Source organism: Corapipo altera, unplaced genomic scaffold (assembly GCF_003945725.1).
Source record: "Corapipo altera isolate COAL_440 unplaced genomic scaffold, ASM394572v1 61281, whole genome shotgun sequence".
Lineage (NCBI taxonomy): Eukaryota > Metazoa > Chordata > Aves > Passeriformes > Pipridae > Corapipo > Corapipo altera.
In genome coordinates, this window is record NW_020884921.1 from 159,954 (window position 1) to 232,042 (window position 72,089).

Here is a 72,089-nt window from a genome sequence, read left to right on the forward strand (position 1 = left end):
ATGCTGGAGAGCAGCCCCGTGGAAAGGGAGCTGGGGGGCCTGGTCAATGGCAAGTTGAATATGAGTCAGCAGTGCCCTGGCAGCCAGGAGAGCCAACTGTGTCCTAGGGGGCACCAGGCAAAGCATCACCAGCTGGTCGAGGGAGGGGATTGTCCCACTACCCTGTGTGCAGTTTGGGCTGCACAATATAAAAAGACATTAAGCTACTGGACAGTGTCCAAAGGAGGATAACAGAAACAGTGAAGGGCCTCGAGGGTAAGCCGTATGAGGAGCGGCTGAAGGCAATTGGCCAGTTCAGCCTGGAGGAGACTGAGGGGAGACCTCAATGTGGTCTACAACTTCCTCATGAGGGGCAGCAGAAGGGCAGACACTGATCTCTCTTCTCTTGTGACCAGTGACAGGATGTGAGGGAATGGCATGGAGCTATGTCAGGGGAGGTTTACGCTGGGCACTGGAACAGGCTGCCCAGGGAAGGGGTCACAGCATCAAGCCTGACAGATGCTGTGAAGCAGCTTCAAGAAGTGTTTGGACAATACTCTCAGGTACATGGTGTGATTTTTGGGGCTGTCCTGTGCATTGTTAGGAGTTGGACTTTGATGACTCTTGGGCTGGGTACCTTCCAACTCAGGATATTCTATGATTCTGCAGGCGTATATCCACTGAATGACCATATCAGAGGAATATCTCACATATACTTGCTTTGAACATGCAGTTAAATTCAGAGGAGCTAATAGAAGCACATAATTTTGAGTCTTACAAATTCTGCAAAAATCTGTAAAACCCACTGCACATGTCTGTCACGTCATGACAGACAGAACCCAGACCTAGATCCACTCACGTGTGCCCCAAACTGTATCTGCTAAAAAGAATGAACATAGCTGGAACGTTGCAGAAGGAAAAGAGCTCTGGCACCAACACTAGATCTAAAAGCACTGTTGTAACACAACTAAAAGCCAAGCATGATCTCTAATGCAGTGCATGAAATAACACAGGCAGATAATCGCCTGTTTCCAGCAGGCCTTGTAGCTCAGTTTCCTGCCTGGTCTGTTGTCAGTTATGGACATGAACAAAAAAAAGTAGCAAGAAAAACAAGGTACAAAAAAGTAGTTTTTTGTATCTGGAAGAAGAAAGTACATAAGAATTTTTCATACTCCAGAGCAACGTACTTTCTACAGCAATTCTGTATTTTGTAATTTTCAGTGGTAAATCTTGCTAAAGCCACCTATTGATCACTTGGGAGCTAAAACTGGAGTACTTAGACTTATGATCCACATGAAAAACATATTAACAGTACTCTTATGATTTAAAAGGTTAAAAATATTTTTTCAGCCCACGTTGACTGACATTTTTGCATGGGCAAAAAACCAGCAACTCTGGACAAAGAGTATTACTTCTTATGGAAGTATATATGAAGTAAAAGTATATATAAAGAATCGAAACATGTTCATTCTAACTGATGGGAAGAAGACCAAAAAAGAATAGCCCAAAGCAAATGTTTTTTCCAACATGGAACAGCTACTCTACATGGACAGCATTCTTTCTCACCCTGCTTAAAGTTACAGATCTGATTCTATAGAGTAGAACTGTAAAACTCCCAGCAATGAAAACGAGCGTTTGACACAGTATAACAGCACAGTATCCAGTGCTATTCTGAGAACTCATCTTCCCTCTTGCAGAATATACAAAGGCATCTCCTCCATTTCATACGGCAAAATGCCCTAAAATTTTATTCCTATAAAAGCATTATTGCTCAATTTCACAGATACATCTGCCAAGTGCTGGTCTCCAACATGCACTCAGTTATTTCCTCAAGGCATCTGTGATGGAATAGTTAGCTTCAGTTGAACTGAACACCTTGGAAAAAGGCAGTTTTATATATTAAAAGTTGAATTTTAAAACTTGACTGGACAAGGGCCTGCACAATCTGGGCTGAAGTCAATGTTGTCCCTGCTCAGAGCAGGAATTTGGACTAGATGACTCATTGAGGTCCCCTCCAGTCAGGATGATTCTCTGACATGGCTTTCTTGATATTCACAAAAATTTTAAAAGAAACCAACCCAGGAATTGAATATTTTACCCAAGCTCTTGCATGTAGTTTAATTCAACACATTCTTGCACTTAGGAAAGTTAAGGAACCTGAAAAAGCCACTTTGAAGTCTATACAGTAAAACATAACACACAAATCAGGAATCCTTTACATGCCTCTTTGGTGAATTACTTTATAATACAGTGAATTCTCATTTTATTTCATACGCTATACACTAAATTTGCAATTAACAATATTTCAAAACAAACCAGTTTCCGAGTTCACTACACTTTCCATTTCAACACTTACGCATTTAAAATACATGAAAGTTAGATTAATAATAAAGTAGACCTGATTTAAAGTCAGAACTTATGAACAGCAATATCTTTGCATTATTTTGCCATGACTACTTTCCATAAGTGATAACTACACAATGATTTATGATTAAAATGCAGATCAATTTACAGCATTCACAAAAACAGACTTGCCACATGAATGTGAAAAAAGCAACAGCCTCTCATATAATTTAAAAGTGACTTTCCACATGCTTGTTTCATTTGCTGAAAACCATCTCTCTCCCTCCTCCCCCCGATATTTAGTGATGAAACCAAGGACTGAGTTATTTAGAATGATCAGAAATCTTCAGGCTGAGTCTGAAGGGGAAGAAGGCAAAAATTATACATTTCAGTGGTTCGCTTGCACATAAACAGACTTAACTTTGCTCTGCAAAATATTTAATCTAGCAGAGACTTTAAATGAAGGACATCAGTGCTAAATAGTAAACAGATGATTTTACACAGAACTCTGATCTAACAAAAGAGAAACTCTAGGAAAAGCCAATTGTTTTTTTAAGCTTTCTGTACACTTTGAACACCACTACTACTATACACATTTATAAGATTATTTTACTTTCATATGAAGTAGCAGTGAAACTAAACCCTGAAGTTATCAGTGGAAAGTCAACTACAAATGGCACTTACACATGCACACATCAGTTTCCAATTTGCTTTATTCACGCACCTTAGTTATTGTAAGCCTTGCAAACAAACTGCAAGACAGTCAAATTTGCATTCGGTGCAACTTTGCCCAAAATCCATTTTTCATTCTTTTCATAAAAAGCAAAAGATTCCCTAAGTCATCTTCTGCCATGCTGCAGCAAAATAAGTAGTCTATGTACCTGTAAATTATGACATTTAAGTCTACTTAAGTTACTTTTACAGTTTCTATTTAACTCGCAGTTCCATTAACAATGACATTGGAAACATTTTTAAAAGATAAGTAAAGCCATCAGTCCCCCACTTGGAAGTTCTTACAACTTAAGAAAATAAATTCCTTTGAACTGGCTAACAGTCCATATTAAATATCAGATGTGATGCTTATAAAGCAGATATTAACAACTCATATCCGTATCAGTCAGTGAACTGGTGAAAGACAAATTTTCACTGCAATCACATTTGAAATCTGATCCCCTTTTATGACTGCATATGATGTAATCAATTTGTGTCTATCACTTTTAAACAGTACTTTTTTAATTACACTTCGGAAACTATATCCCCATTTTTAAAACAAGTTGTTTTACAGTGTAAGGAGAATCCATTGAGTGGATTCTTCAAAGTTCATTTTCTAAGCCATTTTAAACAACTAGGCTAGCAAGTCAATCATGACCACTTTGCTAGATCCAGACCTGGGCAGATTAAGAAACATTTTGAAGCACTGTTGAGTAAATAATTTTGGTAAGCTGTAAAACAGCCACATGCAAGGTATACTGTACTATAACTGCTCCAAATCCTTTATAAAAACCTTGCATTCCTTCTTCCCGTTTTATAGTATTTATGCAGTCTTTCATTCCCTCATACTGAGTATTGATTGGAAGCACTTCATAGCCAAGGTCTGTATTGTCAATTATTGTGCGTGTCCCTTGAATATGAAGGCGGTGTAAAACTGTTTCCAGTGGGTAAAGCATGACATCAGCACAAAGGCTGGCAGCAAAGCTAGCAATCAGTTCTGGGAAATACGCATCCAGCATGCTTTGCACAGAAGTGGAGCTCTCAGTTGGAAGGTTGTGGGAATTACCCCTTTTCAGAACAAACAAAACAAGCTTCTGGACGATGGAACTGATGACGTAGTGAAGAACTCCATGTACAGCAGTTGGGAAAGTCAGGACCATCAGAGGGAGGAGGCGCTTGCTATGGGGCACTCCCAGGCCTACAACTCTGCCAATTCCTTCTTTCACGCAGTCCAGGATACCAGGATTATCTCGAATTATTTCACTCTACAAGCATAAATAAATAGTTACAACTTGTGCTGACCACTTTAGAACCATCCTGACATCCACTCTGATACTTCATCACTGATGAACTTTTTTAAAAAAACAGTTAAGTATTTGCATGCCACATGTCCACACAGCTGTATAAATAAAAATCCTTTGCTATAACACTCTTGAGAGCATTCAGTTAATTCATTCTTTTAAAAAATGAACCCATCTTGAAGAGGTTTTTTTTTTAATGTATACTGCAGTTGTGTTTCTATCAAAGAAACTCAACCTTCAGCTGACTGTTGAAAGCATCAGTCTACAAAAGGTCATAAACTTGGGATGACTACTTCTGGAGCAAAATGCAAGAAAGTATTTATCTAATTCAAAATTCCTTTACTTTAAGAACTATGACTATAATCTCTGAACTTGACTGTACATAGTAAAGACTTCTATAAAGAAGTTGAAAGGTCATTTTTAATATGAATTTAATAGGCTCAGCTTTCCATGTTTCCATTGCATTATATGCATTGAAAACAGTATTCTTTACCCATGCTGTCTGTTAGTAAAGAGATAATTATCTTGTTCATGTAGCTGAACTAAAAATCCATAGTTAGTTACTCTGTTACATTCCATCTATGAGCGCAGGATTAAGCTATAAACATTGTTTCCCCTTCTAATGCTTATACAAAACTCCAGTATTTTATCATGTGGTTTACATCTGAAATTCAAGATTTGGGTGCTCTCCTGAGTGTCCAAGTCTCTGAGTCCATGTGGGCTGTGTCCTGACCTCATGCTGGGACAGACCACCAGAATATTCCTCAGCATTCTGAGGAAGGACTAAACAGCCTGCAAAGCCTTCATGGTCACTAATGCACAAGAGGGAAACCAATTAAAAAACCTGAGAACGTACCGTTGTTTCAGACTCTAAATGCAAATTAAGCATCACAACCTCTTCTGACTTTTTTTCTTCCCGACATTGCTGGTCATTGTACTTCAAAACTGTTCTTGCTTTAGTCAAATAACGCCACCGTGAGGTTTGAGGTGTTAATGACAAAAGCAGTAATGTAGCAGCCCCGAATGTCTACCATTTACAGCTATTTTGATAAAATGTATTTACCTGGAGAATTGTCAAATACTGTTGAACAGTATGGCTTATCAGAATTAAGACAATCAAAGTCAATATAAATGTAGCAAATCCCACTATCTTTACAACTTTTCTGGTTTGTTACTGATCATTGTCCTCATGCAGTACAGGGATATAATGTAAAACTGGCCAGCTAAGTTCCTCCCCTCCACTAATTAATACAGCTTAAATAAAATCTCCACAAATGCTCTCTTTACACAGATGATCGCCAATCTAAAAGGCTGGAAGAGATGCTGGTTTGCCTTTTGATTGTTTTTCTACTAAGCTGCTTTCTAGCAAAGAAACTTTACACTCACTTTGCAAACAGAAGACAGGCTCTAAATCACATTCTCTTTTATCATTTATTGGTAAATAATTATCCATGTCCAACAACACAGATAAAATAACATCCTTTCTCCAACAACACAGATAAAATAACATCCTTTCCAACAAAAATAAAAGCAGTAAGATACACAAATGTAACATTCCATTCTGTGGCCTGCTATGAACTCAAGGGACATTGACAGTGTTCTGCCACTGTTTCTAGTTCCAGAATTATGGCATGTTCAGGGTAGAGCCATTCCTCAGTAATTAAGGGAGTCTGAGTTCCAAAAGCTTTCCATTATGAGACCAGCTAAGTATCACAAGTCTTCCACAAATGCAGAGATACCCTCAGGCTGTATTTTCAAAATAATTCAAGAGGAGACAGGGTTTCCTAAATACAGAGTAACTTTAGAGAAAGAAAGTTTGTTGCTGGGAGTCTCTCTATGTCTCTCTCTGCATATACATTTAATCTCACCTGTCCTGTTAATCCATAATGTAGCCAGTTCAGACAGAAAAGCTCTCCTAGTACCTTCTGGCTCATTCAAGTTTGGATCTTCTGCACAGAGCAGAATCCTGCCCTTTAAGAGTCCAGGCCTGTAAAGTACATGCTGAAACTAAGAAACTGTAGAAGTCAGCCTTCTCCACAGAAAAATCACCATTTTGGAGACATACCCCAGCAAACAGTCTTGACAGTACTTACAACTTGTTCATGTCATGAATGAAAATTATTTTGACGACTGAATGACACAACAGTGACTGCCCTGCATCGTCTGCACGAGAGCTCACTTTACAGAGTTCCACTGGCTGCACAAAGATACTAGCATGTTAGTTAAGTGCAACTCATTATATAGAGATCTGTGGCAGAATTACCCTGGACCATTTGTGCACAGCTAAGCCCCGCCTCTTCTCCAGAAAGAGTTCCAACACTTCCGGGAAAGGCAGGCTGCAATACACTGCTATAGGTTACTCTGTATACAGCTACAGAACAAGATAAGCTGACAGATCCAGATACTAATTTTCATGGCTAAGGAAGAACTAGATGAAAACTTAGAAGTGGATTAAATAAAAGCAGTCCTGAAAGAGTAGTGGTCAGTATTTCATCAAAAAATCCAACTGAATTACTAGAAAAACTTCATAGTTGTTATAGAGTGGTGGAGGGGGGTAGAAGATCACTGCAACAACTTGCTTATGAAGTCTTTTCAAAACTTCATGAGAAAACTCCTAGAACATATAGATGTAACATGTCCTTATTTCATACATAATATATTCCAACTATATTAAATGTCGTTTCTAATTCTAGATTAAGAGTTAAGATAGTACCCTAATATACCCTTCACAGTAAACATTTTTTATCTCAGATAATAAGTAAGTCATAACAGCCTCAAGCAAAACAAATGCAATTACTGCAACAAACTTGAATTCAAAGCCAAAGATTTACTTCTCTGCATAATCTAATCTATAAACAGAATAACAGGATCTTGTTAATTGTTGTAAATATATGTAAATTACCTGTACAGTTTCAATCAGGCTCGCAGAATAAAAAGGCATTGCTATCACATGCGTTAAACTGTAAGAATCAACAAGATAACAATTAAGGTCATGATAATTACTCTAATTTCAGCCAAACAGGCACATGAAAGTTGATAAAATTAGCAACCAAATTATTCCTAAGAGAAAGTTAACAAAGCATGACTCAATTACTCAATTACTAAAACACACATCAATAAGTTGATATAAACTTCAGTCAGAAGTTCTGCTAAATTCTATTTCCATGTGATCAGCCTGATTCAGTTCTAATTAGAAAGATTAGAAGAATCTAATCTTTTAAATCGGTCTAGTTCTAGACAGACACGGGGATCTGTGAAAGTGGTGTATGCAATCTAGACTGTTCAAAAAATCAATTTGAAAATTACATAAGCGCCCTGTCAAGTAACCATAGCTGCAGACTAAACTAATACACGTTTAGTAGTTTTTTAATGTTTAGATAATTAGACATAAGGTAGTAACACCTTCTATACTTACCCTTTGAGTAAAAGATGTCCACCTATCTGCTTGAAGTTCCATTTATGTGAAAGCTCCCTAAAAAGAAAAGTATTTACCACAATATGAATAAGAACATATAATTCTCAAGCATTTCTCCCATGGGTGTCAATATCCAGTTTTCATACTGGCGTTCTACTGTTGGTTTATGTTGCAGGATTTCTCATATTGGAAAGACAGAGTAAAACATTTAATAAATCATGCTTAACTTCTAGAAGTTATTCAGGCCTGTCAGACATTTGAGCAAAAAAGGTTTCAGCTATTAATTAATAAGGTGTATGTAGCTCTCACAGCAACTGGTTTTAGTCTTTTGCATTTATTTTGCATTCTTATACACTAACTCTTAAAGCAATTTCAGGGAATACTGGATTTTAAAATCTCAATACTTTTCCTTTATCAACATAGAATTTTTATTATGTTTTGGTTCGGCTATGCCTTTCTGTTCTTTGAGGTTATGTTTACTCTGTTGTTTCTTTCCTGAAAACTTAAATCTCATTCTGGTGCAGTTAGACAGGAACAAGAGATCAAGCTAGAAGCTGAATAGTAATTCTGTACAGATGTAACTCAAGCTTTTTGACTTATGACCAGTCCATAGCATATCTTGATAAAATAAAACCTGTCTAACACAAAGGTGACATGAAAACCATTCTCTTAAAGTAGTATCTTACATACTTTGAAATAGGAACAGCAAATGTTTCTATTCCACTTGACAGAAAATGTAAACCCACCTAGCTCAAGAAAACTTAAATACCACATGTACTTACCGTGCATATGGTAAATAGTCCAGCTATGAGGTAAAGATACTTCTGTCTCAAGTGTTGGGCACACTAGACTTAGCATTTTTAATAACAAGGTATAAAGTGTTCATCTTCCATTCTTGTCCAGGAATTGCACTTAGCCACTGCCTGCAGTCACAACAACTCCAATCCAGGAAAGGCAACTCTTTACTCTTTCTCAAGAATTTTGTGCTACAGTACCTATCACTTTCCTAAACATAGTAACAGAAGATTATCTTTGCCATTATATATTTCAGACACTTGGATCATATTCACTGACCCATAATACTTAAATGACGTGGAAAATTAAACCACCCAAACTAAGCTTAACCTGTTAATCCACTCAGTACAACTGTCCCTGCAGTGGAAGAACAATTACAGAATGAGTTTGTCTAGTACAGAACCGCATTCACATCCATTCTGGACCCCTCTCCTAAAACAGGGGTATTCTTTTATGATACCATGATATAGAATTGGAATTGACATTTCACTTCCCTGTGTCCTTTGGATCCTGATAATGTGGTTAAATAACCTTTTAAATCAGACTGCTGTAAGCAATAAACCTTTACCTCCATGTGACAGCCCAAATATACGAACAAGACAACCATTTTAGTCAGATCACTTCCCTAGTGCAGTTCGTTTCCTGACTGTTCACATACTGTGTTGGCACAAAGATGGGAGTAGCACTGAGGAAGGAATCAGCTGGTTCCAGAAGAAAGATGTGCTTCTTTTGGCAGCACCACCAACTGCTGAATAACTGGCCCACAAGAAGAAAATTGCTACTCTCATTTAGCAGAAATCAGAACTATGAAAATATAAACAATCTATTGCATCTCGTGAACTTAAGCATACCCTACAGCTGTATTTAAAAACTAGAACAAGCCACATTCGGAGGAAAGTGTATGCCTGGGAATTTCAGTTACATATGAGACAGAGCTGACCAAAAACCTTAAATACACACACCACCCAATTTAAGTAGGAAATGCTTTTATTAATGCTTTTGAGCCTGCAAAGACTTACTTTTATTAGTATGGATGTATTCATCATAAGAGTAGTTCGATTCAGCCTACCTACAGTTCTTGTCTTTAAAACCAGGTTAGTTTCCATGTCCCTTAAATGCTTAGTCTCTGTCCACATATTCAAAACAGGTACTTGTCTCTTCTGAAACCTAACATGATTCTCAAGTTCACTGCTCCATTCAAAATTAAACCATAAACCCCACTACTTGCCTGTCTCCCAATATATTTTCCAAGACAGGTCTTCATCATTCTATTGGCTTCCACTTGTTCCCTGCAACTTATGTAAAGCATCTTTTTCTAACTTTTGATGAACTCAGTCTTGCATTACCCTACTTTACTTTACTTATATTACTTTATAAAATAAACACACAACCTGCTTACTCTTAATGTATCTGCAACAAAACTGATAGTAGATATTATTACAGTTGTCAGCCCTTACTGTTAGCTCTGAATCATTAGAAGACAAAATAAAAAGTCTTCAAAATAAAATTCTGTATCTGTTTTGTATCTCAAAGCAGAAAGACATCACGATATTTCACCATAATTCTGGAGTTATAGTAAAGCATAAATTAGAGTCACAAATCGAACTAAAAGATTTTACTAAACTTTTAGAGCAGCAGATGGACTCAGTGATGTAGAATGGTGAACACTTCTTTAAATTAAGTCAGCCATTTTTAGTTGTAGCCCCTTCATTATGAGAACACTGAACAAAGTACATGTATTTGTTGGTAAAGGAGGACAGAAGACAAAGCTGCCAGTCACATGGGCTCTTATTTACCATGTCTTCTCATTCACTAATACAGGCCATTCTGTTCTCTCACCTAACAAAAACAGTGCAAATGTCCAGCAAAATGCCAGAGCTGGCTTTTTAGCTGTGCAAGTTGTCTGTATTTAGATTAATGAGACCCAGAATTTTTACCTTAGGTATGGTACTTGTTAGTACCACACAATACCAACCAAAATATAACAAGAAATTTATTCTTTTATTACAGTAAAATAACACCAAAGACTTATTTGCTACAGTATTTCTATACTCAGACCAGCAAGCAGACATGCCAAACATACAAAGCTCCCAGAAAGAGTCTCCCAGTATTTATGGATTACAAAGTTGCCTTTGCCAAGACAACCGCACTGTGCTTGGAAACGCCTAATCAATGTCTGACTGTTCTCATGAAGTAACATATTTCAGACATGCTTACACTTCTAAAACTTTAAATACAGGTCAACAATTGATAATAAATTTGTGAAGCAATAAAAATCCCATGCAATACCTCGGCAAAGGTGTAAATTCACTGATGATGCCTTCTGTTCCCAAGGTTATGCCCTGAACAATGAAAGTGCTGCCCATTCCTTTCCAGAGAGCTCTTGGACCCTGCATTTTGAAATACACAATATAAAACTCAAAAAACTTACTAATTATTTTAAAATTTCAGCAAATTCATACCATGCAAGGCTACAATTGTACCGCTCAACTTTATCACCAAATTCAGGTGATAAAATACTTTTCAACTCTAAAGAAACGTTTGCTTTTCAGTAATTTCAAAGAGTTGTTAACACTTTTGGAGGTGTCTCTCTCCCTGTTAATACTCGGTACTATAAACTTAACACCATTTACTATGGACAACAATGACCTTGAGATATTAAAAATCCATATGAAATTCAGAAAGTCTTTTCTTACTGCCTTCTCATCTGAGTTTCAGGATTGTCATTCCCATGCAGAACTGTAAACTAATTCCATATTATCACTGAAAGTAGTTGCTTAGATATTATTATTATCCACATAAAGATTAATCATCTTTTAGAATACTAATGAAAAAAATTGAGTTTCAGGGACCTTGTGTTTTCTGCAACATCTACAAATTGTCCCCACTAAGTACTATACTTCTTAAAAAAATGACTTACAATGATCTTCTTGAAACATTTCTCCAAATAATAAACCCTTATAATGGCCATGTTTTTAAACAACAAATACATAAAGACTTACAGATTTCAACGTACACTGCTCAGATACAGCCTGTCACCAAATACTGACCTGTGTCTTATTGATGCAGTACATAATATTGACAATACTAAATGGAGTGAGATGGTAATTCCGAGCATGATAATTAACCTGTTAAAAATACAAGTAGTAGCAGTTTTAGTAACATACTTGTAGATGGTACAATTCTGAAGAATAAAAGCTTTTCCAGTGTAAGAACTTTATCTCTGTAAAGGTCAGCTAAAAATATGAATAAATTCTCACTGAAATTCAGGGAAACAGGCAGAACTTTTAAGTATTTGTACGGTGAAAATGTAAACAATAAAGGAAGCATAAATAAGAAACTATTAAAGAAAGTATTCTGCTTGTAATTGGGAGATCTGGAAGTTGCTCTGCAGACTGCAAAACGCTTGGTGTAATTCACTTTCACTGCCCAAAAAACGATTAAGGATTTTCAAGATGAGCTAAATCTCAGAATGGAAAACATGTATTCCCCAAATAAAAAAAAGTTAATGTGGCAGTGTCGCCCTAAAAACTGTGACGCTTATTTCTCTATTTTCATAACGGTATGGAAGTATGCAGTATAAGGAGTATACCACAGTACACAGGAGCTCTGACTGAAAGAGGTAACATAAAAGACATACCTGACACTGACGACGTAGAACAATGCAGGGATGTGCCAACACATTTTCTGTAAATAGGCTTTCAGAGAAAATTGTATTTAATGCATGAGAAGCCACTATAAATTTCTTAGAAAGATAAGGCTTGTTATTTTTCTCTAACAACATTAGATCAATACTTGGAAAAACCGTATAATATCTAGTGAACTAATGGGGTATTTTTGATGGCTGCCTGATATCCTGCCAATACTACAAAAGGAACCAGTTACAAAAAAATCTGACACTCGCGTTCACTATGAAAAAGCCACATATATATGTAGTATGAATGTATACCAAACCAAATTTCTTAAGCTCTCCCTCCTCAAAGCATCAGAGAACAAAATAGGCCAGAGGCACAATTATAAAAGGATTAGTTTTTAGTTTTATGTTCATTCTGCTTACCACATTATTAATCAAGACTCTCCTTAGGAGGGCTAGAGGACCGGTAATAACAGCTGACTGTTTTTTCATCGAAAACACTACTGCCCAAAACTAACTCTTCCACTGCTCCCAGAAGCTGTACTTCAATTACAATAGAAAAGTTCTCTCACTTTCAAAGTAGGATTCCTGGTTGCAGCCATGCAGAGAAACTATTCATTCCATCTCAGGTTGCCTGAGTGATCAGAGTACTTACCTGTACATCGTTCAAACCTAGGATATGGATTAGAAAAGCAAAACATCCAGGATTTTTCTAAATATCCCAAGTAACAGCTACAAGATCATCTGGGGTAAGTTTCTTAACTCCAGATAAACAAGTACTAACTGGCACAGAAAAGCACTGACCCTGCAGTTTCGTAACTATTAAGCTACTTAGTAGTTTGCTTACACCAAAAGACGTGAAACCTTCCCTGTACTTCAGCTGGTATCTACTCAGCCTTCCCTGCAGCCAACTCAACTAACCTCACAAAAACTGCATGTTCATTTTAGTGGAATGTGGAAAACTGTCATGCTTAATTAAATCAAAACCTACAGTTCACAACTTATCTCTGCTCCTGAATGAGATCGTGTTCCTGCCCTATGGCTCCATTCCTGTGCTGGTAGCATTCTGAGATCTCCTGCTAGATAAGGTTGGAAAGAAATCAAACTCCTCTTTACATGTTTTGAGGGATTAGTTCTTCCTCTTCCACTTCATTTAACAAATGAAAAGCTTATCAAGGGGCAAGCTTGAATGTGCAAGCTGAGCCACTGCAAGGAAAGTAGTGGGAGAAGAGGGATAAGCAGTTCCATAGAAGGGGATGATCCAATTTCAGCAACTCATTACTCGCCAAAAATGGTCATTCCTAGTCCTCCCTCTTTATCCCTTCCCCCTCTGGTCCCATCAACTGGTGTCTGCTGGTTTACAGAGCTAGTCAACTCCCAGGTATATCGACCTAACTGAAATAGCAAAAAATAATCCTGCTCTTTCACTGACTCTGTTTCAGTGAGTCAAACAGGTTAAAGAGGTTCTGATCGGCATCAAGGGTCATAACTACGGGACAGGAGAAGGACAGGCTGGTGGTCAAGAGAAAAAAAAAAGGTTCTCCTCTTCAAGTAAAAGTATACTGTATGAACCTGAACTGACATAGCTTCCCATGTTGGCCCAGAACTGAGTAACTGGCAGAAGTATTCTCATACTCTGAAGAGAGAAGCGCTTTTCTCTGAGAAGTATCACATTCAGGTCAACAAGGAGTTAAACCTTTTTTTAATTCTAACTTTTCCAAGACAAAAAAACCCACAACTCCCACCCTTTCACAAACTGCATTAGTACTTTGACCAAGGAAAACCTAATCAGGTGAGTATGACTCAGAAGGCATCCTACAAAAAACCCTCAGCTTATCATCATACTTACACCTGACAATTAAACCTCTGAAAATGTTAAATATTTTAAAGTCCACCATTTTCTCAAAAACATTATCAATGATCAGTGTCACCACAATAAGGAATAAAATGGTTATCAGACCACTTGGCTAGATGAACATGATGATCACATGATATTTTGATAATACACCTGAAGACATTTTCACCTTGTTAGAAAATATTTGCATTACCTAAAAGTAGTAAAAGTTTTCTGATGCTACTTTCAGATTGCTCAGACAGGGTACTCATGTCCTTGGCACAGCTTATGAAAAACTGTTTCTTGCATTCATTGATGATTTAGTATTTTTAAGCAACAGTTAAAGAGAACAGAAAACTAAATGGATTCTGGGTAGTAGGTTTCTACAGGTACTTCAACTGCTGAAGTCTATTGGCATAAAAACACAATACAAAAGTATATGTAGGGTTTGTAAGACAAATAAGAGTTTTACTACTTCACTGTCAGTGTCTTACCTTGCAAGGCCAATTCCAAAGCCTGCAAATCTGTTCAACTGTTCTGGAAAAAAAAAAATTAAAAAAACCAGCTGTGCTAATCATATAACAGAAGAAAATGCCCTGCACAGGATCTGAAAAACTAATTTCATTCTGTACTTGCTTCAGAAAATTACAAGCACTAAACTACAACATTTACAGCAGCTCAGCAACACAGAATATAAAAAAATTATTTCCCCAGGGATATTTGCACTTTGGACTGCATTTGAGTTTGTACATGCTTTTATACATAAAATTATGCTTGTCTCACAGGAAAGAAAAGAGAAAGTGAGCACTAAAACAGAGAATATTTAAAAAAAATTCTAACTCAAACCAGCTACTGAAAAAGTTAACATACATGGCAGTTTACAGTAACTCTGAATTTAGATATCTGAGGTGAAAATAATGCTAAAAACAAAAGAGTAAAAAGGAACCAATTTGCAAAAAATAACACAAAAAAGCCATGGATGAAGTAACAAACATCAACACAAAGGAAATTTTCAAGCCAGTTGTTTATCTCCACAAATAATTTTGTCCTTTGCAAAAGTAACTGGAGAACTGTCAAAATTGCAACAAGAGCTCATTGAACTCATTAGTTCAACTCTGTTGTCTGCTACCAGGCAGACATTTGCATATTGGGAATTACCACAAGAGATTTTAAAAAGAGCATAAGAACTGTAAAGGCAACTGAAAATTGATGTTCAGCCCTACAATCTTCAGGGTGCAAGCAGTCTTAAGGCACGGATAAAGCCAGTAACTGTGTGGAACTCCACACAGATGTGGCAGCCCTCCCAAGAGCAATGGTAAGAGTATCCATCTGCAGCAGCTGCATTCAGTGATTACAGCCACTCCTCATCAGTCCCCCAAAAGGCAGAATGAACATACTCTTCATAAGGAGAAAGGAGGAAAAAAAAGGCAGCGTCCAAGTACATCAGAATACTTAGACAGTGCTTTAACCAGTGATTGCATGGATGAAAAGCCCAGCTAAGGGTTGTACTCATTGTAAGACCTGAATAAAATGCACCACAGGTTAAAAAAACCCACTTGTCTACTAATGTAACTCAATTTCAGATAAATTAATATTTCATGAAACTTAGATACTCGAGTATCCTTTTAATTAAAGGGGACAACGTCCAGTAGCATTAATACAGTTTTTCTTAATTCATCTCCATTCAATTAAGACTTAAAACGATACTTCAGTTCTGAGGGTTTCTGCTGGAAAAGACTTGAACGCAGTTGCTTCCTTAAATCCTGCCAGTCCCACAGTTCCTTCGCTATCAAGGGTGGAGGGTGGTTTATGTCATCAGCTCGTTCTCAGCCAAACAAGCTGCACGAACACAGACTGAAATACCAACACTGCCTAGAAGAAACACCCGAGGCCAGGAGGCACTTCCTGCCTTCACAAAAGGCGGAGTATTCCTGCAGGATGTTGTTTACATGGGCTCAACCGGGAGCTGCGGGGGTGGCGCGTCCTGCCACTCCCAAGACCCACGGGAACTACGTGGTGCTGGGGCGCAACAACCGACGGTGGAGCAGTTCTTCTTCTAAAGGACTTTTTGTTCCCTTGTGCACCGCCAGCACATAGGAGCGCACAGCCTGGGGCCGCCGCCCGCCCGCCCTCACCCGGCTCACGGGGGGCCGGAGCTCAGTCCGGCCGGGCCCCCCCCTTACCGGCGCCCGGGCCGCCCGCCCCGAGATTGGGCTCCTCGTTGGGGCCGGCGCCGCCCAGGGGGGTCCCGGCCCCGTACGGCGGCGTCTTCTCGCCCCAGTGCAGGTTGCGGCTGCCGGGGATGTCGGGCGGGGTGGTCACCCAGTGGCCCAGCTCCGACCCGCCGAAGGGCCTGGCGCCCGGGCCCAGCTCCTCGCGGCCGCCCCCGCGGTAGCCCAGGCCGTCGAAGCCGTCGGGGCGCCGCGGGTGCATGGCTGGGGGGTGGCTGAAGGGGCGGGGAGGGACCAGGAGGGAAGTGGGAAGGGACCGGGCGGGGGCCGTGCTCGGGGCCGGCACCGGACCCGGACCCGCCGCCCAGACTGGCACTTCCGGCCGCGCTGAGGCCGGGCGCATGACCCCCAGGGGGCGGGGCCGGCGGCACTGGGCCAGTAGCGACGCTCCGCTTGCCCGTCTCTGGGCGGGGCGTCCGGTCCGGAGTGAGGGCGGGCGAGGGCGCCCTCTGGTGGTTTGGAGGACCCTCCGACAACGTGGGGAATTCTGCGCCAGCACTGGAGAATCCTGTGCCAGCACCGTTCCCGGCCTTCCCCCTGCCGAGCGCTCTCCGTGTAGAACCCGTGCGAAAGAACAGGATGTGGCTGCAGAAGGGGGTCCGTGCCACAAGATAGGGCAGCTCTTTCTCGGGGACAAACATCCTCGTTGCCATCCGCGGGATGCACACAAGGTAGTAAGGTGGAAGCACAGGAATGAGGTGGAGAAGTGGGCATGGACTGGAGAAGGGGATAAAGACCATCATGAAGCCCTGTGACCCATTTTCAGAAAGGTCTGAAAGAGCAGTCTGCACATGATAAGTGGTTTGCATGAAAAGCAAAAAACCCATCTTCGGGGTGGGAAAACATCTATGAGAAGGTATCCACCAAGCAGGACCTTGGGTATCCCATCATTCAGACCAAAACAGCTGGATTTTATCAGATACATAAGTAAACCCTTTGGCAGAAGTAAAAAAAAGACAGCCTGGGGTTTCCAGTGTCTGCTGGCAGTCTGGACTTGGATCTGTGACATTCTCCTGCTATCCATCTCCACAGCTCCCTGAATCACCCAAAGGAAGCTGGAAGGTGCCCCAGACTCCTGGATTTCTCCCTCACACTAGGAGCTGACATCCAGCATGTCTGTGCTGTCACTGGCTGGTGCTTGCTCACCAATACCCATCAAGGGTGATCTGGGCAAAAGAGACAAGTTTGGAAGTTAAGTGGGTCTTTCAGGGTTTGTTTTTCCACACAGCTGACTCGAAGGTGGGGTGGCTGGATAATCCTTTGCTGCCCATGCAGTAACAGCTCCACTTCAGCCTTCTGTTGTCCATGATGTGTCCCTCAATCAATCACCAAAACTCATCTATTCGTTTCATTCCTCCTGGGTAGCTGAGTGTTTATGAACACATAGAGCTGTTTTTCCTGTGAACTGGCATGAGAAGGCAAAATACTCATCAACACTACTCCCAAGCCCAGCAGGTAGCCTTGCAGGCTGGTCCTGTGGATTCAGGAGAGCAGCAACTGGGAGTATTTCCCTCCTCCCTGGGATCAGCTGCTCTTCAGCAGTTCAGGGTTGTCCTTGGAACAGCCTTTGGAGACTAAGAGATGCTCATTGTCTCTGGTGTCTGAAAATCCAAGGCAGAACACCTGGAGAATTAGATATACCTCCAAATCGTGAGAATGACACCAAATTGTATCAAAATCAGGAAAAAGGGCAAAGCCAATATGTGATACTGTGTACACTGCATTAATGCAGTTTTAATGGTTTTGACAACAGAGTACCAAATTCTGTAATTGCTTGTTACAGCATTAATAAATGCAAAGCCATGGATAAACAAAGTTCAGAATTGGTTCTTCAGCTGAGTTGAAGAAATATGTGTGGGAAATGGGAATCAGACCTAAATCAATGAAAAGATTCTCATTGGTTTAAGTGGTTACTGGAATAAGGCTACCTACTACTAAGTGGTATTATCCTGGGGGCTTGTGATTGTATCAATTTGGCCTGGATTTCTTGTCAAGTCCCAGCTGTCCCCTCCCCCCTCCCGCTCTTTCAAGTGAGGAAAAAAAAAAGAACTACAGAAAAACCAAAAGAAGCCCAAATGAAATGGGATTTATCAAAAATATGTATTTACAATTATTTATAAAATTTGAATATATTGTACATACAACAGGGAGTTCCCGAGGGGAAAAAAGGGAAAAGGAGAGGGGGGGGAAACAGGGATTAAAAAACCCTAAAACAAATATCCTACAAATATACACTGTTAATAGAGAGCTAGTGAATAAATAAAAAAAAGTTAATTAAATACTTCCCTGAACGAGACAGCAGAACCGTGCAAAGCACCAACCAACTCCCCACACCTCCTGGAGGGACCGGAGATAACAGCAGGTCTAAACAGACAGGCCTTGGCCCATACAAGCAAAGACCATCTGCAGAGAGACCTGTCGCCTGCAGCCACCAGAAGAGAGAAGAGAGCGGGCTCTCTTGTCTGCACCTTATTTATATGTTGTGTGATGCTAAAGGATGATATGGAATACTTCCTTAGATATCTGACCCCCGTTGCTAAGGGAAGCCTAAAAAATCCAAAAGCCAATCCACTACAGTGATGAGAAAAGTGCATTAAAGGACTCAAATAACATCTCTGATGAAGATTTGAATTTAGATTCATTTTAATTCACCAACACAACAACAGAGATGTGCATATGTGTACATGGGGTGTACATCCTCCCTGCTCCTCCTTGGGCATCCGTGTGATCTGAGAAATGCTCATTAGGCCTGTCTGTGATGAACAGCACCTGGGCTAAGCTCCTCTTGGGATTATCAGAAACACCGCCTGCTCCCAGGGACTAGTGCTGTCTAACAAGCTCCTACTTTTTAAGGAACAGCCTTGGAAACTTATTTTTCCTGCCTGAATAACAAACCAAGCAGACTAGAATTTTTTCAAAGAAAGTTACTAACCCAAATTGCAGGCAGGATGGAAAATTATTATGGTTAAAGCCCACTCTCTTCCTAGGACTTTAGATTCATAAGCTAGGCCTGCAAGTAAATTACTGTTGTGCTACAGTAAATTCTATATGAATCTTTAGTTAAATTGTTTAACTTAAGTTATCACTTAAGTGCTGTTAAGTGACCTTTAGGCCTAAATTGCTGGTCAAGTCTGGGGCACAGTTTAGCAAAGAGTTGTGACTCAACAGGAGGGTCTTCCTTATTCCTTTCTGTCCTTACCTTTCCTATCCTTCCCCCCCACCCCCTCAGCCCCCACATAGATGATTTTTTGATTGATTTTTGGTTTAGATTGATTGATTTTGGGTTTTAGTTTGCCCTTTCTCTTTGTGCTTTAACCATGTAATAAGTAGTAGAGGGAACCTTGCCGACCTTTGTCTTGCTCTCACTTTTATATTAAACCTGCTTTTGCTGATACCTTTGCTGTAATTTTTAAAGCAACCTTAAAACAAACACTGATTCACCATAGTACAGTAAGAAAAATGAAATTAGGGGAAAAAATGAAGTTTTTTGGGGTAACATAGCTGCATTTTGTCATCAACATATCAGAATTCTCCTCGTGTTTGAAGACATGCCTACACACACACGCACATGAATCAGTACATGGGCACAGCAATAGGTATCTGTTATTGCCAAAAAGGGCTCAGGTTCCACGTGATCTGAGCAGCACCACCGTGTGACACACTTATGAAACACTCTGTGGTGTCACACACCTGTGTATTAACACTGTGCTTGCCTAGAGGGGACACAGCTTCTGGGATTTGCACTGGCCACAAGAGCCACTGACACTGACCCAAATCATTCTGTTTGCAGTTACTTCAGCATCACCCTGTTTCATTTCCACTTAATTGAAACACAAATCCAGCTGTCAATCGACCCCCAGAGCACCAGTCCAGGAAGTTGCTGGGAACTGGGCTGAAGATCTGGTCATTTTAGTTGGTTTTGGAAGAACTGCTTCTGTCATTATGGGTACCCTGCTGGTGTACGAACTCTTGTTATCATTAAAATCTCACAAGGGGTGAGACTAATCTGTCTTCCTTGCTGAGGCTGAGGAGAAATACAGAAGGAAAGCAAGCTGTCTGTGTCATCAATGAGGTAATGACACAGAGTTTTTGAAGTTTAAGGGCTGATGTCAGTTGAGACTCTGAGAAATAGATAGGAAAACTCTACACGGAAATACTGTTAGGCAGGCTTCTTACCAGACTCTCCATCTATTAAAAAAGGGGGTGCATACACTCTCCTGCACTCTCCTGTCCTTTTGGAATATGCCATCAACTCTCCATGAATAGTAAATAATAGTGGTAACAGCAAGTAATGTAATGCGTGACAGAAAGGAGGCTGTGGTTGATGACAGAGCAAAGGGCAGAGATCTGTGGGTTAAACTTACCTGTGACAAGGTAATGAATCTGTTTAGTTTCAATTTGAAATGCCTGATGTAATTTTCAGTTTCTTGGGATTTCTACTCCTTTCAAAACAAAGCCAGCCCTCCTGTTTTATACGCTTTTTGGCCTGATACCAGCAGCTAAGCGGGTGAAAATAAAGATGACTACTGCCATATTCCCTGGTACCATTAACACCCCAAAAGGTCATGTTTTCTGTCACCACTTCCAGGGGGCACTGTGAGACAGTGTAAATGCTCAAACATGGACATAAAGTGCTAAACATAGGCATGTAGTGTTAAATCCTGACAATTTGGGTGCTTTGGTTGCCACAGAGCATCCTGCTGGTCCCATCAGTTCAGAATGACACAGGTACTGCTGTAGGCCTATTGTCACATCTGCTCCTGTGCAAAGGTGTCTGAAGTGCCACCTTGGCATTGCTGTGATTTCCTTACTCTGACACAGTTCTTGGTTTTTCATCATCATATATCCTTGTGTGGGATGAACAGAAGAGATCCTGGGGCAAGGAGAACACTTAGAACCTCAGAAAGATACTTGGGTGTGGAAGTTGGTACACTTTCAGTAACACTGGCAGGGATATTTCACAACATTATTTCCACTTGTTAGCATGTTCTTGTGGCAGTGCTGAGGACAGACACAGGTTCTCTTCCAAGGAGCTCACAATCTGTGAAAACAAGTGACAGATGGACAAAAATCATGCCAATAGAGTTGCCAAGATGAATGAAGTGCCTTAGGAAATCCTCTGTTCCATGTTATTTATTCAAGTAATTTATTCATTTCTTTTATATTAATGTTTTACTTTTCATACTTAGTGTTTTATAGCTGTTAACTAGCTATCCTTGCAGGCTGTCAAATGTGATCACCTCCCTGTTAGGAACTTGAAAGCTGTCAGAAAGGTTAAGCCTTCTCCAAGTCTCACAAGGAGACAATAAAAGATTTCCAGTAAGGTTAAAAGAAAAAAACTTCATTCCTCTCTGGCCTGCTTTCAGGGTTCAAATGTGCATAGGTTTTTGCAGTAGCCATCTCTATCTATCTTGTGCTTTCACTTTCTTAAGTATAGAATTGAATCAGCTACTCAAACTACATATGAGTTTCCTTTACAGACATGAGTTACCAAATCAGATTCTGATCTTGTCCAGCTACAGGTGCCCAGAATCACTCCATGCCCTGTGAGCTTTGGTGGCCATTATGCAAAATTTTGTCTGCTTCTTCTCTTCAGCATCCCACACCAGCCAGCTGCTCCAGAGCTGGGATACTGGCTGCTCCTCAAAATAAGCCCTTCCCAGAGGGTTACCTTGACCTGGGGTAATTTTGTGTGCAGCCTTGACCTCTTCCTGCACACTGCATGTTCCTGGTGCAGAGTCCACATTGTTCCTGTACCACACATACCTACCACATAATCCCACTTTCTCCAACCCCCAACCCTACCCCACTCCCTGTATCCATTCTCCACCCTTACCATGGAGAGGGAAATCCCTGGTCCCGCCTGCCATTGTGCCCTTTCACAGCACAGCCAACATCTGAGCTAAAAAAAAACAACAAAAAAATCCTAAAACCAGTTTAAAGCAGTCTGGGTCATACTGTGTTAACAAGATTGGTTTCTTTGGTTTGTGCAGAAGGGATGCTGATGGCTCATAGCCATCTCATACAAAATTCCCAGTTCTCCATCTGCAATTTCTAACACAGCCCTTTTCCACTTGTGCAACCCTTCTGCTCTGGTCTCTTTATTTAGACAGTCTGAGTCTATTTAGAGAAACCCTGAAAGTAGGATACACACAAGAAGGTTATCAAACTATGTGAGTATGTTCAGAGGAGGGTGACTATGAAGGTAAAAGATCTCAAGGGCCAGACTTATAAGGAGCAGTTGAGACCACTTTGCTTGTTCAGCTTGGAAAAGAGCAGCTTGAGAGGTGATCTAATTGTTTCCTCAAGGAGGGCAGCAGCTGGGGAAGTTCAGGCTGGACATTAGGAAAAAGTTCTTCACTGAGAGTGTGGTTCGGAACTGAAACAGGCTCACCAGGGAAGTGGTCATGGCACTGAGCCTGGCCGAGTTCAAGAAGCATCTTGGTGATATTCTTAGTCATATGGTTTAGATTTAGGTACTTGGAAGGAGGACGGAGCTGGATTTAGTGATCCTTCTGGGTCCCTTCCAACTTGAGATATTCTACAATTATATGATGACAAATTACAAAGCAATTATTAATTAATATGCAGAGAATATGCAGCTTTTGTAACAAGCTTCAAGGTGAAGCATTAATATGTTCTCCACCATGAACAGGTCTGAAATGCTCTGTGAAAACCAAACTTCTTGGGTGCAGGAGTTTGGCCTGTTGATTGGGAGGAAGGTTAATGTACATGGTTGTATGTTTCATTGAAACTTGCCTTCCCCCCTCATGTGAAAGATATGTGAGACTGCCTCACAGGGATAAAGCAACCAACATGAAATCCACTCTCCCTCTCCCGAGATCTGTGCAGTTAACTGCATGCCATACTTTCCTGCTGCTCAATCTGCATACATGCTAGACTATTTGAAGCATCCCTATCAAAAGAAATAATTCTCGTAGAGAAGATCAAGTGGAAAGTGAAAATTTGACTTTGCTGAAAGAATATGGAGAAGCTTGTCTTTATAACCACTCACTCAGAAAGTCCCTCTTCTCTGAAATTCTGTTTCCTTCGGCTGTTTTCCAAGGCTCGCTCTGGCAAGTAGCAGGAGTTATGTGAGTCCTCAGCAGTAGAAATATCAGCCTTTCTGAAGAGTGATCCAGAGGAGTCAGAAAGCTTTGAACAATGTTTGTTTGTGCTAATATAGTCTGTTTTAGGGTTTAAGTGAGGAGATTATGAATTGCCTTGTTCTAAACCACAATGGAATTTGTTGCATGAGATGAGATGTCTCTTAATGAACTGTCTTGGGAAAGTTTTGTAGCTGTCTTGTTACTCTTATTTCCTGTTATTCTTTCCACATTCAAAGTCAGGCAGTGACTTCCACCACAGCTTGTTCTCCCAACAGACAGAAGCAATGAGGGCACAACATGGGTAATTTATACCAAGAATAGTTTCTCCATATTCACAGCCAAAGGAGAAGAAATCTGGATAACTTATGTGACAAAGATATGCACACTGTTAATTTCTCCAGCTTGCAGTGTTTTTGTGGTAAGAAACTTTCTGAAGCTGTACAATATTTCATGCTTATTTACAGTGAGGCATGTGCTGATTATTATAGACTTTTCAATTCAATCAACAGGAGTGCTAAAATTGTACTCGAGAAAAATGCCTTTTGCTGAAGTTTAATAGTGGTTCTGTTAGGGAAAAATCAATGCCAAACAAAGAAACTCTCAGTCTCAGCCTTATCTAAATTTGTTTGATCATGCTGTAACATATATTTGAAAAGCACTTTCAAGTTGTACAAGGACAGTAAAGGTTAAGTATCAGCAACAATGGGCAAATGCAGCTGGTAACATTATAGATAGTTAACAATATTATATGAGTGTCATGCTCTTCCAAAGTCAATGCTGCAGTTTTGTCTTCAAGACACTGTGGTGAATTTGTGACAGGTCTGACACAAAATGTCACCAAAAAGGAAAAAGAGAAACTAAAAAAATTCTGAATGTGATGATGGAAGCTCTCGCAAACTGGTAGTATTTGTCCAAATCATTAGAAGAAAGCAAAGGATAAAATTTTTGCTGGCTTTATTTCTTACTGAATTAGTCACAGCCAAGGTTGCAGCTAGGAAAAAAAAATTAAAAAAAAGTGCCAACACACTGAAATGAAAGGAAACAAGCAGATAGCAGCCTCAGAGATAACGGTAGAGAGGCTACTGGCCTTTTAAAAATAATCAGTCTTCCACCATAGTGGTTACCTTGCTGGAATGGTAGGTATGGACCGGCTTTTTCTGGACCCAATGAGGACATTGAAGTCAAAGTGAAATTAGTTGCTTAAAATGCCTAGCGTCTCTGTCATTGCCTCTTGTCATAACATGAATGAGATGCTTTATAAATCTTTGATTCACACATGGTTTCAGATTTGTTTTTACTATAAGTGCCATCCACTTTTCCACAATCCACAGCAAACTAATCCTGAATAATGAGATTTGAAAGCAGGTCTGTACGGAGTGATGAACCTATTTCGTCCCTCTCTAAGAAAGGCTTCCCACGCAGAGGAGTGAAGGAATGCAGCAGAACTTCTCCCAGACTGCTGATCATCCTTTTCCTTGGGCTTTGTATAGTTCTCTGGGTCCCTGAAGTGGCTCCTGCTCTTACAGGTACACTGTGGAAGCACATCACACCTGGTGCTTTGCAAAGGGAAAACCCGCAGGAAGCAGAATATGCATGGAGAGGAATGGATTCCCTGCAGATCTCCCTGCTGCCTAAGCCTTTCCAGCCCTTCCCCAATGGTTAAATGATTACTACATCAGTTTGCTCTCTCACCACATTTAACTGTTGCCCACTTTCCCACCCACCATTTCCTGCTCACCTGGCCTCCAGTCTGCCAGCATTGCTGGTCATCAAGACATCACAATGAGCTTTTCTTCTGCCAGAACCTTGGCCATGGGAGCACGCCCAATAGCTCACATGCAGGGGAAAGAGGACTCACTGTGGCTGGATGTCTGCTGTAGGCACTTGCTTCCTCGCCTTGTAGAGGTTTGGTGGAATATACTGAAGTGTGATGTAGTGTCGAACAACACAACACCTGTGCCACCAGCTTCAGTGCTACTCACTGCTTCTGTGATTGTGTCCCAAAAGCACCATGAGGGGAAGTCCAGACCATGACCCTCCTGCCACTCTAAGTGTGGGGAAGGACTAACTGCTTCAACACAGGTGCATTTGGTATCCAAGTTTTCTCCCCTTACTGTTCCTGCCTTATCCAGATGATAACTCCTAAGTCAGTCTTTGGCTACTTCTCTTTCTGTTCCTTCATAGAGGTAGAGGAGGCTTAGTTCCCCTACTTTTTCAAGCTGTCTCCTTTTGGTGGCTGCAGTTCAGCAGCAGAAGCTGATTCGTATGCTTGCTTCCTTCTCTGGCATTGTTAAGCCCACCTGAAACCTTAGCTTCTTGTTATGCCTCTGAGCTTTGGGAGGCATTTAAACATCATTACTTCTGCTTTTCCTACCATTAATAATCTGATTTTTCTAATCAGTTTAGGATGGAGAATGATTTCCTTTATGTGTTAAATAGGTTTAAAGTGCTATTATCATAATAAGAAACCTAAACCTAGTGATTAAGCTAAATAAATTCCTTTAGAAGTTGTTTTTAATCTCACAGCCCTGACCACTGAATGTCTGCAAACACTCCCCATGTCATGAAAAACGCTTGTGTCCACACTGCAGATGTATTTGCACAGTGTGGGGGTGTGTATCACCCATTTTCTTCTCTTACCAACACTCATCACAGCAAGTTGTGATGTAAATGAAATACGGACAAGACAAAAATAAAATAAAAATTTAGATATTTTAGTGTGACTTTGCAAAATTGTAACTGCTTAAAAGAAGGTTGCTACCCAAATTGTGGGCAATTAAGATAAAGCTAGCTTACATAAACAAAAGGGACAGTCAGGGAAAGCAGGAAAAACTTTCAGCGCATAGCATTGCAAGTGAGACAGAAGAGGGGTGGGGGAAACCTAGGCTGTTTGAAATGATAAAACTTTATGTAACTACTTCATAATAAGAAGAATAGGAATTAGGCAACCCAATGCCTATTTAGATAAGGTAGACTTCATAAAGAGTGTATATGATGGATAATTTTTGAAACTCACTCCTTCCAAATGTGTAAAAAACTGTTGTGTTTCTTTTCTCGGCAGAGTGCATAGGGGGCCCGAAACACCTCTGCATCCCCCAGCTGTAATAAAAGTGTGCTTTACATATTGTTTAAGGATTTCTTTGAATCATAAATGGCTAATCATTTTCTCTCACAGGTGGCCACCCCATGGCCAATGAACAAGCTTTTGAAGTGTGCTATTCATTGTGCAGCCTCTGGCGAACATAGGACAACTCTGAGTCTGTGGTAACCTTACCATAATGTTCATTTGTGTGTGATAGCTAAAACCCCTGTAAGCCTAAGTAGCTTAAAACCTTTGAAGTGTCAAAAACTTGTACAGTGGTTATTTATGTTACTACCTTCTTCTGTTATTTCTAATTTTAAAATGGTGATGTCCATGCATTTATGGTGTCTTGACACTATAATGAGTTACCTAGACATGGTGTACCTTTGTAATTATCCATAATAAGTTGTCTTTCTATATATGAACAGACAGATTCTTTTGGTTCCTGAAGTTGTAGTGCAATATCATCCAAGTGCTTCAAGAATATTTCATGAAGTTAAGAGACTATTGTTCGGAAAAGAACAAAGCACATCTCAAAAACAGACTGAAAAATAGAGACTGCGCTTGTAGGACAATAATGGCATTTCTCCAAACTGAAAATACGTAGCTATTGTCAAAAAAGAAGATTTGCTCTGTCACACATACATGGCTCATTATAATAATGTCTTTTCAAAAGTGTTCTTCTGTAAGAAGAACATGAATATAGCAGTATGTTAGCATTTTAGATATCATTTTTGAATGGAAATTTCAGGGGGCAAGAGCAAATTTCAGAAAAATAATTCAGAGGAGGGTAATATAACTTGCTTTTTGTTTTTTAATCAACGACAGCATCAAAAGATATTGGTTCTTAAATTTTCGATGGTTTACAGAGTTGCAGTGCTCTCTAATGAACAATATGAAAGCATATAAGAGAGGATTATGAAGGCATATTTTGAAATTTTATTTACATAAAATCGAGAAAGGAAAGGCTAAGTAAGTTGCAGGAAATAAGTAAGTTGAAATCAATGCCTGTAAGACCATTCTATTAAGTTTATTGAACAACACGTGGCTAAAATTTTCCTTCCAATAGACTGTTATATTCCTGCAAAGAGCTTCTCATTTAAACAATGTGCTACCTACTAAATGTCTGTACTAGATGGTTCCTTAGGACTTGAAAATAAAGGAAATATCCATGCTAAAAGCAAAATTTATCAACATGTAAGGGACAAAATAGGGAGATTCCCGATGCTGTTTGCGCTCAGCAAGCTTTTTCTCCTCTACCTTTTTTTAAGAGTTTAAACAAGAGATTATAAAAGCTGTAATTAATACTAACTATACCAGACATATTCTGTTCAATGAAATAGTAGCATAGGCTTATTTTTCTAACTGATTTGAAAAGCTAGCACATTTTATTGTTTTATTTAACATACTATGTCTGGTATTCATAACTGCTGTGTTGGAATGAGTGTATGACTGCCTCTGGATGGACATTCAGCTCTCTAAACTCTCAGGCTAACAAACCACTAATAAATCTCCTGTTATCTAACTATGCTAAGTTCTACATTGCTCAAGATGATTGATATTAATCCTTCAAGACCTTCTTGAAGACCTTCAAGACCTTCAAGACCTTCAAGATTCTTCTACCTATGTCAATAGATTACTTTTTATTTGCTCAATTCTGTCATCCCAGGACACACAATCTTTTAGTTTCAATTTGAGCTTTTTAGTTCAGAGCCTCTCTTGCTCCAGTAAAGCTATTTTTGCAGAAATAGAAGACTTTAAGATTGTCTATGCAAAGAGCCAATAAAGCGTGTACCATTTTAGAGGATGCAGTACTATCCGATATACAATGAAAGTCAGAGAACTAGAGGGAGCTAAGAATTCTCTAGAGAAACTTTCCAAAATCTGTCAGCTTGCTGGTCTAAATAATTTTTCTTTCTGTTAACAAAGAAAGATGGCAAAACAGAACAATAGCTTCAACATATAATTTATATTAATACAATATGATTTCTCCCCCCCCCCCCCCCCCCCCCTGAAATCATAGTATGGCTTTTCATAACAATTCTATATAAAAAAGGAACAAATTGACAGCATGGCTGCTTGGGAACGTATTGACAGCAGGGTTGCTCTTGTGGCCTGTTTGCTGCCAGTGGGACAAGTGTTTCTGGCAGTTAACCTAGGAACAGAGCAGTGCAGCAAGACTTCAGAAAAAGGCCGGACCTGGGGTGACATCAATTTCACTCTCCACCCAAATTTGCCTCTGAAGCATTCTATATGGAGTCATGTCATTATGGCTCCATTTCTGTGGGAAAAATGGCCCAAAACTGAACCAAAGAACTGCAGCTGTGGCTCTCTGCAGTTGGTACTGTAGGTTGTATACAAAGCAGAAAAAAAGGAAACACTTCTATTGTGATTCAGTAAAGAGTGACTGAGACCCTGTGGGAATTTTTTTTTAAATGCTTTCATCTTTCCTAACATGAAAAATATAAAAGAATTATTTGAAAGACTAATCTCAATAGAACTAGTACTGATCTTTTAAGACACTAAAATAATAATATATTTAAAGGCACTAGGTAAATTTCATTTCAGTGAGCCTTCTTTGTGCCATCATATGTATGTTTTCAAACAGTGATAAAATATAAAATGCAAAAGCTAAACCATCCCTGTTTCTGAGAAAAGAAACATAACTGTGGCCAATGGATAACCACCATGTCTAATTATTAACTCAAAAGCCTTTGGTAAAATCTCCAGTAAGATTATGTTCTGGAAACTAATTGAACACAGGATCAGAGGTGTACAACTGTCCTAAATAAGAAATTGGCTAAGAGATTACAAAGTTCCTGGATTTCTGAACATTGCAGAAGCCATTGTGTGGCACACTAGAAGTGCTATTGCCTAATATATTTATCTATCTGGATAAAAATATACGAACAATAAGAAAACAGATTTTGCAGATAACACATAATTGTGTTGGTTAGGCAAAATCAAAGAAAGCAGTGAAGCAACTCAGGGAGACCCAGTGGAGTTAGATGAGTAGATAAGAAATGGAGGGGAAAAAAGGTATTCTGAAAGAAGCAATCTGAAATAACATTAAAATGTCTTAAAATGGTAATGGAAAAAATAAAAAATAGTTTGATATATAGTTTCAGGTGCTGTTACTGCTTAGAAGAAATATCCTCATAAAATCAAACTGGAAAAATAGTTCTACCACTGTTTGCCAGTTTTGGGCATTAAGTTAATTTAATCAACCAGGAAGAGATGTATAGTTATTTATGAATGTTTCACTGAAAATATGCCTTCTGTTCATATCAGGATTTATAGAGTATTCCTCATCCAAAATGTTCTAATCAGTTTTGATCATCCTTCTCAAAGTGATAATATGACAGGAATGTTATGTGTCAGGAAACAGAAAAGATATGTTGGCTTAGGTTAAAAAAAAGTATAAAAAGCAGTAACTATGATTGCATGCTGTACACTTTAAATTATCATTTTTCATAACAAAGAATAGGAAGAGATACAAACAGATCAAAAGAAACTGTGTTTAATTTATGAAGTTTGAGAGGGTACAGAACATTGTTAATTCTGTGAAGTTAATTGTTGATAGATCTTTGGCTTGAGAATTAGTAAAAATACATACAAAGCACATTATGCCAATCACTGCAGAAATATATGCCAGTGCAAGAATCATTTCCTAATTGTCAAAATTTTTACACTTCTGAAACATTCTAGTTTGTTGTAGGGACGTGACGCTGGGGCTCACATAATGGTAGTGTACGGTAGCAGTTGCAGGGTTCAGAAGAGACTTACCAGATCAACATTGACCTAACTTGGAAAGAAGATGAAATACAAGAGGATGGGAGAAGAAAAACAAATGAAAAGGATACAGAAATAAGACTCTAGTTGTTCTAACATTGGTAACCACATCACATTTTAAACAAGTTTTGTAATGCAATATGTTTGATAAACCATTAAATTATCATACAACTGGATCATAAGCATGATGTGATTCTTAATAAATCATAATCCAAAATGAGCTATTGTAGAATTTTTTGGTACTATTCATATTCCTGTGGTTGGTCCTCATGCTAATACAAAAAGTATTTAATAATAGATTTAAGGGACTTTTCTTGTTTTGTAGATGCTTGTTTGTGGTTTTGGCTTTGTGACTTTTCCTTTTTGTTGCAGTGCAGTGTATTGAATTCCAGTGTCTGTATTTGTGAAGCTTTCCTTTTTTTTTTTAGTTATCTGCTACATATTATTGCCATTAAATATTCATTAAATTGAGTTGTGGCAGCCTGTGAGAACATCCAATTAAGCAGTTCATTTTCTACACATAAGGCTACAAATGAGCCACTCTTCTGTCTTTTCAATAATGCATCACAGGCTGCCCTTGGTATCTGTAAAATGATTGATAAGGCAAAAGTTATTCGTAAAATACATACTAGAAATAGAAAAGTAGATTGGGGGGATGATTTTGCCTTGGGACTTTCCTCTGACTGTGGGAAAGTACAGCATACTTTGATTTAATTTTTACATAGCCTATGGAAACCTGAAATGCCATATCTAGTAATTCAGTATTTTCTATTTCTGACTTGTATTACATACTACTAAACCTTAAAAATCAGAGTTGGAAAACACAGCATAGGCTTTATTCACCCCGAAACCATTACAGGGCGGTAAATATGGCTGAGTCATGGGAAAGGCTCCAGGATGTTTTAGATCTATCCAGTTTATCTTATTTTGTAGCTGAAGCACTGATACACCCATGGACTTGTTTGGAGGATGTGCCGAGGCTGCAGTTGGAGGCATGACTGCCATCTGTGCAGAAAGAGCTGAGCTGATTTGAGCATCAATGACAGTGGAGGTGAACTGGCTCAGGCTTCTGGGTAGCCCAGAACAACTTTCTGAATGCCCAGGACCAGCCCGTGCTGCTGACTTCTCACTGGACACTGACTAAAGACATTAAACTGGTTTCGCTGTAGGTGCTATCAAACCTCATCTGCAGTACAGACCTGTCTGAAACCCTACCCTGGTTCTAGCAGAGGGGGGAACAACCGCTGATGAGGAACTGCAGGGATCCCCAGGTCTGTCCTCTGGGCAACTGGGCTACTGTCTGGGTACCTCAGTGCCATGGAGGAGAGACATAAACCTGGTGCCAGTTTCCTGTGTCTCCAACCCTGGGCATGTCCGGGGACTAGGCATTTGTTAAAGCCACTGTATCCCAGGTTAGATACTGCATGCCTGTTTTGTACCAGCTATCAGCTTCCATTTTACTTTGTATATATCTCACCTTCTGCCACTTGCTGATTATTTCTCACCTGTCTTTGCTTACTAATGTTAGAATTAATCCACCCCTTTAGTTAATTTCTGATTCCAGTGCACTGCTTCAAAATGTACCTTCTTGTTAGTACCAAAGCCCTGTGTACAAGTGTGCTGATCCAAAGGTAAACGGGCAGGGGAAATGAACTCAACTCAAAAGAGATTATAAATCAGAATAACAATTTAATAAAAATAATACAATAAATACAGTTACACAGACAAACAATTGGTTTTAACCCACAAAACCCAGATGTATAACCCAGCACCCTGGGGCATGAACAGAGTGGTGTTCGTTGGGACCCCCTCCCTGTGCTGAGCCCCATGTGGTCTCCCCAAGTCCAAAAGTAAAAGGAGAGGGAAAACCTGTTGGTGAGAGTGCTGGTTGCAGTCCGGTCGAGGGCGGTGATCGCAGTCTGGTTGGGAGTGCTGTTGCAGTCTGGTAGAGAGTTGTAGTCACAGTCCGGTTGAAAGTGGTGCTCTCAGCCTGATTGAGAGTGGTGGTCACAGTCCAGTCCAAGTTCCAGTCCTTCTCTGGATCCCATGAGTGGTACAGAAGTCCCAAGACCCCAAGATTATATATCCTCAGGTTCAGGCAGGAATGCCCAGTACTTCCCTCAGGGCGGAGAGTTCCACAATGGGTGTGAGGACAAGAGCACCCTCCTATCTCGCAGGCCTCTTAACACCCAGTTTACAGCCTGAGGGGTCAGGCATGCTCTGGGCCGATGGTGTAAATGGTCTATTGTTAACAGTTTCTGGGAAATTGCATGGAAGGGTATAGAATACACAGTTTTGGGTTACACCTACACAGTGGTGAGCTGGTCCCAGCTGTTCTAACTAGGACAACAAGCTGGTCCTAAACTCTGTGGGTTGTTGGTTCAGTAGACTGAAAATTGTTTGACCATTTCATTTACATATAAGATGTAGGATTTAATTGAATTAAATATGAAGCAAAGCACTACAAGATATACAGTGATTTTTTCCTTTTTCTTTTTTTTTTCCCCTAGCCTGAGATAAAATTACAATTATACTTTTATTGTCTCCACGGTGTAATATTTGAGGCACAAAATCTTGAACTGACCATGCATTGATGTTAGATGAGGGGACCTATGGATGTGACAACTAAGAGTGACCTACCTAAGCTACTTGAAGCCTTTTAAGGCAAAGGAAATAGTCTGGAAATAGTCTCAGTGCTGGGGAGGAGGACCAGCTGCCACTGCAAAGCTTTCTTGTGCTCTTCTTCTCTACCTCCAACCTGCAGTCTTGTCACAGAATCATAGAATCAGATGGGTTGGAAAGGACCTCTGAGATCATCAAGTCCAACCCTTGATCCACTACCACCACAGTTGCTAGATCATGGCACTAAGTGCCACGTCCAGCCTCATCTTAGAAACCTCCAGGGACGGAGAATCCACCACTTCCCTGGGCAGCCCATTCCAATGTCTGATTACCCTCCCTGTAAAGAATTTCTTTCTAATGTCTAACCTAAACCTCCCCTGGTGCAGCTTAAGGCCATGCCCTCTTGTTCTACTGCTGGTTGCCTGGGAGAAGAGACCAACCCCCACCTAGCTACAACCTCCTCTCAGGTAGTTGTAGAGAGCAATGAGGTCTCCCCTGTCCTCCTGTCACCTTCCCTGCAGCAGTGTCAGCATCAACCCAGTGCCACAGTGATACAAATGGAGGGCCTAAACGAGCATTTCATGAAAATGTGAAGAGTTGTCTCACAGCTCATCTCCTGGGTACTCACAAGGCATGAGGGAAGGGGGCAGAGCACGTGGCTGGGACTCTGGATTCTGAGATCTGCTGACAGGCACCCAGCAAAGTGAAATTAATAATGTTAATTATTACTTTAGTTAGAGTATTAGGTTTCAGACCCGATATCATATAGCAAAAAGAACTGTTCCAGGACTACCACTAGTCAGGTATCTAACTGACTGCAGACTCAAGAAATCAGTACTTTGAACCATATAATGGATATTATTGAAAAACTGATGCAGTCTTAACTGCCCAACAAGAATAACTCACTACGGAATGATCTTATGGGGGAAGAGACAATTTAGAAGTTTATATATGACCACTACCATACCAAGAAAAAGGGGTGGAATCCTGGGAACAGGGAAATTTACGATAGCTCTGGCAAAATTCCTCTCTGAGAAACAGGATTTCGTATATGAAATATATATATATATACATCTAGGAACTCAGCAACAAGCTGATTTTTTATTAATTTTCAGCTTGCCCTTGAAGCGGTTTACAAGAAAAACATTTTGTGAACACTCAGATTGTTTAGTGCAGTATCACTATGAAAGTTACACCTCAATTAAAGTCTTATTTAAAACTAGGATAATAATAAATTTTGTGTCATAAATGCAAAGCACTGAAAATAATTAAATAAGAAATGAAAAGCAAGCTGCAGTTTTGTTTCCCTACTTTTCCCATGTTTTCTATATTTTCAGGCTGTAACTTGGAAATCACAGACAAATTCACTGAGAAGTCTAATCTATCAGGAAGTCCATGCTTGTCAGATGTATGATATGTACTGAAAGAAGAAAACAACTTCTCTGCTATCCACCATTATATATAAATAATATACATTATTATTTATTTTCCCCTGTGGTTTTTCATATACGTCAGCTTTCTTCAGGAGAAACATAAGTTTAAAGTTTTAATAATTAAAATACTGAGATGGTAAAAGCTTGACATAAATGAAACAAAATCAAATCAGGCTGTGATCTTGCATACTGGTACATATGCAGACAGTGACACTGTTCCTTAAAAAAAGCATTTGTAGCTTTTATTCTACAATGCTTGCTAGCATTGTGCCTGGATATCAGAGGGAATCTTACTGCCAGACATAATTAGAATTGCCAGCTTTAGAAGTTTATCTTAGTATTTACAGGGATCATCTAAAGCCCAGGCAAATCAATGGAAAAGCTCCTGGGATATGTCTCTCCTGCACCAAGCACAAAAATATTAGGTAATGACTGACTTGGTGCTAAGTGAGCTGCCTTGTGCAGAGCCGTGCAAGAGGCAGTAACTAGGGGCTAGAAAGGAGCATAGTGACAGAGCAGGTTAAGCCTCACACAGGTTTTGGTTCCAGAGCTGCTCAGTCTTGGCCGGTGTTTCACCTCCTTGCAGTTACACAATGCATGGCATGAGCAAAACCCCGAGCGATGTGTAGTTTGGCCTCAAACTGAAACAAATTCAGGCTGTGCCTGATAATCAGTTGTCTTAGGATTTATGTGCTTTTCACCACATTATTCACCCAGAAATCTGCAGTAATATAACATCAGTGGCAAGCAGAGGGTGTTTGAAAACATAATCTACTGCTTTATTGTTAAACTGTCAGGTAAGTAATTTCTCACCCTAAGCTTGACCAAGGCACTAACAAGGACTTGTGGAGGGAGAGAAGGTGAGATTGATGGCAGCAGGGCCAGTACTTGAAGGTCACTTTTCTCCCCAAGAACCCTAAGGCTGTAGTTTCACAGCAGCTTCAGTAACCACAGATGGTCAGTCCTTCTGTGCCATCTGCCATCATCCACCACTATCGTCGGACTGTGGGTTCAAACTATCAAGGGAGCTGATCTCTCTGGTAAGTAACCTCTTTTTTCCCCCCCTCCGCTTTGGCAGAGTTAGCTCCCAAACACATGAGCTTCCTGAGGTGATACCATCAGATTTGATGGGCCTGGGCTCACACTACTGAGTAAGAATACAGTGTCATGGTGGCTGGGCTAAACCGCTGAGAAACCACTGCTTCAGTAGGATTTTCCTAAAAGTAGAAGTTTTTCAGTCTTATTGTTAGTGATCATGGAGTATGACAGGCACTCCTGGAAAGTGCAATTTAATACTATCTTATACAAAACAGTAATGGGATCTCAAATCAGTTAATGGCTTACGTATAATTGAAACGATGATCTTGTATCTGAGGTACCAGTCCTAATGCTTCCATAACACTATAAAACTTAGCAGGAAACATACAGATCTTTTATAAGCCTGCAATTGTATAAAACTAAACTTGTGCGAGACAATTTTTAACAATATTATGAGGAGCAGATTAGCTGTAATATGCTTTAATTAATTTTATGTTTTCTTTTATTCTCTCCATTAAAATCTTTGCAACCGTTTTGAAAGGAGAAAACAGTAAACACTATATTCTGCAACCCAGAATGATTCCTAGTGGGCTTTTTAAGCCAAAAATAGGTAATGCATAGAAACAGAGTGGTCATTCAAATTGGAAAATTTATTATGAAAGCAATCCATTTAGCATTTAGCGAGCCCCAAAGAGAAGGTTATGGTGTGAGCATAATTTGTCCTACATTCCCAATGGAGAATGCAGAAATTATAAAACACACTGAAGGCCCTCTTTGCAAATTATGGACTTTCATTTTGGGGGTTATCCTTTATGCCGTAATTCTTGAACTTGACAGGAAAAAAAAATTGGATAAAAAGAGCTCAAACCCCTTTTAAATTGGCAACATAGAATAGGAAACTTAGTGAGCTTTCACTGCTTTTAGGCTTGATTTTAGCAATCCATTTTTGTCCGAATTAAGCCTGGATTCATTTCAACCCCAGAAGAATGCTTTATAGCACATTCTGTAATAAAGAAGCAGCATTTAGTGAATCAAAATGTACCAATGGAAAAAAAACAGTCTCAGGTTCGTGCATTTACTGACAACATTAATTCTGCAGTCTCCAGTCTGGAGTGGCTCACACCTTCTCAGCAGTGTAGAAAAATTAAATTTTGTTGCCTTATGGTTAAGAAAAAAGTAAGTAAACTATACTTCTTGTTTGGAAATAAGATGTGGTGCAGCTGTGAAACCATCCCCCTCCAGCAATCACTCTAACTCTACATTGATCTCTCAGGATCATCAGAAAGAAAAGCTCTTCAGTGGTCTTGTGCAGGCAAAGTATTGGTAAGAACTTTCCTATCCCTTTTTTAAATGATTTTACCCAGGTTAGACTGCCACCAAAGACTGCTGCCTGATTTTCCTAAGCTTGCAGCTGGTCCCGTCTTTTGTGTCCAAAAATGCTACCGTCTCATTAAATACAGCAATGTTGAGAGATTATATTCTCCCTTTTAGTTTCTCAGTGGTGGAATTACTGGTGCCTGAAGCCAGGTCAACCCCCAACTCCTAGAAGGGTGGTAATAGTAGAAAGGAAAGAAATTCTTCTGGTTTTTTTAATAGGAAGTGCTGATTGTATGCAAAATGTTAAATCTACTTATTATGTATTTTCCCCATTTAATAGCCAGAATGTGCAAGTGTTTTGGCTACTAAGCACTCCACGTCGTTATAAAACACTTTGTAAGTGGATGTTTATTGAGAAAAAATGTTTTGATGTACAAAAATGTGAATGACAGAACTCCAAAATAGTGCAAGGTAATGCATTTCCATATTACCTAGCCATTTTATTGTTGCATTGGTTGTTGTAGTAGTATCCTCACACTGCCTTGGCTGGAGCTACAGATTTGTTAAGAAGTGGCAAATAATTTTTTTTGTTGGAAAATGTTTAAAATGGATAATAAATCTGTAATTATAGGTATGAATACCTGTTCTTACTTGAGTTCTAGCTCTAGAGCTTTGACACTGATGCCTCATAAATTCCTACTTTAGAGTTTTGCATTAGCAAGCTCAATTAATACTGTCTCTAAAATACACACTTTTCTTTCAAATGAAGCTGGTTTTTTCTTCCAAATAGAGAACATCAGGTCTTAGCACTTGAGATGCTAGGGAACACATGAATTTTCCAGTAGCCTGGAATGAAGCAATTATGCTGTCTCAGTGCAAATGTGATACTCAAGAAGGTACAATTTTCTTAAATTATATTTCTGTTAATTACTTTGAGCTTTTCTAACTAAGATGTGAAAGCTAACTTGATTGCTCTCATATATGAAATTTGGAATAAAGCCAAGCTGAAAATGTCTTCTGCTTCCTATTTGAAGAACAAAACTTGAGAAAAATATACTGACATTACCAATAAAATAGATACATTTTCTATCGGAACCTTCTGTTTGTCAGTTTAATTTATCAAACTGTAAAATCATTTCCATTTAAGCACCTTTCATGTAACACTTTTTTGAGTAATTTCTTTATAACCTGTCCAGAAATAACAATAACTACCATTAAAAGAGAATTTAATGATCTCAAACTGAAAAGCTTTAAATAATTCTTTATTTACATTTTTCCTTAATTTTTCTTATTAAAAAAAAACCACTGAACATTGAGAGCATAGAGAAAGTGGCCAGGAGGTACAGATATAAGTCCACAAACAAGGGGGCTTCCTGCTATGCCGTTTGTGGAGGAACTCTCAAGTACTCTGAATCACATTTGGTGAAATCACAATGAGGGAAAGCTATGTACTCACCTGTACTGTAAAGTGTCTTTACTTTCACATAGAACTTTGGTTGGAATAAAATTTATGTAAGTGAAGCTCTATTAAATAATTTAAAGCAGGCTTCAGATATGTTTTAGGGTTTTTTTGGCAGCTGAAGTGGAGACTATTAAAAGTGTGATTTACTATTGTAGAAAGGAAACAAGAATGATAGACGAATGTGTATGAAATATCTATGATGTACAGTCCACAAGGCTGATATATAGGGCAAAGCAAAGTCACTCAGTTTTTATTTTGTAGGAAAAATAGTACTGTGTGTTATTTTAGTGTCGGGGCAGGGTCATTCCCCAATAAAATGGAACTTCAGAGAGCTCTGCGCTTGGGATGATGGTTTGCCATATTGTACCTTGTTCAGTAAGTACTGATGTTGACAGCTACAAATTTATGTGAGGAAAATGCAAAAAATGGGCTGCCAGTTTAACAAAGTGCACATTATTGTTAAAATATCTGTTAGAATATATGTTTATTTGGAATAAAACCTTAGAGATTCTATTTACTTAGTGTTCCACTAGAGTACTGGTAGAAATCTGTGGACATTTTCATGGTATTGAAAAATAGACTTTTGTGTAGGACAGTAGACTCACATATCTACTTTTCAAAATCTCATCGAGGAGGAAAGGAGCTTTGTGTTGAAAAAATATGGATCATGTTGCCTGGCAAGGCAATGACCTCTTAAAGTAGTCTTAAAAACAAACTAAAAAGTGGGTCTTATTGTGGGCCTACTAAGTTGTATTATACATTTAAAAAATAACAGTGATGCACTGTGGTATCATTGCATGATCAACCCTTGGTTTAACTGCTTGTTGACTGGGTGGGAACTGCATGAGTATCTCAGGCTACATGGCTACAAAGGACCATGTAACTGTAAAATATTCTGCTCTCAAAGAATCTTCCGAAGCAGGGAATGATGATTTGGATATGCAAGAGCTTGCTTTCATCTTACAGTAAATAAATTAATACCCCTTTCACTGGCTGTGGAGAGGAAAAATTTAAAAATTATTTTGAAATCAAGGATGACTTTCCTCCCATACTGGTATTTTGGACAGGAAAGGACCATAAGAATTTTACAGAAAATTTTAAAGAACCTCTCCAAAGAGTTAATACAATGTTCACAAACATTGTACCAGAAAAAAAGGACTCCACTGAAAGTTTGCACTGTAATTCTAACTCTGAGGGTACAATTCACCTGACTACGAGTAGACTTTCATATAAAAGTCATTCCTAGAAATTAGCTTCTATAGATCCAGAACTCCTCTGTCATGTTTATGCAGTGAGGTAAACCTGGACAACTGTGCTCTCTATAGTGATCCATCTTCATGGTGCTGTATCAAGGTACCTGTGCGCATACCCAGCCATGTGAAATGCATGTACTTGGACATCTGGTACTCAGCATCAGTTAATCTCTTTTACAGATCTATTCCTACTGAGCTAAATCCACTTACTAAGATAAATATAACTATCTGTAGAGGACTTAGGTGGGGAAGAGACCAAGCAATGCCAAAGGCATAGGTAAGAAAGGAGCTTAAATGTGACGACTAGGACTATACAAGAAATAAAAGCTGGACTAATTCCTTACGTTCTCTCAGCTTTTCACAGTCTAAAGAGAAAGAGTAGGACAAGAAATTGAGGGTCAGCAAACTTGCAAAAGCCTCCCTCGCCATCATACCTAAGCATATGGAAACTGTCTCATACCGCATAGTGAAAGTAGCCTCTCCCTTCCATTCTGTTATTATGAAGTACAGTATCATTAAAGTGACTTACTAAAAGATCAGAGCCAATCTTGACACGTTTCTGCTGTGATGATGACTGGTTTTGGACCTGACAATGAAATCTTGTCTTACACCAGGAAATACCAACATCTCTATGCATTCCCAAGTTCTTTTTCTTGGCTTTCCTACTTTTGCAGCCCCCAAATTGGCCTTGTACCAACTGATGACACACTAGACCATAGACCAGGTTAAGTTTTGGTGCAGGCAGCACTGTGCCACTCACAACATCTGTCACCAAGTTGTCCTGCTCTAGAAAATGAGCTTCGTTCCAGTTCAGATGGAAACTGATGAATACCTCCTCCACTTCAAAATATTGGACTTTCTCCCCATATTTCCTAGGATGGTGTGAAGAGAGGTCGATCATTCTCACATCTGTCACAAATTCTTCCAGTTCTCAGAATTTCAGCCATCAAAGGTGGATATGTGATGTGTGGGAATTCAGCATATCAGTACCCAGTTTCCGCAGCTCTGTTCTAAGTCTGGAAACTCTCCTGAGTCACATTTGCTGAATATTCCAGTGGTCTATAGGTTTTCAAGCAAACACTTCCCCTCTCACACTGCTTGTGGAGCCCTGGCCACTAGAGAGAACAGCTGCAGAGCACCCTTTCTGCTTTGCATTTCTCAGGCCAAGTAATTAGGTCAGCATGGGAAAGTCTTCCATGGAAGTGATTCAGCTTAAAGATTTGTTTATAATCTCTAGAGGTCTGTCCCTGACTAGACCATCTATCAATGTTCACCATATTGCATTCCCAGTACAGTGATCACACTAAGAAGAACTCACAGGTGGGTGAGTTTCTTTATGGAAACTCTGTATGGAGTTCTTTACTCTGTACACTCATTTCCCCAGAGCTTGTTATTTTTAGCAATCATTTTAAGAGGAGTGCTCTGGTGTACCATGTCTTCTTGTTTGAGGCAGTGTGGTCGCTCTGCAGGGAGTCAGGAACAAGCAAGGCTTTTAGAGCTGCATTGCACAAAATCAGCCCTGTTGGCAAAATTCCTATTATTAGCACACCCATGACACTGGCCCAAACAGAATCTATAAACATCAAGTCTGAAGGAATTTTTGCTGCCACTGCAGCTCCTGCTGATGCTACCAGTACTACCTCTGCTTATCAGGCAACAGGAGCAAGGCATGACTGTGAAACAAAGGAAGGTAAGGTCAGAAAGGAAAAGCCTTTGTCCACACTGTCCCTGAACAAGGGCTTGCAAACAATGCATCAAAGTTCCTGGGGTGGTGTGTAAAGGGGAGGGATAGACTATATCAGGGAAAAAACAGGTTAGAGGGATTCTGGAGCGGCGTGAAAAGACCAAAACACCATTGCTAGTTGGCAAAATAGCTATTTATTATGAAAAGGTGGCAAACAGGGAAAAGGGGAAAAACAGGCGCCTGAGGGAAAAGGATTGGGGTGGAGGAAAAAGTGCACAAAAGACCCTAGAAAGAAGGCTTGACACCCCATACTCACCCAAGTGCCACCTATAAGATAATCTTACCCATCCTAACCAGTAAAGAAGTCTCTCTGCGGCATCTGCGTGTTCCAAAGGGGTGGCAGGCTCCCACTTCCAGCAGGCATCCCCGCTAAAAGCAACTTGGTCCATCATGAAGAGCCAGCTCAACCACCCCAAAGGAAAACTTGTCTGTCTTTATAAAGTTCATTGAGAGCACCTGCTCCGAGGAGGTGTGGCCAGTACCACCCCGTCAGGGGCTCTCAATCCCACCCCCTTGGTTATGTAAGTGTACACCTCCTGTGCATGCGTGAGCACCTTGGAAATCCCCTCACACAGGGCAGTGAGCTGAAGGGGGTCTTTCCCAATTGAGGCTGGGGGAGAGCCTTCATCACCTACTCATCACTTTGTCCTCCAAATGCCCTTGACGAACCATTGATCAATCACAATTAAAACAGTTTACACAGAAGCTCTCCCTCCAAGGCCAAGTTCACTGCTTTATCAGAGGACTTGGCAGGAAAAACTACAAACTTCTGCAGGTGGCTAGGGCCAAACACAGACCAAAAAATAACATCCCAACTTCGTCTTAATACATGGTGCCATCTGCACCATCTCCAGGAGAGGAACCATCCAGAAGAAAGCACAGCAAATGACCAATGAGATAAACAAGACAGTCATAAATTCTTAATATTTTTTTCCCATAAATTCTTGATTGTTTTTTCTCTTTTTCTGCTATAACTTTCATTATTTTTCTGTTTCATTCATTTTTCTGATATTACATCCAGATCACCTTTTAAGTCCATATAAAATGCTTCTCTATTTCTGTTAAACTTGTCTGTTTGTGCTTTCTTTTGCTGAGAGGATTCTCATATTCCGGATCAGAGCTGGGTTAGGGCTGCAGAATGTGGCAACAGTATCTTGTTGTACCTGATGAGCCACTGTAGCTCCTGTCCGGCCTTTGATGCCTGTGGTGCTGGAAAACTACTCTGTTTTGTAACCATGCATTAACCTGCCGTGCTCCAAGAACTCAATCTGGTTCCAAGGTAGGTGTTCAGCTTCCTCTCATCCTTCTATATAGTGGCTGTCCTCCCTCAGCCTTTTGGCCTGCAGAAACAGCCAATGCTACCTAAAGGTCAAGCACAAGGGTGTCCTGAAATGTTATGTCCACATGCTCTTTCTCTCCTTGCAAATGTATGAAAATAACGTGTTGCTTGGAAACGTGGGGCATATTTTGGGGGGTTGCCCCCAATTTGTCTTTACTGCCTCTATATTAGTCTGGGGCTTCTTTAGTTGTCCTGGAACCTGATGTGCCTCATGTGAGCCCAGTTGGGTTCACTGCTAAATGGAAATGTCCTTCCCCTTTCCCCTAATACTCTCTCCTACCAAACTCTATACAATAGACTTTCCTGCTTCTCTCTTTTCTAATTGGTCTGGAGTTTCCATCATGTCCAGTAAATTTCTGTCTTTATTGTTGCTCCTTGTACTATTGCTGAACCAGGCACCAAGCCAGGTGCATGAACATGTGTAATTTAGAGATTTCTATCACCGTGGGAGGTGCCTTATTTGAGAGATGCCCACCTGGCAGGCCCTGACATTACAAACATTAGTGTTATATAAAGACCAAAAGGCTTACTGCAGCTGTAATAAGGCAGAGCTGAGTTATGACAAGTTTCAAGATATAAATGCATAGAAGAACAGGGATATTCATGGAGAACCTATGCAAAGGAAGCAGTATCTTCTCATGGACATCTCAATACTTGTATGAGAGAAGCCAGTAAAAGTGTTGCCTAATGGGAGAGAGGAGTTCAGGTGAGCAGCTTCCACAGAGCAAAAACCTTGAATCAGTCCTACCAAGTAGATTATCAATAATCTATTTTAGAGAGATAAATAACTTCCTGTCTCACTTGTGATCTCTAGGTGTTACTGTGCTATGTATAATAATAGCACTTCTGACAAGTGAAGAAGGTTGAGAAATTGACTGGGAGAAAGACAGTTTTTTTCATCTTGTAACATATGGATGATCAAGATGGGGAAGAGGATGTGCTGAACTTGGAAGATTTGTGTGAGGCTGTAGTTCTACTCTTCCTTGCAGGATTTGTAAGATTTCTTTTCCTATGCAGAAATTGGCAGATAAAGCAGATACAGTGAAGATTAAAGCACAATGACAGGCAAATTTGGAGAAATTTGCATAGTAACTGCCTGGCTAAATTTTGCCTGTGAGTTCAATATATCTGTCACTTTCATGAACAGAAGATTCTCACAAATCATTAACCAAAAACTGAGAGATCTATCACTTATTTTCACAGAAAAAAAAAAGTTGAAAGAATGATATAACTATCTTTTCAAGCATGAAAAGCCATCCTACTGTCTCCACCATCATTTTGTATGCTTGTGTTCACTGACATAATAGAAAAAAAAGGCAGTACATCTAGTAGAGATTAGACAGACTTTTAAAAGATGACATTATCTTCAGAACAGATTTTGTTATACCTTCTCAATAAACTGCCTTATATTAATTCAGAAAATTTTGCGTAAGACTCTGTAACACCTTAGCACAAAAAGTCAATAATAATTCAATACAGTTTATCAAGGAGAGAACGTCACTTCTCAAACAGACTGTTGCTTTATCTGTTCATAATTTAGCAACTGTAATATATAATATAATATATCTACTATAAACTCACAAGGCATTCAAGATTGAGGTTAAGGAATTAATTTTCCACATTTTTCAACTGTAGAAAACTTAGTGACCCTTATAATTTCTTTGGACTGTGCTCTCATGAATCCAGAACATATCTCTACTTTACTTTTTAATAGGCAGAGCCTATTTTGTTTAAACTCAGCTGTGATGTAGGAGAGAAATTGCACTTACCCTCAAGAAAACTTAAGTTAGCAAAGGTTATTCAATTTTCAAAGTTGCCAGTGATTTTCCAGTACATATTGTAGCCTGATTTTGAAAAACTTATACTGTTTTTATGAAAAATATGTAGATACTCTGGATTTACACCTTTATGAAATGAGTAGAACCCAGTGCTTTCGTTTCAGTACTTTAATCATTGTGTTGTCTATGGTTTTATATGGTTCCGAATCATGGGTCATCTACCACCACCACCTGTGTCTCCTAGAACACTTCCATCAACACTGTCTCGTACAATTCTAAACATCCACTGGTCAGATTATGTGACCGATACATCTGTTCTAGAACGAGCAGCAGTCACAAGTATTGAGGCCATGTTGCTGAGAACACAGCTGCGCTGGGCAGGGTACGTCTCAAGGATGAAGGACCACCGCCTCCCCAAGATCTTGCTCTATGGTGAACTTGCCACTGGCTGCCACATGAGAGGAGCCCCAAAGAGGAGATACAAGGACTCCCTGAAACAACATTTCAACCTTGGACATATTGATCATCATAACTGGTCTACTCTGGCCTCAAATCAGGAGGCCTGGAGACACACCATCTATAACGCTGCTGAAGGTTTTGAGAAAGCACACAGGATCACTCTCAAGGAGTAAAGGCAATGCAGAAAGAATCATGTCTTGCAGAATATACCATCTAAGGAGTCTTTCTGCTGTGCCTTTTGCAATCGGACATGTCTATCTCGTATTGGCCTTATTAGCCACCAACGTGCCTGTAACAAATGTGGATAGAGCCTTTCCCAAATCTTCGTTTGTGAAGCCTGGTCATGATGATGACTTTATTATCTATGGAGTTAAATACTCATATTTCTGGAATTCTAAATGAATACTCGAAAAAATTTCCTCATTGACGTAGTAATTGGCAAATGAATATAAAATGCATGCCAGCATTTATATGGATTTTATCTTGCCTTTAATGATGATGTTTCTTGATAAATTATTTGAACTATTTATTCTCACACCTGTACTATCTGTTACCAAGATGCAGAACATCAGCATCCATTTTTAAAAATTCATCAGCAAGAAAACTATGCATTCAGAAGAAAGAATGGTGCCGTGCACAAATACGCATCCAAGAACACATGGGATTAATTGCAATTTCCTTCTCTAAAATTCTGAGTAAATATTATAACCAAATTTGAGACTTTCTTTATACTTATGTCTTTTTTTTTCTCATGAGTCTCAGAAATATTCTTCTTTCCATTTTCTTTCTTCAAGATTCTGTTGTAAGACAAGTACAAGAAGTAGAAACAACATGGTAAGGGCTTGTTTTACTGGCTTATACGAACACTTAAAACCACAAAACACACCTTTTTCTTTTTTTTTAATAGGGTAAAGCACTGATTAAGTCTTGCTGAACCTTCTATTTTGCTTTACCTCTTCACCTACCTAAAAAGCATTTTAGCGGAAATCATTCTTATAACTGAAATGTAAGTAAGTTGTGAGACATTATGGGAAATTTAAGGAAGAGAAATTCTGTTATTTCTTATTTGTCCTGTGGAATAAAAACTTATGCTGTCTCCACTTATCTCTGGAAGAACAATTTTCAGACCTGTCAAGTTTGAAGTTCAGACAATACTGAGTAATCTATTTTGAAGAGTAAAAATGGAGAATAAAGTGTCTCTTTTTGTACCTATAGATAGAATGAAGTATTAGTAGCATGTGGTCATGAAGACTGAATTAATTTTACTCAAACCTTTAAAAGAACATCTACATTTCAGCATGGCTTACATACAGAAAATTTCATCTTATAAGAAGGTTTCACATGGAAAATGAACACGTGCAGATAAACTGTTTTGCAGTCAAAATAGTAGCAAAAGATTTATGCCATCTGGATTTATATTATTCAGAAGATACCTCAAAATTTTCAGAATACATTGATGCTGAATTAAATGGAAAACTTAGTGTGGCAGGTGAAAAGCATGTGAAAATTCCCAGGGATCACAAGACTAGTAAACATTATAGAAAAACAGATCATTTCCAGGAACAGTGAAGAATCGTTTACTGCTTGGAGATTTTTATCCTATATAATTCTTGCTCATTTTTTTTATATCTGAGGTTTCTCTCTATGGGATTTAGATCAAACTTACAAGATCAACCCATATTTTAGTACATTTTTCCACCCCCTAGCTTTTAAAAGTTCTGTGAGAGGGGCCCATCAGGCCCAAAAGCTGGTTATATGATAAATTTTACTTCCTCTTATGAAAATTCTATTTACAATAAAAAGTATCTCCCAGGGATTCTGCAACATTTACTTTTTTAAGGTGTTTCTTCTTAGCAGTGTATATAATTCTGCAGGCCAAACCAGTCTTCAGACAGCTCTTCTTTTTTTTTTAAGTATTATACACAAGGCAGCCTCTGAAGTGGAATGTCCTCCTTTCTTCTTTTTAAAATATAGAAGGAAATTAATTTATTTTCTGATTTTTGTGGCACATGAATTGCAAGAAAAGAGACAGGAGAACCCTCTCCTCATCATACTGACACTGATAAGGCTTTCTGTCATTGCCATACACTTGAATAAAAATGAAAGTTGCAGAATCAATATCAATATCTCTGCATTATCAATATCTTCCATTGAAGGCTTGAATTTACTAAAATGTTAATTGCTGTGAATCTGAAAAAGGTGAAGAGTGGGTTTAAAAGAAAAAGAAAGTAGAAATACATAAGTGAGAGACAAATCAAGCCTCATGGGTTGATGCTATAGTCTGTGTGATTATTGCAGAAGAAGAGGAAGGCAATCGGAAGAGATGTACACCAGTAATTATACTTTTGAAGGATTCATACTCATTACCATCAACGCGCTTGTAACAAACGTGGGTAGAGCCCTTCTCAAATCTTCGTTTGCAAAGCCTAGCCATGATGACTCATTGCCATTCAAAGGTAGTAACCAAGTGAATTAGAAAATGTCAGAGATAAATGTTTGTTTAAAATACTTGTAAATATTTTATGCTCTTTTGTAATGCATAGCTTCTTTTGGTCCCATTCCTGTCTAACAGGAAGTTGATGAATGGGAAGTCAAATACTGGAACTTTTATTACAAGAACAAATTCTCTCACTTTGTCTGTGTTCACAGGTTCAGATCTGAGGCTGAAAAAGCAAATCTCCCAAGATGCTTATAGTAGAAGATATCCATTATTTTTCTAGCTACAGCCAGAATTTTCTCTGTCACATACATCTGTCACAGTGAATTAGATTGTTTTTTCTACACGTACTCAGGAGTCTTACATGGAATCCATGTTTTGGTTCCTTCATCATCCTCTGTATTGCATCTTCAGCTACATTCATCTGTAACGTATTTATGACCTGCTGTTCCAAAAAACCAATGACTATTTTCTCAACTCACTTGAAGGTGTCCAATTATTCTAACATTTAAAATTCTGATGGATTTCCAGATGTTTTCAAAGTCATGTTAATTTTGCTTAGAAAAGGATATAGAGAAGCAATTAGTTCCCTTGTTCTTTTTGCAGGTTTTATGTCTTTTCACATAGCTCTCACTTTGATCTGTCAGTTAATAAAACCACCATTCAGGTACATGAGCCGCCAAATACAGGAGATGCTTCTTCTTCAGAATGGGTCTGATTAAATTGCGCTACCATTTCACATACTTTCTGATGACGTTTGGACATGTAGGCTAATCTCTTTTTGCTAAGTGGAGGACCCCAGCATTTCTCCCACTGGCATTTTACACAATCATGTTGCCTTTTTTTTTCTTTTCATTTGTGTAAAACTTGTGGTGCTTTAAGATGTAGTAACTTCGGTAAGTTTTCTTTTTCTCTTTGGCCTTGTGAAAGTCTCCCCCAAAAGCTCCAAAGCATCTCTGTAGCTATGCTATATGAGAACTGAGGACCCACAATAGAATAAATAATTTGTTTGGAATTGTACAATTTATGTAAACTTTAGTTATATTTTGGGCTTTCTTACTCTAAAGTATATTATTTCTTACTTAAAGGTCCTATTTACATATACATATCAGGTGGCTTGATGTACAACCAAAAAACTTGAGGTTTTTTTCATTTTCAGTTTGAATGGCTGTTTGAAAAGCTAGCTTTTTAAGATTTCTTGCTTTCCACCTTCCTCGTAAACCAAACCTTTATGCAGAATTAAAAGGACTGTACATTACCAGTACAACTGACATGTCTTCCTGACAGGAACCACAGCTAGCACAGGAAAACAGTCAGCAGTTGATATGTGTTAAACTAAGTGCAGTAGAAAAGAAAACACACAAGTGTAGATGAAAAAAGAAAAAAAAAAATCAAAACTACTTTACATTTACAAATTATTATCTTGAAAAATACTCTACTGTAACTAGGAAAGGTGGATATTTTTAAAAGCTTATCAAATTTAGATCCTACTTGCAATGTGGTTAATGTTGATTACTTGTTAAGCCATTTCTGAAAGTGTTCTTACACATAACTGTGTATTTCAGGTAATGAGAGGAGTCTGGGGAGGGGAGGGGGGAAATGGCATTGTGGTATCCTTAAGCTACTCCTGGCCTTTAAAATGGTACATAGGCTAATCCTGCAAGGTGTCAGATACCTCATTCAGGAAACTGAAGAGCTTGGACTACATTAGAAACAGAAATTAAGCTGTTTGGCTGCAGTGTATTTATTAAAACAACCTTTCTGGTACAGACACCTGATGGCAGGTGTTCACATGGTAGCTGGTGGCATCCTTTGGGTACGTTTTCTGCAGCACATCAGCACAAAATGGGTACATTTTGTGCCGCTGTGGTAAGACTGCAGCAGCACTGCAGTCTTGTTACTATCATTGGTTGTCACGACCACAAGTGATATACAATATGAGGCACAAAGATTCAGACAATTTTTAAAAATGATACCACTTTTTTCCTGATTTTTTTTTTTAACAAGCTTTATGCGTGGTTGCAGAAAGCACCTGCAAACACTGACAATACTTTTGCAACTTCCTGTGTTGCTTAAGGAAGGAATGCCAGTACCTCCATTTGCATGTAACATCCAGTGACTGATTTTGAAAATCATGGCATTTTTGTTATGTATTTGCTATTGGCATGCAAGCATTAGGCTCTCAAAGATCTCCTGTGCATACAATCACATTCAGGACACTTGAGAATTAATTTCTGCAGTGACAAACATCATTAATGACAGGTATGAAGTGACGTTTTCAGTACCAGCATTCTTATATTATTCCTGAATGTGGAACTTTAAAGTCATATCAGAAATCAAAAGAAAATAAATTAAGATTAGATTTAGCTTATGAAAATTGACTTAGCCAGTAATTAAGAGTTATCCAAAATACACGCACTCATTAAATGACTGATATGAAGGGAAATTCGTTGTTCATGAGAGTTTCTCAGGCAGTAGTTAGTCTTTGATTAATAGAAATCTGGCCATCAAGGCATATGGGCTCTATGCCAATTGCAGGTTGTATAAACTGTGTTATACATGGATGATACATGTAATATTTTATTGCACCACAAGAGGTCACACAACATTTAAAAATCTATGCACTGGAATATTTGATAATTGTTTTGTCTGTAACACGGTGAAGTTAAATTTCATACATAAAGTAAAAGGCAAACAGAACAAATTGTAAAACAATAATAAGATTTTTATTTTTCCCATTAAAGTCCTCTCAGCTTCTGTGATCTGCTATGAGCCATATGCAAATAGTCTCTCCTGTACATTTCATGCTGAAGGCAGGGAAAACCATATGCTGTACTGTGATACCTTCTGAATCATTATCAGTATATGATGTAACCTTGGAAGTAGAACAAGATCAGACTCTCCTTGGCATGGTGGGTAACGTAATCAGTTGATATACAATGCATTGGATGGGATTAGGGTGATCAAATAAGCATGCTTGGCAGCTCAGTGAGAAGTATTAAAGCTGAGTTTAGGTGTACAAATTGCTTCTAGTTCAGCAAAATGATAGACAAAAAAAGAAAAAAGATTTTTATTTTGCCGAGATTACATCCTGAATTTGTGAAACAAGATCATTTCATAAAGATACCATCCAGAATTTTAAACAGAAATCTGTGATACAATGATACAGTGATGTAATTCCTGATATTTTGTGTGGCAGTAATATCCCTCTGTGATTCCTGTTTGCTCTCACTAACTTTAAAGCAAGCAAAGTATGGAAGAATTGTGGTAGGTAGAGAAAGCTGGGAAATCAGTGCAGCACCAACTTGCGACAGGAAAGGACTGGAACAGTCTTGCTGCCATGGGAAATGCATGTGAAGAATGTAGTTTTGGGAGGAAGTGGTTTTTTAGTGTCTGCCCTAAGGTAGACTTGCATGACCTTGTACAGGTGGGGATGTGAACCTGCTGCTGGATGCCCATGCTTCACTTACATTGCTAACCCATCCTTCTAGAGGGCTGATACATCACGTCATGTGAAGGTTATTTCTGAGTAATTTTTCTGCTTTCCAAGCTTTCTGCAGCAGGGCAGTGATAAGACCATAATTATTTGACACGCAGTAGCCTATCATTTATATAATTTAAAACTGCCTAATTATGTGCCTAGCTTACAGGCTATTATAACTTCAGTGCTGTCCTTTGGACAAACAAGTCTTCTTTCTCTCAGGTAAACATGTAATTAGCAAGAAAGGAATAACACTGGGAATGAACTGACCAGTAGTAATTTTGGCTTCCTTCTCAGAATTTAAATACAAATGCTATTTAATATATTAATAATGTTTAGTTTCTGTATTTTTTCTCCCAGGAACTCACAAAGCTTCTCAACAAAGAGTAGGTATATTTATTTCTGTTCTGTAGTCAGAAAAACAGAACTAAAATCTGAAACTGTCATGAGAAATAAACAGCCCCAAAACACAAAACCTGTTTCAAACTTATAGCCTGAAATAACTTCTTTTTTAAATGCAGTCCTCTCAATCCCAAGGAAGGTCACACATAGCTAACCTCAAATGTCCTCTCTTTTATATAGTTGGTTATGTTAGTTTTGACTTAAGTTTGTGTCTATTGTAGAGCTACATAAGCTGTACCCATTGGTCTGGTTTACTCTTCAAATGAGCATAAGAGAAGGATTACAATTAAATGCTATTTTTTGTTTCTAAAGTAACTTCTCAGGATTGCAGACTCTTGAACATTTATTTCTTACAGCAGGAGAATGATTTTTCTAAGTACCTGATATTCAGGAAACCTCAATTTACTTGAATGAACTCTCTTTATGATCTTGAACTAGTTATTTAATACCTTTACATCTTCATTTCCCACATTATCTCAATTTTTTCTCCAAAAGGCATTTTTCTATGGTGGTTGGGGGGAGGAGGATAATTGGTAAATATATGAAATAACAAACAGCCACAACGATAAAATTAACACTCCAAAGACAATTTATTCCAAAATGTAAAGAGAAAAAAAAAAAAAAAAGGAAGGGAGTATTAAATTCCTGTGGAGGAGGACTGGTTTTTAGAGAAAAGCAAGGGGTTGAAACAGATGGGAAGAGGGAGAATGTGGCACATCCTACAAGCCTTATGGCAGGGCAAGGCTGTAGATGATTTTGAATATTCTTCACTGCAGAGATCTTGCAAGACCAAACAGAAAAATTTAAACTTAATCTCCCCCTTAATCTCAAATCTTCAATATGCTGAGGAGAGATTGTCTGTAATATGATCATTATTACTTAAGCTTCCAGGCAAATGTTGTGCCTTGTTTTCAGTGATTGTCAAGCAGTGGAAATACTTCCATGGGAATAGCTGAGGCGCATGGATAGGAGGCTATGAGAAGTGTTTGTGCAAGGCTATTCAGTTAGAAAGAGAGGCACAGCACCAACACGAGGAGGAGGTGAGTTCACTTTTTGCATGGGAAACACTGTGGTTCCAGAGCAGATGTGAATAAAGCTGATGTCAGCAACTTTTTGTGTCTGTGCTCTACACTGCTTCAGGTGCTGAAGTAAACCAGAAGCAGTGTGACCTCACTCTGCAAGCATCTGAGGGAATTATGGCCTGGCAGCACACATTTTTCATCTCCACTACAGACCAAATCCAACGTGAAGAGGTTACAAGCAAAAGTGATAAAATCATACCTTATTAGACTAATTCAATCTGAACAATTTTCCCAGTGAGTATGGAGACAAAAAACCAGTGACTGCTCTCTTAAAGGTGGCTTCTATTCATTAATAAGCATGTCTTGAGTACATGGCTCATTAGAGAAAGAAATCAAAAGAGAAATGAGTGGTCTGATACCAATCCCTTCCTGACATGCTCTGAGATTCTTTCAGTTACTGAAAATGCAGGAAATGTCTGGCATGCTGCAGTGATAGTCCATTACCAACCTTTACTGAGACATGAAACCATTTTAAAAACTAAAATAACATCAGTACCTAGCACTTGAAGAAATCACCTGTGAAATCCAGATGTGTCTAAGGATTTTGAATGCAGCCAACTCTCCAGACAACGCTGCTAATAAATTATGGATGACACACACCCACAATTTCCAACAGTAGCTTCTAGCAGCAGCTTTTTCTGAGCCTATTTTTATTTTCCTTATTTTAAAGTCTACTATTCTTTGTCAAAGTTATGAATCCTAAGTAAAAGTAGCAAAGCTGAATGTAATTTAGACTATTAGACAAGTTCAGCATAGAGAGATAAAACGTATCATGGAGGTGAATAATTATTAAAGTGTAGGGGGTTTTTAATATATTTAGAAGCACTCTGCATAATAAATTATTCCTCATGGTTTACCAGACTGAGGAGTAAGGTCTTTGGCATGCAAGAATAAGTGACTGTTGAATTACCCTGGGTAATTTAAAAACCAATTTCAATCCAAATTCAGTTCTTTGGTTTTGCTGAGTCCCTGATTCATGCTAATAGTCCCTGAGAAGACTTAATACAACCTGTCAGCTGCATGAACTTATGGTCTTGCAAAGTGAGGAGTTCATGGAGCTGGTTTACCATTTACAAAGCTCTTCTGCGGAGTTATTTAGAGTGGGAAGTTCAAGATGGTTGACTTTTCCTGTGAACAGACTCATCTGGCAGCAAAGGAGTTCTTTAAGAATAAGATCCTAGAAATATTGGCAGTAAGTTGCCCTGTTTGCCCATGCAGAGTGATTGTAAATGTATAGACATTCTGAACTATTTTAGTTCAAAGCCATTTTCTCAGAAGGAATTGGGCATTCTGAAGATGTAATAATTGATGATACTTTTCTGCAGAAGATTATTCAGTTCCATGTTTCAGGGTTAGAACTAATTTTCATCTCTTTGAGGGATGAGACCAAAAGCTTGTGGAAAATTTCCACATGTCAGACATCAAAGGGCTTCAGCATGCCCCAAGGTCAGAATGATAAACATAGTCAGGAGCAAGACACTGGGACAGCAGCACCTTTTGAGCCTGGTGTGGGAGATTATCTCACAGATACCAATTACCTTAGGGAGGGTAATTACACAGCACCACCGACATGCACTTAATTAATTTTCAAATGCATTTTTTCTCATGTTTGTAAAGTGAAACACTTTAAAAAGGGGCTTGAAGCTTTGCATTTGGCCATGTAAATCGTCAGGCACTGATGAGGTTTTTTTGACACTGTTTATCCTCCTCTACTTAAGTGCAGTCTTTGTGAAGTCAGCATGCCTCTCTTAAGCTGATGCTGATCCTTTGGAGAATAAGTGTTGTCACGTGGGGTCTTTATATAATAAAGAAATGGAGTCTGCTCTCCAATAAGATGGTAATCAATGAGTCTTTATTCAAACTCAGTGCCCTTTTTATCCCTTAAAACCATGTGACCTTGTGACCAATGAGGGTACATATTTCCACACATGTCCCCTGGGCCTTCCTGCCCTGGGTGCTTCCCCCACACCCCTGGACACACCTCTTACAAACTGTGACACAAGAAATAATAATACTGGCATTTAAATCACATAGCTGTAAATAAAAGTGCTTTGGACTGTATTCTGCAATGCCATAAATGCAATCTCACATGTTTACCATAGAGGAGAGGGATGTGAGAATGGGTATTTGACTCCAGATGCTGAGTGACTCCAGATGTTAAGTGATCTTGACAGGTGGCTCATCCTCACTACTGATACCTGATTATACCATGTGATTGCATGGAACAGCAGCAGACCTTGTACTGCTCTCAGTAGTTAAGAATTGGTAACAACTTTTAACTAATCCAGTCTTAAAACTTTATTTTCATAAAGTTCATATCTGAGTAAAGAAAGATTCCTTACTGAGTAGACTAGTAACACATACTCTATAAAAAAAATGTGTCTGTTGAAAGCTAAAACTTCATACTAGACACAGCAGGAAAAAACAACCCCGAAGCAACAGAGTGGGCAGTCTTTTTTGAGATATAGCATGAAAGAAATCAAGTAATTTGCAATAATTTTTTCAAAACCAAAACCCTGTGCACATTTAGAAAACTACAGCAATTCAAATTCAAATGAAAAGATCCTACCAAAGAGTTTAATTTTTTTCTTTTTTTAAGTTTCCTTTGACACCTCTCAGTATCATCACAGTTTCAACAAGAAGGGTCTGAGACTGAATATTTTCTTTGGCATAACCAAATGCAAAAAATCTCAACTCATGAAACATCTTTTGCTCTAAGGATCACACACCCAATTGACATAATTCTTATGGTAACAAATTTTCTGTTTAAAGGTTAATCACACTTATCTATCAGAAGAAAAATATTTATAATTTGAACAACAAGAGTAGACACACTGTAAGTACTTTATATGTCTTCAATATGTTAATAAATAGTTGCTATCTTTTTTTTGCTTGAAGCACATATAAATCTCATCCCTGTCTGTTTTTATTAAATTGGATTTGTTATTGATATTGATTATTCTGACTACTTAGCAGAAATGAAACAGGGAAATTCATAAAGTTTTAATTTTTTTTGTATCTCTACTTGTGAACTAAACCAAAAACTAATCTAAAATTATTAAAATTAATTTTTTCATTAGAATGTTTTCTGGTACACTTTCTGTTAATTTAATCATCAAATATATGATACCAAGCTTTAAATCTGATTGTTCAACAGAGCTACTGTATGAAAAAATATATAAGGCAATTAAAAAACTCAACTGAACTGTTGCCTAAAAAACATTCAGGAAGAAAAAAATTCCAAGACAATTTAGTTTTGAAGGTGAGATAAGGAAAGGATTTAATTTGTGCCTCCGAGCCATTAGGTTACAAGACGCGCCCTCCACACTGTTACAGATATTACAATCTGTAATATTGCCTGTCCAATCCGAGATTTTTCTACCCTCTGGCTTTTGCTTTGGACCACCCTTGATCCACCCCTTGGGAATTGAGGCTGGGGTCTTTTGAGACCACCTCTTCATCAACCTTCATCTTTTTCAGAGCACAAAGGGTATATGGTCACCCAGTTTCTGACAGTGTTCTGCGGTTTAGGCTAAGATACAAGCATTCTCCAAATAGAACAGGCTTATCTTAGAGTGAGACTAAACATGTTCTAATGGAATCCAGGGGTAGAATTGATATGGGGAGCATAGAATGGGGCTAGAGAGTTGGTAATCTATGTAGCTTCTGTGTTAAGGATAAAGGAATGAAATGCTGCTGCTTCTAAATCTACTTCTGCTATATAAGTACTTATAGAATTTATAAAAATTAGAAAAATCAAAAAAACAGATGGACCTCAAGGCATCAGAACAAATATTATGTACATAATCCCTTATAAGAATATCTGTTTGTTGGAGATAGAAAGCATGAAATCTGTGAGGACTGGAAGAGGAACTTAAAGCATGAGGAAGCCAGTGAAGACAAAACCTCTTTATGATGTTGAAATGGACTATTTAAAATATAGCACATTGGGTTGTGAATCTATTTTCATGGTTTATTGTATTTCTTCCCACGTATTGTACCTCATTTTCCCTAAAAATCCCCTTGTTCTTCATGTCCTTGAACCCTGTTATCCTATTGGCCAGTTTCTGCTGCATTGCAGTCCTTCCCCTATGTGGTGGTTTGAGTCACCACAGAAATCCAAAATCCAATTTCCAGGCTTCCCCCACCCCTTCCTACAATTTTATCTCAACACCAAAGAGAAACTTTCAGGCAAGAGACTTCTATAGGGGAAAAGGGGAAGTATATATCCATTTATTACTATGGAAATAAATACTGTACAAGCTAAAAGCAACTATATATATAATATTACACACTTCTATCAGTCCTTTTAAGCTTTTCCCTCAATTCAGTCAAGGAAAAGCCCTTTAGGCTGATAAGTAAAGCAGTCTTTCTCTCGTGGGAGTGTTCAGGGAAAAGGGTTCACTCCCTCCACCAACCTCCAGCTGTTTGCTGAAGTCTTTTCTTCTTCACAAAGTCCAAGAAGATAGCTACAGCACTGCAGAGAGGAGCTGAGAAGCTCAAGGCATCCCGGAGGTGGACCGGGACGGCCAAAAAGAATACGGAGGAGGGCTTCGCCCACCCTTTGCTTTGAGGCAGAACACGGGAGCTCTGCAAGGGGGCTTGAATCCCCTGAAGATAGGGACCATCACGAAGGCTCCTGTACTTTGTGATATGACGTGGTGAAGTGACCTTTGTCCCAGTGAACACAGCCCATGGAAGAGAAAGACCCTCGCTTGGAATCGAAGGGCCGAGAGGGGCTTGGAGGCCTCCCTCATGTACTGGCAGAGATCCAGCTACAGCTGCTGCATGGAGGAAGGGAGGCTGCTGCCCTAGAGAGACTGCTGCTCTGAGAGTGGAAAGGATCTCTTCCTTCTTCCCTCCTGGACTTTTATTTGGAGAAAGAAGAGATTTGATCCATTGTAAATACTGCTTTATCATGGTAGAGATAGTTGAGATTGTGTGTGTAATGTATAATAATATTTATTTGTAAAGTCATTGTAATAGAATCCCTTCCCCCCATTTTGAGTCTAGTGTGGTATCTGGAAAACCCATCTTACACTGGGCTGAGATGTGGAAGGGGGGCTTGGACTCGGGAATTGGATTTTGGGGCTCTCAAACCATTACAGCTGCAGAAAAGGCCTTGGCTCTGTCAAGCCCTCCTTAGCAATAACAAAAAGATCTCTGTGTTATCAACACTGTTGTCAACATAAATCCAAAACACAGCCCAATACTAGCTTCTGTGAAGAAAATCAACTCTAACCCAGCCAAAACCAACCAAAGGTGGTAGCTGATTTTCTAGGTCATTGCCAATAAAGGAAGATAGAGAGAATGAGGACATACCTTTTTCCACCAGAGGCAAACAGTCCAACTTAGTTTTTCATTCTCAGGGATGGGGGCAGAATGGTTACCAGTGATTCCAAAGGCCCTGCATCAGGAAGGAGCATGGTGTGGTGAAGCATGCGTGGCATGTGCCTCTAACAGCATCAGCTGTGCCAGGGCTCTATTGATCTGAGACGTGATGGCATGAAATTATGCTCTCTGGAAGCTGAGTGGAAGAGTAATAACCTCACTCTCTGATGTGCGGTTCTCAATATAAGGACAGCTGCGTATTAGTGGGATTGTTTGTTTGTGGGGCTACCTGTCTCACAGTCCAAAATTCAGAGACTGAACATGTCTGTCTGTCTGTATGAAGATGTGCCCAAAACTTCTCCAACCATGTATATATAGCCCTTCAGAGTCTCATTCCACCACGTCTCCTGCTCTGCAGCAATAATTTCATTCTTTTTCAGTCACACATGCAAGCGGCATGCCCTGCAATGTAAGTAAAGTAATACTTTGTTTTTACTTTGAAATGGGGTTACTTTATGATTTAATAACTATTTAAAATCTTCCCACTTCCCAATTACTTCCAACATTCAGTGTAACAATAGTGCTTAGGTCTGAGTGTGCCACTCCATGGTCTGCGTATGAGTTCATTTAGAGGCACTGACAACCTTGGCAAGGTCCAGGGAAAAAAACTACAGGCCTGACCAAGGTTCAGACTAAGCTTTTTTCTTTATTCTCTCAGGCCTGGGCCAACAACTGTTGTCTTTGAGCAATTTCAGATTCAGAAGTAGTTCTGTCCTACTTTGACCTACATTAGGAATGACCCAGCCCACATACCAGCAGAAAAAACTGCTGTAAGCACCTTCACATGCTTTGGCTGTAAAAACTCTTTGCTGTCAAGAGCACCTGTTGCTTCTGCAGAAGTTTTTTGCATATTTTATTGCTAGGTTTGGCAAACGCACACAATGGATTAGGGCACTGCATTATATACCAGGGAATTGTGTAAGAATTGTGTAAAAAGAGACATATCTGAGAAGGTATAGTGCCTGCCCTATTATTAGCTTTTAGCAGTAGATGATTTGTATCTCAAGGTATAATTGATTGCTCTTGTAAAGCTAATAATTAAAATAAGCCATTTTCACTGCTTCTGAGACTGAGTCTGTTAGATACTTAATCAGGTCTTGTACACAGCCTCTGAAGGGTAAATTTATCCTCCCAAATCTTCCCTGCCACTTACTTATATTATTCATTATTTGTGTTATTTATTATTTGTATATGTTAGTGACAGTTGCAGATTAGGTGTTGTCCCAGCTTTCAAAGACTGATGCTCTGAGGAGTGTATTTGGACTTCGTGGAGCTCAGAGTCAAAAAAGAGACAAATTACCAGGGCAAAATTAATAAGCAGTGGGAATATAAAACATACATATGTATGTGTGCGTATGTGTGTATGTATATGAATTGACTAGTTCAGTGAAGGCAGTAGAACAGTGTAAAGGATTTTGTTTAAACAGCTGAAAAATGGCTCCAAAATATAATTATTCTACTCCTGAGTAGGGCTGTTTTTCATTTTTGTTGTTCTTACCTTTGCTATTCATTCAGTCCTTAGGGAAAATTGTATCTGAGCTGCTGCATTTTCATGTGTAAAAATAATGAACTATCTTGAATATGCTGCTGGAGTAAGATTTGGTTTTAAAGTGAACTTTAACATGAACAGATCTCCAGTTCTAATTACACTTTTAGAAGTTTTTAACTTTACAATAAATTAATTTAGAATTTGAAGAAACATGAGGTAAGACAATGTCCTGGATTTTTGTTCATTAACTTTGTATTAGAATACTTTTAAAAAGAGTAATCCTGCTTGCACTTTTACTCCCTATCCATGGTCTCTCGCATGGTCTCTGTGCATTTAGCAGAACTTGAATTCCATTTGCATCTGATAACATTAAGATCAAATGAACTTCCATATCCAAGGCATGACTTTAGTCCCATGGGTTTTATAAGTACAGTTGGTAAATACAGAAACTGTATTGCTTTTCTTTTTTCCTCAGTTGCCTGTACTTCTTTTGTCCATGACTGTGCCTTCTTATCTGAGGAGTACTTTTTCACCTCATGCTGGTACTGTTAACAACATTATTCTGAGCCCCAATGGTTGTTGATTTTCTGTGTGAGTACTCCTTATTCTATTCTGCTTGTTACAAACCTTTGGTAGCAGCCTGTTCATGTCATTTGGCTTGGACATGTAAGGAAGAAATAAGAAAAAAGGTAAGATGATTTAGAAGTGCTCATTATGTTCTGTTTTGATTATTCACTGCTTTTTATCATGTAGGCCCAATAGTTATCTTCAAAATCTCCTTTAAAATGTGTCTTGAATGAGGCTTTTTGCAATGTAGGTCTGGCAAACCTCGCCCACGATAACTGTATGTAGGTCTCTGTCCCTGCTTAATGGTTATTTTATGATAAGATCTTACTCAACCTTCCACTGACCATCAAATACATTTCAGTCTGGGTCCACCAAAGGATACTGGTCATCTGGCTAAATACAAATGAGTCAAGACAACAGGGAGTCAGAAGATGCTGAAAGTTAGGTGTCCAGAAATGCCAAGAAGAAGACAGCATTTGATACCTCAACTAAATATAGCCTTAAATTGACTACATATATGAGACAGAGACTCACAGCCTCCAAGATTTTCACAGAATTTATTCCTAATGAAATTCTGTAACGACAACTTCAGAATGGAGAAGTAGAAGTTTACAATTCATTAAATGAGCCAAAGATCATGGCTTTCCTTCCCCACATACCCTTCTTTTTAGGGTTACTACTTTCATTGCTAATTCTATTTTTCCTGTGACATTGTTTATGATTTCTTCATAAATATAATGAAAGCATTTTCTTTTCTGGGAAGTTCATTATGTAATTTCATTCTAGACACAGTGTTGCTGTGACAGTAGTGGTTTGTGTGCAGCTGGGACTAAGTCATTAATTCTTTTCATTGGTGAACGTCTGGTCACATTAATTTCTGTTGGAGACTGAGACAATAGAAAAATCATGAAATGCCTATACCCAGTCCAGCTCTTAAGGCTGACAGAATTGTATAGATCCTCTTCATTGCTCAGGGATTGATCAAATTTATCATGACAAATGGCCCCATAACCATTTAGTGATATGTTTGCTGGGTGGAAATAACCTGAAATAACCTAGAATTTGTATATATAATACTATAATGCTGTAAAATTTAAACACTGATCAGAAAGTGTTAAAACATATGATGGAAAATAAAACTTGTCTATGTTTTAAAATCAAACGTAAAATGATGTGTTGTTTTCTGTATGCTCTGGAAGTATTTTTAGCAGAATATTGTCAATATGGACTCTGTTGACCTTAACATCTACTATATACATCCTTTCATTTCATCCCACGTGAAATCTATATAGACATCTCTGTAAAGACACATTTTAAGTTTGAATTTCAGAAAAAACTGCTTGCATCGTCTCTATAGACCTCAACCATACCTATTGAAAATTATAGGTGGTCCCTTCTCTTTTGTATTTATGTGAATAGTTTTTCTGTTCATTTGAAATGCAAAAGCTTATTCCTTATTCCTTCTCCTTATTCCTAAGGCTTTGGGTGACATCAATCCAAACCTTGTCGACTTGTTACCTTACTATTTTCCCAGGTACCACAGACTCTCAACTGTTATTCAGTCTTGTTATTATGTCAGTGCTCAAATTCCATGTGTAATTTCAAGCTCAGAACACCTACTTTCACAAAGACAAAAGTACAGCTAATAAGTAAGACCTTCCTGATAAACGGATGCATATGCCCTGGCTGAGCCAGGAACACAAAGGAATCTGGCATCAGGAGTAACTGCAGCTTGGTGGTTTTCCACTTTCTCCAGCACAAACCAGTTGTTTGATACTATATTTTTCCCAAAGGTAGTGGTGACTTTTCAGCCAGTTTTGTTTTGTAGGAGTGATGGAATACATTTTTCTACAAATATAAATGCTTCTGTGAGAAATTCTACCTGCAAGTGGAGATTTCTCAGCTGGTTACAGGAAAACCTCTTCCAACACTGCACATTTGGTTCAGTCCTTTCAAGCACTCATAGAATCATAAAATAATTTAGGTTGGAAAAGATCTCTAAGATCATTTAGTCTAACTATTAACCCAGTACTACCAAGTCCGCCACTAAACCATGTCCCATGTACTGTCTTTAAAATGCCTCCATAGATGATGACTACATCACTTCCCAGGGCAGCCTGTGCCAACGCTTGACAACCCTTTCAGTGATGAAATTTTTCCTAATATCCAATCTGAACTTCCCTTGATGCAACTAGAGGACATTTCTTCTTTTCCTATCACTTGTTACTTGAGAAAAGATGCCAACCCCCATCTGGCTATACCCTCCTTTCAGGTAGTTGTAGAGGGTGATGAGGTTTCCCCTGAGCCTCCTTTTCCCCAGGTCCCACAGCCACTCCTCACAGGACTTGTGCTTCAGACCCTCCCCCATCTCTGTTACCCTTCTCTGTACATGCTCTAGCACCTCAGTGTCCTTTTCATAGTGAGGGACCCAAAGCTGAACATGGGATTTGAGGTGTGGCCTTACCAGTGCCCAACACAGCAAATGGTCACTGCCCTGGTCGTTTTTTCTTTCTGAAATCTAGGTAAGAAACACCGTATTCACAAATACTGAATCACTATTGTTGTTCATTGGTGAGTTCTGTTTGTTGAATGGCTTCTTTTGACAGTGTTTTCTAGAAGCAAATACAATACTCTTCATGAAACTCTAACTGGAGCACTATCATTTTGCATTAGCCTTTTCCCATCCGTAACAGGATGCAAGATACCTTTTAACTGCAGTTGTTTCTCTTCTACCACTTGAAACTTGCCCCATTAACTGTACATGGATAATTTTTTATTAATTTAAACACTATTTTATCCAGGTTTCTGCTTCTACATATTTTATTTGTATTTCACATTACAGTTTCTTCTGTATAACAGCCTGCATCTTACAAGATGAATCATTTTGCTACTCTTCTGGACATGGTGCTAACCTTCCCAATGTCTCTGTTTTATATGTCAGTCTTCACTGATGCTTGCTACATTTGTCAGTCATTAATGAAGATGTAGGCTAAAACTTGACATAATATTGATTTTTCCGAGTGATTTGCTTGAAATGTTTCCAGCTTAATTCATGGATAATTCATGTTTTTCTTGTTTGATGAAGTCAAGAAATGATGATCAACTATTTTTCTTCCTTTCTACTTAGCTAACTTGTGTATTACAGTGAGGCTAGTGTGCTGGTGAAGAGGTCAATAATTGTCTGATCCCAGGTTTGGGGGTGAAAACTGGAATCTTTATTGAACACACGCTTCACAATATAAGCATCTTGGGGGTAGGACATGTTAATGAGGAGGATGAGTTATGCTAACTAGAGGATGGATTATGCCAACTAGAGGATTACATAATTTTCTGCTACAGTTACACAGTTGGTTAATATTTTCCCTTAGCTAGGACCACATGGGGGGACAAAGGGGTTTCTACATGATCTGATAACATTATCTCAAAGTCTTTCCATATCTTGCTGGAGGAGACAAGACAAGCAACAGAACTAAATATTAGCAGGTCTTGTGATGAAGGTCCTCAGAGCAAGTTTTCCCCAGCTCCTACTGTCCATGGCCTGCTATATAATCTCATCAACTCCTTCTCTGCTGATAGCCAGGTGCTGGATCCCAATATGCTGGGACCAAGAATATCTAATTCCTTTCTTTCAGACAATGTGTATGTTTAATAACCATAAGAACAGTCCTCCCACATTAGAATAAAGTGTCATTAACTATAAGTTGGTCTACTTCAAAATGGGGTGCAAACACTACCAGAATACTTGTCGGCAGACTCCAGATCCAAAGATATTTCCACCCCTGTCAACAATCTTTTAGCCCAAGTAATCTAAGTTTGGAGGCTCTTGTTGTAATGGTCCAGTTTCCACCAACACACGGAAAAGTGTCTGAATAACCTACAGTAGTATTTCCGAGCTCTGACAGTGAATTATTTATTATTGAAGCAAACCACAAAGAATAGGGTGAGTAACATGTGACTTGACAGACACACTCTGTTTTTAGCACCCTGTTGTGTGTTGTCTATTCCTGTAAAATATCTAAAAAAAACTTTGATGAAATAGGACTTTTCCAGGGCATATATTTTGTCAGACTTTCACACTGAATCCAATAAATGTCCATAAAACTTAACACAATTTCATTTACTCTCTAGACTTTGATACCAACAAATATCAGCATTTCCTGAATCTAACTGGTTTTTGTAAATTAGTAGACTAGTTGCCTCTTAATAACAAGTAGGGGTTATATTTTAAAAATAAATTATTATTTTTTATTATGTTAAAGTTTGCTCCCCCCCCAACCTGTTCTGAAATGTCTAGGTTGAATTCAGCACTGTTTTATTAGTTCTTGGAGAGGTGGCCAAAATGAGCTTTTACTGCTTGAAGATTTTAATGGGCCAAATAATAGATTTTATTTCCACCTCAGTGTGTATTCAGAATGAGGTAAAAGCAGTGAAAATTCAAATGTTAGAAAAGGTGTGTTTGTTGGAAATTATAAACCGAACAGAAGCAGAACATTTATTTTCTGTGCTATGTAAAATCAAAGGTCATCCTGACTTTAGCATTTTGAGATGAGGCGTAGAAGAGAGGCTAGTTATTACAATAGATTAAATATCTGGGAAATAGTTCTGCACTACAGAAAAGAGGAATGACAAAATGGTTATTTCTTCTCCTAAGTTAGTTGCTCCAATTGCTTTGGGGCGTTAACATGAGTAAATGTGACGTTAGATTTAAGTATAGCATTCAAACCCCATTATGCAACGAAAAGAAGGCCAGTGTTTTTCTGGACTGCATTAGGAGGAGTGTAGCCAACAAGTCAAGGAAGGTGAGCCTTCTCTTCTCCTCTGTTCAGTATTGCTGAGGTCCCACCTGAAGTGCTGGGTCCAGTTGTGGGCTCTCCAGTACAAGACAGGGATGGAGAGACCCCATGACCTGAGGACTGCAAAAAGGGCGCTAAGATTTTAAGGGGTTGGAGGATCTCCTATATGAGGAAAGACTGAGAGAGTTCAGGCTGTTCAGCCTGGAGAAGAAAAGGCTTAGGGGGATCTCACCAATGTGTATAAACACCTGAAGGGAGGGCAAAAAGAGGACAGAGACAGGCTCTTTACAGTGGTGCCCAGTGACAGGACCAGAAGTGATGGGCACACATTGAAACACAGGAGGTTCCTTCTGGGCATCAGCAAACACTTTTTCACTGTGAGGGTGATCAAGCACTGGCACAGGTTGCTCAGAGTGGTGGCAGTCTCAATCCTTGGAGATATTAAAAAACCATCTGGACATGGTTCTGGGCATCTGGCTCTATATGGCTCTGCTGGAGCAGTGAGGTTGGACCAGATGATCCCCAGCAGACCCTTCCAACTTTTCCATCATTCAAAAATGCAATTAATAGTTTTAGGTAGCTGAGATAAAAATGTCTGTAATGTGAGCCTTAATAATGTAAGATTTTCTAGATGTTTGATCAAAGCTTCACATTTCTTCTAACAGGTAGGAAAGTCCACTGAAAAATTCTGTAGTCCTGATCCTGGGAAATAGGCTGTTTGCACATATCTGTACTCCAAGTGATTTGTTTAATGTTCTTACCGCAGAGCTACCCAAAAAAACCCAAAAAAACCCCCAAACCAAACCAACAAAAAACCCCCACAAACAAACAAAAACCACAAAAACAAACAAACCCAAAAGAACCAACTAAACAAAAAACAAACAAAAAACCAAAACAAACTTTGTTTGGACTCTATGATTACACAAAATCACAAAAGCATCCTGCAGAACTAGGAGGAGCAAATTTTTGTGAGCTTTTGCAATATCGTCCATGGAATGTAAGTATGTAATAGGTGAAAAGTCCATTTCTATCACTTTTGCACATATTAATGTTATAAGCAGAATGAGAAGAAACCCAGTAACAGAAATTAGACTTGGGTGTTTAGCTTTCATTTTCCAGAACATTTAGAGGCATTTTTGTACATAATTCCCAAAATGCTGAAGCTTCTGTTTAGTTTATTCACTCTAAGAGTTTTGATAATACTGTTTGCTTTTTAATGGCAGTTCTTTAGCCCAGTTTCTATTTTCAGATTTAATTTTGAATATGAACACTTCCAAGGCACAGGTTGGGTGATTTTTCTTTTTCAGCTTGTAATACGAGATACCCTTTGTCACACAGAAAAATGATGGAAGTAATGCATGTAATTATCTTTAGAAATGAAAGAATAATTATGATTATTTGAAGTTAGTTATTTTTCTTATTGTCAAGAGTCCCACTTGCTGGCAGTAGCAATTTTTAATATAGCTATGAAAAACCAGTTAAACCACATATTGATTTTTTTTTAAATTAACTGTTTTAAAATTGAAATTATCAGTCTGCTCTATTAAGCTGTAATTTCTGAATGGTAGTCAAAGAAAGTGAAGCATACCAGCAGCAAACATAGGGTCACTGACATACAGATTGATTTTCCACTTCCCAAGTAGCAGTCACCTTACTCCAAAAATAGTAGATGTACCTTTCAAGGGCAGGTTGAATTGTGTGAGAATAAAGCTCTTACTCCATGCACTACTCACTGCTTAGTTCAGTTGCCAAAGGAACTTCATAAACAAGAAGTCTTATTCAACATGCAACGAAGCCAGAGAAAAGACTTGATCAATTCATTGGATTGTAGCACCACATGCAAATTGTTCCCAAATACTTAGCACTCCAGTATACGTTGGATTTACAGTGTCTACTTTGTCTCAGTAAGTTTTACAAAATTTAAGTAGAAAAAGGGAGCAGAATGTATAAAGAAACATGAATAAAATTTTTATTATGAGGCACAGTAATTACACTGTATTTATTTGTTGTTAAGATCAGCAATCTGATCACTACAACCTATTGGTATGCTTCTTACCTTTAATTTTAGTTACCACACTTTGATTCTAAATGTTGTTAATACTGGAGTTATCCTCATTGATATGGTGTACAATCTACTTGTAAAAATAATGATATATACAGATGTGGAAAAGTACTTATCACATAGTGATAATTTAAAGACATTTAATTGCAGTGAGCAGACACATTCCAAGCCAGAATTAAGTGAATAAGAAATGAAAATCAGAAAAATGAAAATTCCTTTCTACAAAACTTTTTTTTTTCTAGTTAACTTCTTTCAAATCTTAAATGATTTACACTGAAAGAATGATCAAGGTTCTGAAAAATTAATTAACTCTTCCTAGAAGACTGTATTTTAGATATCTGTTGGTAGAATGAGTCTAGATATATAAACTTTGGAGACTCAAAGCAAGCATAGAAATTCCTGCTTATTTAACAAAGATTTAACAAAGATATACTGGTCAACCTATCAGGGTACAAGAAAATGCATATTAAAGGATATCACTTCTACAGATATGGTTCAAGAATGTGCTGCTAATATACATGATTTTAAGTTCCAGGTCCTTAGTATTCTTAGAAAACTCTTTTTGGTGTTGAATCTGTATCTTGATTCTGACTTAAGCCCACTTTTTGTTTGTTTATTTTAAACCTTGAAAACCACCAATCTCCCTCTTCCAGAGCCAACAAGCCCAATTCCTTCAGTCTTTTCCCAGAAGGCATCTGTTCTAAAGCTCTGATTTTTTAGTTTCTGTAAACTTAACACTGTGGTGTAGATTGAACAAATGATTTCTCATGTTATGTTTACTGGTTTGCACATGTCTCTTTGTCTCTTCATATGACATTTGGCTATTTTGCAATGATATGATGTTGATGACTCAAGCAGAACAACTGACTGCCAGAAACTACCAGCTATTTTCTGCAGAACTCACTGCTTGGCAGTGCTGCTGATTATTTCTACCTGTTTCACACAAGCTGCTCCCTCTTTCTCTTACCTGTCAAGGTCATTCTGTGTTTTTGTCTTGTAGAAGACATACATTCCTGTTGTGGTGTCACCTGAAAATGTAGCAAATCTTTTCTGCATCAGCCAAATGACTAATGGAAATACTGAGTGGCACCAGATTCATGGTCTGTAAGATTTCGCTTGAAACACATCTTCACTCTCACTCTTTGAGAAGTAAATCAACTCTAATTGCAACTGAACATTACATTGTTACTCATCCTTGTTACTCATCCATTTGTATCTTGTTGTTTTTCCTGTTATTCTCTTTTTTACTCTGCCTAAGAATTTTGAGCTCTTTTGCTATGTCATACAGGTTGCCTTCCACCCTTGTGTTTTTGGCTGCCTCAAGATTACTCATCAGAATCAAATCTACAAGGGCCTCAAACATAATTGACAACTTCTGATAAAGTTGTGCTATGTTTGTACAGTGTCTGACACACTAACAAGGCTCAAAGGTGCTAAAAATACCAATATCCTGCTATTGATGCAAAGTTTTAAGTTATGATCCTCCCATCAGAGAATGATAGGCTGTTATTAACCCTTTTGAAAATTATCTGCATAACTTCTGCTACTGGAGGTTAATCCAAAAGTTTAGGACACCTTATTTGTAGAAACCAGCTTCTAACAGAATAATTGAGGAGGACAGGTCTAACATCCATCATCACCTTTTCATTAAACATAATAATTGCAGAAATCCAGTGGGCTGGTTATTAAATCATAGTCCAAAAGATGGTTATCTGAATTTACACCTGAAGTTCTATACAGGAATTTTTCAGAAGATAAAATCTCACAGTCAAAGGAAAGTGTAGCACATTTGGCATAATGTCACACTGATTTCTGAAGGTTAAAATAATTGTGAGTATAGCTTTTGGTATTACATATTCCTTCACTCTTTAATCCTTCAAGGAAAGCTAACATGGAGGAACAATCGTGATAAAAGCAATGCTTTTGTTTTTAAGCTTTGGAACACCATGTGAGATTACATGCCAAAATTCAACCACTCTGTTCTTCTTTTCTTGTTGCAGAAAGCAGATTGATATTCACCCTAAATCAGTTTTTGTTTTATGATTTACAGCATAGATATTCTATTTTTGAAACAAAACAGAGCTCAAAACAAGGTTTTATTTTAATAACTGAATTAATTTTTTTATAACGCTGTGAAGTACACTGCTGTCACAGAACACAACTCCACAGGCTAAGGCTAAACAAGCATACACACAGATACTGTTTTTAATTGAAATAACATATCTCAGTGAAAATGAATTTAGAGTATAAACAAACACAATCCAGTGAGGTAATTTTCTGTGTAACTGTTTCTGTTTTCTGCACTCACATTTCATATCTGGACCATAGAAGCTTGTATAGAGGTTAGAATATGAAGAATTTTGCTTGAAAATCAATGGTTTCAGCAATATTTTCATTTAAATTTGAGTATTAACTCTATTTTCTTCATGAAATGCAGTATTGGGGTATTTTTATTGTATCTTTTGAGGTGAATAAAGCATGTTTGTGCTCAGATATAAGGAGCCTTAAGGACTTTTGCATTGGGCAGAGTCCTGCTGCCATAAGTGGTTCTAACAGGAGTCTGCAAGGGTATGTCAGGAGTCCATGCCTTACACAGACTTGCAGAGCACCCTTCATGGAAGCACCAACACAAGGAACCTCAGCTGATCTTGGTTCACTCCCCAGCTCCAGAGCACTTGTATTCCACCACTGATAGGATTTTCAAACTTTCTAACTACAGTGTGACAGCACTTCTCCTTTTTGAAGCAATGCACAGTTACTGGAAGAGCAAAGCATTAATGTTCTGTAAAATGCTACACAGAGCATGGAAAATCAAAGTGCTTTCACTGAGAATTTATATTCTGAAAGGACAAAGGGGTAACAGAGCATTTACCTAATGAAGTACAGAATACATTGGGTCTATTTCATGATTTATTGATACTTTGCACGGTAGAGTGTAGATTGTAAGGCTTCTGGTTATGAAAATGAGTTACATTTTTCAAATGTGGATACATAAAATTACACTTTCATTTGTGACAAGTTATTTTGAAGGCCTAAGCAGTACAAAAGTATCATGCTAGCAGCTTTTCTGTCTTTCATTTCTTCATGAGGAATTTACATATGGTGACAGCAAATTACTTGCTCGAGAGAGGCAAAAATTTATATGTACTTACTGAGTTCCTACACTGTTTAAGTAAAAATGTGACTACAATACTTTGAATGAGGTACATATGCATTAAATTCCACCTGAAAATACTTTTCAGGACAGCTGATGAAGACAGAGAGTCAAATGCCATTTTTATCTCAGATTCCACCTTATGTATAAGGAGAACTCATAATCTGTGGTACTGCAGTTAAGATAGAAGAATGTTTCGCATTTAAAAATGACTTTATGTAGGAATTGTTTGGGCTCTCTGATATGAGAAAGTTATAAACTGAAATTAATCTCTCAATTCCTGGGTTTGGAGCATATTAAATAAGATTTTCCTGTCTTACTTCCCCTCCTCCTCTCCCCCAGTACTACCCATTTAAGGACTTCTGATGCTGTGCTTTTTATATCTTTGCAGGGATACCACTTTCTGAGATGTCTGGGGCATATTTCCTTTCAATACAGCTGCTGCCAGGTCACCTGCTGTGAGTCACCTGAGTGCTTTGTGATTCTGTGGGGTATCTGGGTGAGTAGTTCTGGAACAGCAGGTTTTCAAGTGAGTGTCTAGACATGGTTATTGCACTTGCAGTCCACTTTTTTATGACAAACCAACATATTGCCATCTGTCTTTATAAACAGATTGGGGAGGATGAATTAGCTGTGTGACATTTTAGTGTGATAGATTCTCTTCACAAATATTCTTCAAGAAGCCTGTAGCTGAGTTTAGATAAACGAGAGGAGAGCCATATGGCTCTCTTATTGAATCATCAATGGCTTTTAAAAGGAACTGTGACTTGCTAGAACACACTTGACCGAACATTTTTGTTATTTGCAGTCACTCTAATAGATTTTCAAGCAGGTCACATCAGATTTATGGCTTTTCTATAACGGTTCTAATATATTGTTATTTATTTATACAATTCTTAGGGTGTGAAAAGAGAAAGTTTCTGTGAAAAAAACTTGTTTTGTATTTTTATGAAAAACAGTGTACTGGTGATCTTCACCAAGATGTTAAACTTTGCAAACCACTGAATTTAATTACATTGTATTAATAAATACAGTGACACATGTTCAATTTTACTTGTCCTTCTTTTTAGCCATAGGTCTAACTGGCTCTATTTACTCTTCTGTCAAAGCAGCACCCCAGCTTTTTCCAAGTCAAGAAAGCAAACCTTTTCTGTGTTCATAAGAGTACATAAACAAGTTGCAGTTTATGAGAAATAAATTTGCTTTTATTATAAGCAAATTAATTTGGTGGAAAACAGAAGGGGGTGGGATTTTCTTCTTTCATTTAATTCCAAAGGGTTTTTTTAGGCGTATTGTGAAAGCTTTAAGGTGGAAGGTCCTGTCTGGGCCTGACACCAGGGAACCTTTGCTGCCAGGAATAGGGAAAAGTATAAAAATAAAAATGTACCCTCTGCTGGATGGTCACCCATTGTGTGCAGAGAGACCCCTCTGTACAATGTACAGGCGGGATACATCACGAATCAATCAAGAGGGAGGGTAATGCCCCTTCCTGAGTCCAAGAAATTACCTCTTAAGTTAAAAAACCTGGCACTCACTGAATATGTAACAGCTTATGTAACCAAGAGAATAAAAAAAGGCACGTTATACAAATGGTGGTGTGCTTCTAGGCCCATGTGGCTTAGGATTGCACCCAGTACTGCAATAAAGAACCTCTTGCTGCGTTTTTCCTTGTCCTACAGGTATTTTTGCCATTTTCTCAAACTGAAAACAAGAATTTTTCCTACAAGTTAGTAAAATAACAAAAGAAATGCATGGAGTTTCAATATGATTAGCAAACTTCTAATGTTTGTTACTTTAGTAAGCCAAGCTCTGTGCCTCCCGCCTTTCTGCCCCACCTCGCAATAGCAACTTTGAAAGATGTATTTTGTCCGGTCTATCAGAGTTTGTCTGAAACCTCCCTCCCCAGTTCTCACCGCACTGGAACCATCAGTTTCCATTGAGACTGAGTATCGGGTTTCCTCCCGGAATTTGAAACCTTCACAGAGTTGATTCAAACTCTTAATAGACCATGCTATCTTCTAATCTTTGCTCTACTCCCTCCTCGGATTCTGTACTCTATGTCCTTTCTTTTCCCTCCTGAAGTACAACACAGTGGACGGACAGCCTCCTTAGCAGTTCCTGCCATCTGGAAAGAACTTCATATGCCTCTTTGCTGCGTTTCATCAAAGGTGTCTTTACTTAGGAAAAAAAAACAAAGACAAAACACCTTTTTATAAATACATTTATTGTTCTCTCTGTTGCCAAAATGCGTGTGTTTTTCTGAACAGCTCTTTTTGTCTGTTACTTTTGACACGATAATAGATTATTTAAAGCTGGAAAATGTCTTGCAGCATATTTTATATATATAATTTTGTAGAAAGTAGAATGGATTGTGTGCAAGTCATGTTATACATTGCTCATTCTTATGCTTTGTGTGACATCTTGTTCTCAACTAATTAATCTTCCAATGACTGTTTTGTGAAGCCTGTCTATGATTATCTGTCATTCTGGATTTTTTCTCTGTTGCTTCCCTTTGCCACTCTGTTATCTGTGTATTTAGTTGAGAATTTAATGACTGAAG

General features: G+C 38.7%; 1 protein-coding gene across 1 annotated transcript; it reads right to left on the minus strand.

Moving 5' to 3' along the window:
- Window positions 1-2,064: 2,064 nt before the first annotated feature.
- On the minus strand, window positions 2,065-16,549 carry SLC25A46 (solute carrier family 25 member 46). The gene is made up of 8 exons (XM_027656856.1): window positions 16,196-16,549; window positions 14,507-14,549; window positions 12,185-12,242; window positions 11,595-11,672; window positions 10,834-10,934; window positions 7,750-7,806; window positions 7,237-7,294; window positions 2,065-4,298 (listed from the first exon to the last, which is right to left on the minus strand). The coding sequence occupies exons 1-8, from the start codon at window positions 16,443-16,445 to the stop codon at window positions 3,720-3,722; spliced, it is 1,224 nt and encodes a 407-aa protein (XP_027512657.1). The 5' UTR covers window positions 16,446-16,549; the 3' UTR covers window positions 2,065-3,719.
- Between the last annotated feature and the right edge of the window lie 55,540 nt (window positions 16,550-72,089).

What these genes read in the sequence shown, in the direction of transcription:
- SLC25A46 (XM_027656856.1), bottom strand. Translation starts at nt 16,445, where the DNA reads ATGCACCCGCGGCGCCCCGACGGCTTCGACGGCCTGGGCTACCGCGGG. An exon ending in TTCTACGTCGTCAGTGTCAG is followed by an intron (nt 11,673 to 12,184) that starts GTATGTCTTTTA and finishes TATTTTTAACAG; the next exon opens with GTTAATTATCATGCTCGGAA. An exon ending in GGACATCTTTTACTCAAAGG is followed by an intron (nt 7,295 to 7,749) that starts GTAAGTATAGAA and finishes TGATTCTTACAG; the next exon opens with TTTAACGCATGTGATAGCAA.